Source organism: Chrysemys picta, chromosome 1 (assembly GCF_011386835.1).
Source record: "Chrysemys picta bellii isolate R12L10 chromosome 1, ASM1138683v2, whole genome shotgun sequence".
Taxonomy (NCBI): domain Eukaryota; kingdom Metazoa; phylum Chordata; order Testudines; family Emydidae; genus Chrysemys; species Chrysemys picta.
The window spans coordinates 308,695,959-308,768,047 of record NC_088791.1 but is presented as its reverse complement, the minus strand read 5'-3'; the positions used below and the strand labels follow the sequence as shown (position 1 = coordinate 308,768,047).

Below are 72,089 nucleotides of genomic sequence, written 5' to 3'. Positions count from 1 at the left end.
ATAGCAGACTATGAAGTATTTTTATGGACATAACCTAAAAATTTGCTAGGACTCTCAGTAGTGGTAATAACTAACTCTAAAATAGAACTTTTATCCATAGATCTCAAAGTGCTTAACAAAGGAAGTGAGTATCATTGTCCCATTTGATAGCTGGAGAAACTGAGGCACAAAGAGGTGAAGTGACCTGCTCAAGGTCAGCCAGCAGGCTAGTGGCAGAGGCAGGAATAGAACCCACATCGTCTGAGTCCCAGTCCAATGTTCTCTATTCATTAGGCAACACTACCTCCCATTGCAAAATGATAATTTATAAGGCTCTCATTAGTGAAATGTAGAATGTACCATTTCTAGAATACTTCCCCCTACAAATACATATCCAGTTTGTGTATTAGTTATTCTCTGTGTAAAGCAATTCTACCTAAATTTCTTTAGTTTTCAGCTCTTTCTCAGTTTAAGTGTGTGCCCCTTCTTCCTGTGTTGACACTATTGCAAATCTGCCTTCACTATTTCCCTGTTTGCTCCAGAACATTATATAAATCAGAGTGATTCCCCTCTTAATCTTTCCCATGATAGCACTGGTAAGCCTTCTATTCAAACATGGATATCTTTTATACAATGTCCAAATACAAGCTTCCGAACATTTAAACACTTGTATCAGTAATAGAGGCCAGATGCTGAGCATCTTCTGAATCCATGAGAGTTGAGAACACTAAATATTAGAGCAGAATGGGAAACAGTTTTCCCAACCCAGAAAATTTGAGATTTCAAAAATGTTTCCATCCCAAATTTGGGTGAAAAAGTCATAATCGCAAACTTTCATGGACTGAAAATCCACACAAAAAAGTAGCTAGTATCAGTCAAAACATTTTGTTTTCATAATTTGGATTTTAATCCTTATTTTTTTAAAAAATGCTATAAATTAACTTAAATTTCAAAACAAAAAGTTGGTTCGATCTGAAAAATGTAACTTTTCATTTTGAAAACATTAGGACAGGATTTTTTATTTAATTTTTTTTCTAATTGATCTCCTTTCCCAAGAAAATGTACAGTTGTTTCAAGTTAGCATTTTTCAATGGAAACAATATTTGATCGAAAAATTCCCAACCAGCACTATTAAACATTGTTCAGGATCAAGATCTTAGTCACATTTGGATGTTGAAATGCCTGTTTCAACTTCCAGTTGTTGGATATAGACACTTAATTTGGGCACCATGTTTGATAATGTGGTCCACAGATTTTGGAGGTTTGGTATTGCAGCTTTCTAACACATTAATCTTTAACACTGGAAATCTGGGATCTAAGGTTTCCTTAAACCATTAATCAAAACAAGTTTACTTGTCTCATTCAGAGATGCATTAGTAAAGACAATCTAAGCAGTTGAAAAAAACCTGCACATAACCTACATGTCCTGTTATATCTGGCTCTACAGAACAAGAAGACCCTTAGTTTCATAATCTATGCAAGTAAAAATACTAGTATCAGTTAAAAATAAGGTGGAAGAGAAGCTTCTCAACATGAACTGCACAACTGGCAAAAATATTTCTCCTAGTAGTGAGAATATTGGATCATTCAGATTTCTCCCCTTAGTTGTGGGCTGTTTGCAGAGATGCACAGTCAGCTTCTGCTGCATGGGGTAAACATACCCTATTCTATCTGATGAAAAAAATTCTAATTAGTATTCAGATAATTTATACATCAGTGAAATGGCTCAGACGTATGTTTGCATATTCTTTTTGGCCAAGCTGTATCTGTTCTTCTCAATTAGCCTGGCATAGTTTAGCTGTGATTTTTAAAAACCAAGAACCAAGCCTATTTAACACAGTGGAATCCAGTGTGCTCGTTTAATCGTGGGCAGTGGTTTAACCTATCGAATGCCAGAGGGATTCCAGTGCAAGACGGGGACAATAATTACAGCTTTATGAATGTGCACTGGTCCTGCTGGTGCTCTGCTGATAAAAATAGGTCTACCTCTGGGCATGCAGGAGGCACATCTTCAAAGGGTTATTAGTATAAGCTCTCGGTGCCATTTTCACACACAGTTAAGGGTGTTTTATTGTCCTGAATATATTTGCTAGACTCATTTAAATTCAAGAGTAATTTAAGCTACACAAGGAATTGATTTTCAGGTGGTTTGTCTTTCACTGAGAACAATTGTAGGAGATATTTTAGCTAATAAATATATCCGCATTTAAAATCCTTCAGGATCTGTACAGTCTGCTACTGAATCTTTTAAACGTGCATTTATGATTATTTAGAGCAGGGGTTCCCAAACTGGGGGTCGAGAGGTTATTACCTGGGGGGGTCGCAAGCTGTCAGCCTCCACCCCAAACCCCGCTTTGCCTCCAGCAATGGTGTTAAATATATAAAAAAGAGTTTTTAATTTGTAAGGGGGGTCGCACTCAGAGGCTTGCGATGTGAAAGGGGTCACCAGTACAAAAGTTTGAGAATCACTGATTTAGAGAGCCAGGCTCAGAATGGTTTAGTGGCCCGGTGGTGCTCTGTGCTGCCATGTGTGAGACTTAGTTTTGATTAATTACTATTTATTATTTCGACAGCTTCATACGCATGCTTGGTGTTTTGCACTTATGAGGCCACAATCTCCCTGCCCTGAACAATTTACAGTCTAAGCCCCCAGTCCTGAAAAGACACACACACAAGCTTAGCTTTATGCACTTTGAGTAGTGGGACTACTCATTGCATAAAGCACACGTGCAAGTCTGTGCAGAATCAGGGTCTAAGGCCCCTGCTCTGCTCGCCACACGCAGGCCCCTACCTCTTCACAGCATCCCAGTGACTTCAGTGGGGCTCTGCACAGGCATTGGGGGCAGCCTTACAGAGAAGATTGAAGGGCTGGCATTCAAGTTATATCATATCTCCTGTTCTGACGCCGCGTTAGACAGAGGCCCTGAGTTCAGAAGCATTGTGGAGTCGGCAGAAGAAGGCCAACATTTCAGAAGTGACCACTGATTTCAGGTGCTTCTATTTCTGGGTGTCTAACCTGAGAAAACTTTGTTTTGTTTAAATTTACATTTGTGTGATATGGATAACAGTCTTCATGTAATAAAGTAATCCAATTCAATAGACTTAAATACCCTTTACATTCTTTATAACATCATGTATGAGACAAGATAAGTAGGAAGGGGGCTTATTCCACTAGCCTGTGCTCTTGTAGACTCAGAACTGGACAGGACAGAGGGGGGCATCACCACCCACGACCCCCAGAGCAAGAAAAACTTTTGCTATGCAATAGAAATGACCATATCCTCCATCCTTGAAACCCTACTGATATAATCAAAGAATGGGCACCAGAAAGCCCACTCCCCGCCCAAAACAATGTCAAAATAGGAGATGTTTGTTAGGAACCCCAACATAAGAGCATGGCACAAGTGGGGCAGTAGCGCTGATAAAGTCATGCAGAGCAGGATAGCCACTGGTACCTATGACATGACAAACCCATGTTGGAGAGGGGCATGATGTTTGTGTCATAGCATATGAAAATTGCAGCAGTCCTGCGGGTCTCCCCTCTTTAAAAAACAGGCAACCAGCCAGGCCCATGGAACTAAAAATCCAAGCGCACAGAACTGTGAATAATCAGGACAAATCATGCCATTTAAGGCCCAAATCCTTCCTTCCCTCCCCCTCGCTCCCCCACTCACCCATATTGTGCAGAGAGAACCAAATCCATCCCATGCATTAGTATCCTCTCCCTGTTTTTTGCTGTCAATGAGGGAGGTGTAGTGGAAGGTGGGGAACCCGCTTCTCTGGAAAAGCATCCAGAAACAAGGTATTCATAATAGAATTTCCCCATCCTGAGAGAATTTCATGGATTGAAATGTTTGCATTAGTACCAGTCTGGCGAACTGGTCAACGTAGGCCCTTACAACCCTGTATAAAATGAACTGGCTAGGAAGCCTGGTCTGGATTATTCAGACAGAACAAGGCATGTAGCGAACTAAAACCATGCTACTAAAGATCACAGAGGTGGTAATACTGCAGGCATAAGGATTTTAAACATGTGTCAGAAGTCCGGATGTGTACAGCCGGATCCTTATATAGGTCGGCCAAAGCAATCAGAGCATAAAAAGTATAAGCTTTGCTGCTGTAAGTAGATATACCTACACTTCCTTGTTTGCTTTTTTGAACAAAGCAAAGCATTATACCCTCAAAGCTAGTTAGCTGACCTAGAGTGCCACAAATTGTATGACAATAAAAGATCCTTTTCAAGCATTTTAGTTTTGGTGAGAGACTTATGCGCTGGAAGCTGCAGTGATATTAGAAGTATTGTGACAAAGAAACATATTGTATATTTCCTGTAAGATCTGAATCCAAATAAATGTTGTGTTTTAAACCCAAATCTTCCCTGTAATACAAAATGAAACAAATAGAATATTTTGTGTAGAGCGATGATCCTAATCTTAAACTAAATTACATCCTATTTCCCAGTAGCCATAATCTATTTATGATTTATTTTATGAGGCTAGCTAGCCAAAGAGGACCCAGTTTTATGACTGAATATTACTGTTACCACTGGGTTATTTGCTGTTCCAGAGAGAGAGAGGTGAGGGCCCGGGGTTTATACAGTGAAAAGCTGTGAAGTGATATAATGCTTATTGCTTCAAGAGACAGCAGTTGCTATACTTGTCTTCAGAGTATGAATGCACACGTATTTTGTCTTAGACATACTGTAGTAAACTATTAATAGTTCTGTTACTGGAAAATAAAATGTATTTATCAATAGATGTCAACTTTGCAGAACTGTCAAGATTTTCATTGCATTCACTGGTAGCTGCTTGTGACAGAATAGCAGTGTGTAGAGGGAGACTGCCATGTTAAAACTGGTATTTTAAAACAATCCTTCTTTGTTAACAAACACCACCTGCGGTTGTTAAAACTCAAAGTACTCAAAAATAGCCAGTTTACTTTTATATTGTCTGCTATCTTGGACATTTCACCAACTTGGACAATGAAATTAGATTAGTCAATTTTCCTTTTTCCTAACCTGATTCTAGTCAATTTAACTTCAAGCCTCTCCTGCAGCAGCAACGTATGGAGTGTGTTTGTTTTTAACAAGCAATCCATCTGGACTTTCTTTTATAAAAATGAGCCACATGTGACCTGGGAATGTCTCTTTAAACAAAGACTTTCTCGTCATCCTTCCGGTTTTCCTACTGTACCTGCTGTGCAATGCAATCATAGGACCCAACCCTTACACCACAAGTAAATTTCTCTAACACAAGATCAGAGTCTGGCCCTTCCAATAGTGATGGGTGGAAGGAGGAGAGCACAAGGAGCTTCCTTCTCCTTAGTGCAACCCATAAGGGGGCAGGACTGAGCCAGTGTCATTGCTTGGCACCTCCATACATGCTGGCAAGTAAGCTGCACCCCACAGTGGCACATAGCAGTGGCCACTGCGACTCTGTTTGTTCAAGCGTTTCAGGAGCTTATTGTCCCACGGGATCAGGCGGCGTGGGTTCACGCTGTCCCGCACTGGGGGCTGTGTCTAAATGGCATAATCTAGCTCAAAATTTTTCCCATTGACTTCAGTGAGACTGTTCTAAGGATCAAACTATTCATTCTTTATTTCTGGCATAATAAACTCTTGTCACTTGAGCTCAGTTTCTGGAATGTCATAAATTCTTCTTCGAGTGATGGTCCCTCTTGTATTCTGCTGAGTGTTATGCATGCGCACCGTATGCCCGGAGTCAGAGAATTTGACAGTAGTGTCCATTGGCCTGCGCATACACCCTGGCTCGCCTTGTGCTTCCATCTGAGGTAATAAAGAGCAGGGCACACCAACTGCGCTTGCAGTTCTTTCTCACCGCTGCATGCTCTGGGTCGGAACTTTCAGTGACCTCGCCTTTGATGCACCTCTAAATGCATAGCTGTAAATAGTTTTGAGTTTTGTAGTATTCCTACCAGTTTTATTGTCATTTTTAGTGCTTAGTTTAGATAGATTGGGGGTTCATTTCTCTTCAATCCCCCCTCTCCCCATACCCACCTGCAGGTCCAGGACTATGCCCAGGAAGCTCACATCATGTCTAGGTGCAGTATCTGCCAGCCCTTCCCCAGCCATACCTGAGAAGGCCAGGCTCTCTGCCTCCAGAGGCACCTCATGGAACTCACCATGAAGTCTCACTTGGACCCAAGCCGGGGGACACACATCAACCTGAAACTGCAAGGAGTGCACCTATTGCTACCGAGTCCAAATCCGATACTGGTGGAACCACCCCTATGAACCCCGTGCTGGGGCCTCGTCAGGAGGTAAGGAAGCATACCCATAAGCATGGACTAAGTCTTCCTCAAAGGCAAAGAAAGTGGATGCTCCTTCCATGAGTTCGATGCATGGAGATGGAGCTCACGCCAAATCCCATAGACATGAAAAGTAGTCCTACAAACATGGAGATCTGGCAGTTCCGAGCACTGGTCCACTGGTATCGTCCATACTGGTGCTACACAAGACATAGGATTCACCCGCTCTGGGGAAGTCCACAGCATCAACATTGGTACCGAGTAAAGAGAGGGTACTTCTGACACCAGGGAGATCAAGAACTATGTTTGTGTCCCAGAATGTATTCACCTTAGCAGAACCAGGGTCACCCTGTCTGTTGGGCCCTTTTACCTCTAGGGAGATTATTTCTAGTGTGCTCTAGTTTGATGTAATGAAAAGGGTGGGGCTGCCCCTAGGAGTTATACATGAGAGTTCAGAACTTGGAAGGAGAGTTTACAACCCAGTGTTTAGAAAGGGTATGGTGGGGTGACTGCCCCACCCCCATGCTAGAGGGGGCTGCAGCAGGCCAGTGCTCCTGTGAAGCCCGGCAGCCAATAAGAGAAGGGCTTATTGGGAGCCAATCAGGGCCCGGATTGGAGACAGCCAATCAGGGCCAGGCTCAGCCCTATAAAAAGGCTGCGCTGAGAGAAGAGAGTCAGTCTGTCCTAGACCTTCAGGGAGGAAGGGCTGTCTCCTGAGCAGGAGACTAGCACCCAGGACAGCGCAGTGCTGGGCAGGCTCAGGGAAGCAGAGTGGAGCTTCAGCCTGATACCTGCCAGACTGCCAGCCCTAAGTAGAAGGGCCTAGAGGGTGCAATGGGGTCAGAGGGGAAGTGACCCAGGGAAGGCTGAAGGCAAGGGGAGAGAAGGAGGGCCGAGAGGCTGCCGTTAGAGGGTCCCTGGGTTGGGACCCAGAGTAGCGGGTGGGCCTGGGTCCCCCCCTTTCCCCCTTGTGCTGCACCGGGCCGTGGAGCAGTGGCCAAGTCAGGCTGCAACCTGCCCCCTGACGTAAGAGGGGCTAGACTTGGAGGTTGTGGCAGGCCGCTGAGGCCAGTGCAAAGACTCCTATTAACCCCCTCCCCCCAGAAGGGGGTGTGGATGGACTAAAGGGGCACTGTCGGAGGGCAGTGCTCCGGAAGCGGATGCTGCAAGCCGGAGAGCGACGTGGGTCCACACGCCAACCGAGGGCGAGACAACGGATGGGACATCACCAGGAGGGGGCACTCCACTGGACAGAGCTAATTCCCAAGACAACCAGTAGGAGGCGCCAGGGGTTGAGTCCCAACCCTGTCACAAAGGGACAGAGGCCAGAGAGCTCAGAGGAAGACCAGAGCTGGGCTGAGTGCTTCAGGGTCGGGATCCTCCTGAAGGAGGGAGTGGTCAGCATTCTCTGGTTGAGCAGTGGAGTCCGATCAGGCTCGTGAAAGTAGAAGGTAGGAAGGCAGTCAGGAGCTCACTTACAAACTTTCCCAGGCCAGAGAGCTGCAGCCAGAGATGGCTGGAAAGGACTGAAGACAGAGCAGCAAAGGGAAAGGGAGATGTCTGCCGGATCTCTGAGCCAGAGAGATGATGCCAGAGGGGGCTGAAGGCTGGGGAATTATGATAGGGTGAGTCAAAGATGTTTCCACACAAGAGTTGGAACTCTACCTGGGAAGAAAAACGGGGTGGAGAATAGGGTTACCAGATAGCAATTGTGAAAAAACGGGACGGGGGTTCGGGGTAATAGGTGCCTATATAAAAAAAGTCCCCAAAAATGGGACTGTCCCTTTAAAAACAGGACATCTGGTCACCCTAATGGAGAAACACCAGGTGTGGAGAAACAGGGAGGGTCAGGGCTCTGAGGAGACATGGACCATTCTCTCTCTCTCAAGTGCTTCGCTGGCTGGCTCTTGCTCATATGTAGCTGTTTGCCATATGTGGGGTTGGGAAGGAATTTTCCCTCAGGTCAGATTGACAGTGACCTCAGGGGATTTTCACCTTCCTCTGCACAGTGTGGGAGCGGGTCACTTGGCAGGATTAGCTGGGTATTTCTCAATCATTTCCCTGCCTTTGTGGATACCTTGAGCACTGGTGCACCTCGGGCCCTCCTGTTCTCAGCCTGTGGGACATAATAGTCTGGTCTCCTGTGGGCTGTAATACTCTGGTCTCTTTTGGTTGTTGGCATTAGTGTGTAAGTGCTGGGTGGTGTTGGTGGCCTGTGATATACAAGAGGTAATACTAGATAATCTGGTGGTCCTTCTGATCTTAAACTCTAGACTCTATGACCTGAGCTAGAGCGACAGGGGTGAAGCATGGTGAGCGAAACTGGAGCCGTACCTGGAGTTGTTGGGAACCAAAATCCTGCTTGGACTGTGCTGGAGCGATTCTGATTTATGGTAAGGGGACTTTTGGTAATAAATTAATGCTGCAAAAAGGGCTACTTATATATGCCAAAGGCTGTCCTGAGTTTTAGGAATCAAGAAGGAAACTGAGGGGCCACTTGCAGGGCTGCCCTGCAGCCATGCATTGACACTGCCAGTGAGGAGGTCCCTCTTCTGTGCAATGCATTTCAGGTTGAATTTTCAAATTAAATTAATATCACACAGATCAGGAGAGGGGGAGCTTTCTCTCACAATTAAATAGAAGTATTTCAGACCAAAAATATGAGACTAATTTTTTTTTTTAAGTCTAATGATATTTTAAGAGAGTCTCATAATTTTGGGGGTTCTGCCATGTGGTTTTTGAACAGAGGCTTGGAAATACTGGTAGCACATAGCACAGTGACCCAATGGCAAGGAAATGTCCTTGGGTGTGGGACACATGGCTGACAATCACTCTCCTACAATTACAGGGAGGGCTACAGAGGGGCGTGGGGATAGGCTCTTGTCAGATTGTATACCCCAAAAGGGGTCTGTTTTGTTTCACACATACAGACTGTGTGTGCGACTCAGCTGGAGTGCCAAGTACTTAACATTGTGAAAGTGCTTTTCATTTCATGTCTGATATGGGCCACTACAACAGAGAAAACTTTGTGAAAACTCTGGGAGCTGTGGCTATTCGGAAAGGAAGCACCCTGTACTGGAAATGGTGGGTGCACAATGTGAATCTCAGGAAACGTCTGTGGGGTGGATAGATATTGATGTGAAAAGAAGCATCCTGCATATCAAGAGCAATAAACCACATGCCTTTCACTAGGGATGGAATAATCACTGCCAACGTGACCATACAAAACTTGAATCTGTAGATGAAGCAATTGAGATGGCTGAGATCGAGGATTAGTCTCCACCCACCTTTCTTCTTAGGTATCCGGTAGTAAGTTGAATAGAACTCCATTCCTTGATATTCCGGGAGAACATGTTCTATGCTCCCCATTATAGTAAGGAATTCACCTCTTGGGTGAGACTAATGTCATGAGAGTGATCCCTGAGTAGATAGGGAGGGGAGTTTTGGAGGAGGTAGCATGATGAATTCAATCAGATAGCCATGGTGGATGGCATTCAGAACCCATTTGTCCATTGTTATTGCACTCCAAACTGGGGGAAAGAGTGATAAACAACCCCCAAAGGGGGTAAGGAGGTTGTGGAGGTGGCAGGTTAGCAGCTTTCAAGGTTGTCTCAGAAATATCTTTTGGTAGGAGGTTGTAGCTGTGAGTTGAAAGCCTATGAAGTGGGTCCCAGGAGGTAGGATCACTGGGTTTTCTGTTGCTTCCTTGGTGCTTCCTTCTCAATGGAGAAGCAGGTGAAGGTTCCCTTGTGATTCAGGCTGGTTCTGGGGAGGGTGTTGGGACCAGGGTTCCCAGTACAGCCAATAGGTTGGATCCAGGGGATGTTGAGGCAGTCCCCATAGCATGAGGTACCAGGGACTCCACGGTGGTTGAAGTGGTAGGTGTTGCCAAGACCACGATAGCCTCTACAAATGTACATATGGATGGTAAGACATCAACAGTCCCTCTCCAACTTCCGATTTTTCGGAGGATGAGAAGACAGACTCCAGTTCCATTGGCAGTACTGTCGGAGCTGGTGGAAGGGTGTAGACCATCAAAGTCTTGTTCTTCTGGAACAAGAGAGCTGAGCCCAAATTTAGTTAAGGGGCCAGCTACCCTGTTACAGGCAAGTAGGAGGGAGATTCTCCTTGGGTAGGGGTAGAGGTGTTGTCATCCCTTCCCTTGTTTGTTCTCTGTCTATCTCCTGGTCACCTGTCCCCACCCCCTCCTGTCTTGCCTTTTTCTTATCTCATGTCTCCCTTGTGTACCTGCTCCCTCCACTCCCCCTCTGCCAGTCCTGCACCAGTATTAACTTCAGAACTCCCACTTTAAAGCAGTTATGACTTGCTTCAATTTATACTGTCCTCATGATGAATTTCTATGCATGGCCAAGAGCCCATGCAAATTTGTATGGTTAGACCTATCTTTCCTGGTGTACATCAGCACATGATGCATTGTGTGCACACTGGAGAGTGCTCAACCTGGTGGCACTCCTGTGGGGAGAATTTGATGCACCGATATACTCATTTGCTCCCTGTTGTGTATTGCACACTTGAAGGGAAGCTAGGAGCTTAAGTATTGAGAGGATAGTCACATAACAGCTTTCAGGGCAATAATGCCCCTTTAAACCTGAAGAAGAGCTCTTGGAGCTCGAAAGCTTGTCCCTTTCACAACAGAGTTTGGTCCTTTAAAAGGTATCACTTCACCTACCTTGTCTCTGTCAGATCCTGAGACCAATATGGCTACAACAGCTCTGCAAACAACCTTTATATCGAAAGCAGTTAATCTAATTGATTATAGGTCAGCAAAGAGATTTAATTAAAATAAAGTTATAAGTATTTTAATCCCTTTCAAAACTGTAATTTAGGGTTGAAAGTCTGATGGCAATGAGTTGCTATGTCTATGAGGCATAGTTGTTTGTTTGGCTGGTAATTTAATGGTAATAACATAGTACAAGCCTCCTCCTTAATCACCAAGCAACTAGTATTACATTTGGATTGTGGCATAGATTATATTACTTTTTAACGACAGAATCCTCCTAACGGCACACAAAAGCACTGCATTCTGAGGCTGCCCACACCCAATGGACTTGTTCTTTTAAAGACTGCCTCAGAGAAGGATGCCTTTCGAATGCTGTGCTGGAAAGTTAAAAAGGCACTAGTACGCTAATCTAAGATTTTGAACCAAAATCAGCTAGATATGGGATTTGGTTTGCTGGGATGGTTTACAGTCCTGATAAATAATTTTTGGAAATGTGAGCTATTTGTTGCAGCTATGAGGTTTCAATTATCTGGAATTTTTGCAAGAGAAAAAAACAACTCTATCTGCTCATACAGCCACCATCGCCATGACTGAGTGCCTAAACGAGGTCTCCTCTCTCTCAGTATCCCAAGAAATGACTGTTGACCTATTTTATCCCTGCTATTTCCCTTCTGAATTTATAGATTATACAGAAAATGCAGACGTTTTACCGAGGTGTTTTTAGGTCTCTTGCTGGCCCCTAGCCAAATTTACTTCTCTAGTAACCTTTCTTTTCTTCTTGTGCAATATGTTTATATTGGTTGCTAAGCAGATTACTTCCTAGTTGCATGTTTAACAAGGATGAAAATGCTAATAAAGAGTTAGGAGGTGCCAGATAGCAGCATGCAATTTTTTTAGTTAAGAAACTGTAAATAAGGGACTAAAATAATGATAGCTACCACTGCCTGGGATGGAATTTTTATGGATGAAATACTTGGGATTCTGATATATACTGTGTTTTATGTTGTGTCTTTATTTCCATTAATGTCTGAAAATGTCTGCACAGACAGCAAGAAATTTCAGCTGAGGAAATGTAAGTGGTGTGTATTTATTATTATTATTATTAAGTGGATGGTTCTGAAAGCTTTAATCTTTTCTTACAGTCTGTTCTCTTTCAAATCCTGTCTGCAATTATGCAAAGTCAAATTTAACTCCATGTTAACCTTTCTTTTTATTATAAATAGGGCTGTTGATTAATCGCAGTTAACTCACACGATTAACTCGCAACTAATTGCACTGTTAAACAATAAATACCAATTGAAATTTACTGAATATTTTTGGATGTTTTTCTACATTTTTCAAAATTTCAAAAATAAATTTGACATTTGATTTTCAATTACAACACAAAATACAAAGTGTACTGTGGTCACCATATTTTTGATTACAAATATTTGCACTGTAAAAATGATAAAAGAAATAGTATTTTCAATTCACCTCATACAAGTACTGTAGTGCAATCTCTTTATCATGAAAGTGCAACTTACAAATGTAGGTTTTTTTGTTATGTAACTGCACTCAAAATCAAAACAATGTAAAACCTTAGAGCCTACAAGTCCACTCTGTCCTACTTCTTGTTCAGCCAATCGCTAAGAGAAATAAGTTTGTATACACTTATGGGAGTTGATGCTGCCCGCTTCTTGTTTACAATGTCATCTGAAAGTGAGAACAGGCATTCGCATGGCTCCGTTGTAGCTGGCATTGCAAGATATTTACGTGCCAGATGTGCTAAAGATTCATAGGTTCTTTCATGCTTCAACCACCCTTCCAGAGGACATGCGTCCATGTTGATGACGCTCATTTAAAAAAAATGCATTAATCAAATTTGTGACTGAACTCCTTGGGGGAGAATTGTAAGTCTCCTGCTCTGTTTTACCCACATTCTGACATATATTTAATGTGATAGCAGTCTTGGATGATGACTGTTGTTCATTTTAAGAACACTTTTGCTGCAGATTTGACAAAATGCAAAGAAGATACCAATGTGAGATTTCTAAAGATAGCTACAGCACTCGACCCAGGATTTAAGAATCTGAAGTGCCATCCAAAATCTGAGAGGAACAAGGTGTGGAGCATGCTTTCAGAAGTCTTAAAAGAGCAACACTTGATGTGGAAACTAGAGAACCCAAACCACCAAAAGAGAATCAACCTTCTGCTGGTGGCATCTGAACATGCATCGGTCCGCACTGCTTTGGATCATTACCGAGCAGAACCCATCATCAGCATGGATGCCTGTTCTCACTTTCAGGTGACATTGTAAACAAGAAGCAGGCAGCATTATCTTCTGCAAATGTAAACAAACTTGTTTGAGCGACTGGCTCTACAAGAAGTAGGACTGATTTGACTTGTAGGCTCTAAAGTTTTACATTGTTTTGTTCACAATTACTTTTTTTAATTGTGCAATTAATCGCGATTAATTTTTTTAATCGCTTGACAGCCCTAATTATAAGCACTGTTTTTTTTCCCCTGTAAAGGGTAAATAATGTTTTACTGACAAACTGTGTTATGTTCCGAGCCTACCCAATCTGAATTGGTGTATGCACACTCATTTCAGTATGAAAATATGTAAAGACGAGTTCAGTTTGATTAAACTGACTTTGTTTTCATTTGAGATGATAAAATTGATACAGGATGTATATCCTGGTATCAAGAGGAAAATTATTTCTTGATCCTTCAGTCCTTACTCGGATTAATCTCTCCATTGAAGTCTATCTGGAGTTCTGCCTAAGAACTACTGGAGTATGCCCTAAAACAGGAAAATATGGAATGAGTATCCTGGGTGGAGGTGGGGGAGAAACTGTGACTATGAAAGGTAGTTGGATAAAAGATGAAAATATGCTATAGAGAAAAACCTGCACTGTCGGGAAGCTGGGCTAGATGACACAATACCTCTTACCAGTTCTCATTGTCATTACTATAAGAGTCAGTGATCCCACATTTAATCTATTTGTTTTTTTTTTCAGTGCTCCAGAGTTCTGAATTGTCCATACAACTAGTTTATGCTAAAATATCCCCTTCTTGTTACCCAATACTCCCACTTGCGTGCTTGTTTCATTAGTCTATTATGTCTTGTCTTTTGAGTCAGGTCTACACTACCAAGTTTTGTCAGCATAGTTATGTCCATCAGAGGTATGAAGAGAACCACAGCCAAGAGCTGACATAGCTGTGATTGCAAAAAAACCCATGCCATGCCAACAGAAGATTGCTTCTGCTGGCATCGATAATTGTCGTTTGGAGAGCTGGTGTTTGTGTGCGGGCAAAAAAACTCCTCCTGTTGTCGTACACTGTGGGTATGTCTACACTGCAACCAAAAGACCACAGTTGGCCTGGGTCAGCTAGCTCGGGTCATGGGGCTTGGGTTAGGAGCTGTTTAACTGTGTAGACATTCAGGCTTGGGCTGGAGTCCAAGCTGTAAGACCCTGCGAGGTAAGGAGGGTCCCAGAGCTTGGGCTGCAGCCTGAGCCCAAACATCTATACTGCAATTAAACAGCCCTCAGCCTGAGACAGCTGGCATGGGCCAGTGTCTAACTGAAGTGTAGGGAGTCTGCCTGTATAGCTATACCAGCATAGCTGTATCAGCAGAGGTTGCAGAGTAGCAGCCGTGTTAGTCTGTATCCGCAAAAAGAAGAACAGGAGTACTTGTGGCACCTTAGAGAATTCAGCAGAGGTTGGTGTATTGTATACTGGCCTTTAGATCGCAAGGTCTTTGAGCCAAGAACTGTTATTCTCTAGCCCAGTAGGGCCCGAAGCTGGTTGAAGAGCTTGAGAGCTACCACATTGTAAATGCTAAATAACAAGTTAAAATAATCTGAAAAGTTTGGATTAAATTCACATATTTTTAAAAAGAAGCACAGCTTCCTATGAAGCTACCTTCTGCCAGTTAGACACAGCACTGCCTTTTGGGGATGATGTGCACCCTAGAGGGAGCTCCCACAGGTGAGTGGGGGAGGGTGTGCGTGTACATGTAATAAACACCTCCTGGGTGTGGTGTTCTGTCCCATCTAATGGCACCGAGACCACTTAGAGATGAGATAAAATTAGTCTAATCTACGGCCTTAGTAACAGCTAGTTTGCTCTACAGGATGAGCTAAAAGCTGGGATCAGCAACCTTTGGCACGCAGCCCGTCGGGGAAATCAGCTGGCGGGCTGGGTTGGTTTGTTTACCTGCAGCGTCCGCAGGTTCGGCCAGTCGCAGCTCCCACTGGCCGTGGTTCCCTGTTCCAGGCCAATGGGGGCTGCGGGATGCAGTGGCCAGCACATCCCTCGGCCTGCGCCACTTCCTGCAGCCCCCATTGGCCTGGAACAGTAACTGCAGCCAGTGAGAGCTGCGATCGGCCGAACCTGTGGACGCTGCAGGTAAACAAACCATCCCGTCCTGCCAGCCGATTTCTCTGACGGGCCACATGCCAAAGGTTACCAATCCCTGCTGTAGAGGCTCATGCACTAAGCTCCAGAGGTCCGTGGTTCGATCCTGTGTGCCGACAACCGGGGTCTGTCCATGTTACATACGCGCAAGCTACCCCGTATTTTAGTCTAGCCTACTCTGTGAGGCACTGTGCATCTAGTCTACTCTATGAGGCACTCTGGGGAGGTGCGGGACTGTGTCCCTGTCTCCTTCCTGTCCTTTTTGAGGCGCTATAAACTTCAGGGGATAGACAAACGAAGCAGTCCCTGCTCTCCACTCTTGCCACCAGCACACTTCCACTTCCTCAGTGCTCTCCACTTCTTTTCCTGTCCCAATTTCCCACACAAACACCAGTCATGATTTGGCCCACATCATTCCCTAGTACTGCACACACAACTGACCATGGATGGTTACATGGGTTTTGTCTGTTGAGCCATTAATAATACACATCTAAACATTGATACCTAATACCCTGAAAGGGGGCTTTCTTGCTGCTAGTTAAACTGTAGTTTTGTCCAGATTAGATAGCAATGTGCTTGAGACTGGCTGAAATATGGAAGCCAGTTAAATGACACCAAAGTATTGTTTTTGAAAGTGAAATTAGGGCAAGACATAAAGTGGTCTGTTGGTACCCTTTACATGTGCCATTCGCAGTGTCTGCCTCAAAACTCAAATTATACTGCACTGCATACAATCAGGTGGCAATGTGGTGATTTTTATTTTGCAGCAACAGTGAGTAGATCAAAAAGAGGTTCACTTCACCTGTTTCTTTATGGGCAGGTTAGCCAATCCCAATGCTTGAAAGAAGGGTAGGGAATATACTGCTGGCAGCCTCCCTCACAGAGGAGGGCCACAACTGGTTAGCAGCCACCATGCCCTGCCCAAAGATGTCTGCACATTTTGGCCCCCAACCTGCTATTTGAGATAGCCCTAAAGTGCCAGCTCTTGTTTGACATGAATTTGGAATAACCTCATTGCCATCAAGTAATGCTTCATTTGCCACAACTTTACAGATCTTGTTTGTCCCACACATTTTAGAGAGAAAGCTATTTTATAAACATTTTACACTTTGTGTGAGTTTACTGTTGATGTGAGTCATAGACACTAAAGCAATCCAATTATAGGATTTAGAATGAAAGAAACATAAATATCAATATTTTTCTTCAGTGATTTTCCTCTATCATAACATGGAGCAATGTAGACACTTTTGCAGTCATATCTAACTCTTTTCCCTGAAATATGCTGGCTAATCAGTATTGTTTCTCTTAGTAAGCACTGCCCTACACTTACCTTCATTAAAATATATCTGCCATCTTGTTGCCCAGTCACCCGCTTTGATTAGATCCTTCTGGAATTCCTCAGAATTCTCGGTAGTTTCTGTAACCTAAATAATTTTGTTTCCTCAGCAAATCTCAATATCTTGCTGCCTACCTCATCCTCAAGATTATTACTAAATTAGTTGAATAGCACTGTTAGTAAGAGCACTCAGATATTCACCCTGACAAAAGACCCTTTAGTTTCTTTCAATGCTTTTTTTCTCTACTTTTAATCCACAGAGGATTCTGCTTTTCCCTGGATATTTACAAAGTATCATTTGAATTTTATTGTGTGCAGTCTCCTCAACAGCTTTGTGTAAATCCAAATAAACTGTGTGCTTTAGTATCCCTTTGTCCACATAAAGAGTTCTACCAGGTTTGCTAGGGACAATTTACTCTGAGAGAAATTTTGCTGGTTTCTTGCTATTCATTTATATTTAGACAATTGGTTTATTAATCTGTCTTTAATGAGCCTATTGAAGTATAGATGATCACTATTTTGTAGTACTAAGCAGTAGTAAAAAGAATATTCCAAGATAGAGAGCATATTCATAAGTGCACCTTGGGATGTATGTATCAGAAATACAAAAACACTACAATCTTTCCCATTACGTTTTACTGCATGTATGAGACATATCTGTGGATTGTTTGCAATTAAATGAGTTGAAGTGTAAAAGATTATTCATTGCAAAGCTACCTTGATATCTTTGTTCCTTTCTAGGAATATTTTCAGTTTGTCTTCCAATAATTTTATGGTCTTTGGCACCTTAAAGACTAACAAAGACTATGCCCAAATAAATCTAAGGTACCACCGGACTCCTTGTTGTTTTTGTGGATACAGACTAACATGGCTACCCCTCGATATATGGTCTTTGTTTTTGTGTGTTCTGATAAATATATATTGATAGGAAAAATTGTACAGATTTAGCTTACAGGCTATAAAAGGAAAAGGTCTGTAAGGTTGCAGAGCAATAGATGGATATTATGTTCTCCTTTATAGCTTTTCTGCATTTAGACTGAGGATTTTGCGTCTGCAAAAGTAAAGATTGAAAGTGACCTGCAAATATATTTGTGATAGTCTATCAAGTACAAAAAGACAAAGTAAATATCATGGACGTGCCAACTCTCACTGGAGTTTATATTTGCTGATCACTGCTTTGTAGTATCATTGAATGCTGGGGATTTAAAATCCTGTTTTCCACACAGGAAAAAAATAAGTAAAAAAATCTTTTCCAGTGTTGCTGATGCCTTTTGCTTATGCTGATCAGTGGGGCATATTATAATGGATTTCTGTCATTTTCTTTGATATCTTCAAAGATAGGAAGAATTTCACTTATTTCAGTGCTACAGATGAAGTGTTACCACTTGTTGGAATGACAGGTAGACCCAGTACTAACTTGCCGAAACAGCAGTGTCAAGTTACAGATTAGCTGGAGAGATTTGGAGAGGTTGTTAGTGCAATTGGGATTTTGTTCAAATTGTTTTAACCTGTAATATTAGTGCATGTGCCCAGAGCATAGAAATGGTGTGTTTTTACAAATTGCAATAAATAGATTAAAATGCTTAGCAGGACACCTTTTGTTGTGAAAAACGAGGATTTTGCTTCTTTGCGCATATCTAATTTGTGACACTCATGCTGAAAAAGGGGTAGCAACATTAAATTGATCTTTATAACAGGATTCCCCCATATTTGAGAAGGTTGTATTATGTAAGCATTATTTTACGTGAGCATTTCTGATTTTGACATTGCAGCTAGCATTATGTTGTGTGGTTATTTTTCGAAGAGAAACTCTCTAGTATTGCTTTCCACTAAGAATAGCTAACTTTTTCCTAGCTGATATATTATGACAAAGTTTCTCAATCTCTTTTCAAGTATGCTTGCCAGTAGAAATGATAGAAATGTTACCTCTTCTGAATTTGTTGTGTAACGTATGCCTTCAACAACAGTGTCCGGCTCAACTCATGTATTAGGATCTGAAGAGCTGACTTATTGATTAGCTTTCTTTGGCTCCCATGCTTGTGAATCTTTTTAGAGATCATCTTTAGATGTCAGCAGGCTCACGTTATAGCCTTAATAGTATGAAAGGGAGAACCCAGCTGAATGCAGTTACGTTTGTTCTTTGCTTTTCATCCCTTATTAAAATTAAGCAAATACTGCATATTTTCCACTAATTTTCTTTCAACTTCAACAAATTACCTTTTGACTGTGCATGCACCCTTTGTGGGTTCACTTCTGTATATAGTCTAATGCAAGGTTTTGAGTTATTGTTAATTTTATAGGATTATATCCACTGTATGATTTGTTCAATCATTTGCCAACCTCCTAGGTATGTCAAGGTTATTTAAATTGCATAACATTGGGTATTACTGGTTGGAAGTGGAAAGCTCCATTATAAAATCCGATATGAAAGTAAAATCTAACCCTCTGCCAAAATGAATGGCAATAACTTCTCAGTAAAAGTAATAACTAACAAAAAGTAACCTTTTCTTCCTAGTGTCCACTGTTGAAAGGAAATGATAACACACATGATGGCAATTCTAATGGGCTTCTTCCACAAACAGTGGATGGTTTGTCTAAAGAGGACAGTTTCCCCCACCCCAAACTATTTGGTAACATAGTCTGTGCAGTGGGAATAAGGTGTGTTACTTTATTGTCTTTCAGTTGTCACAAGGTTAAAGATAAATCAGTGACATAATCCCCATTCTCCACTTAAAACGACTATGTTGCCTTGTTAGGCCTTTATGTGATCAAGTCTAGTACAGTTTAATATTCCATTCAACCAAGGCTGACTGTGAGAACAAATTCAGCCTTCCTCTTCTCAGTCCAGGGGAAGAGTGCTTTCTCTCTCACATACATAGTAGTACAGGCGAGTCCCATCTTACGCAGGGGTTCTGTTCCGCGGTTAGCGTGTAAAGCGAAAACTGCGTATAGTCAAAATTACATTGAGTTGAATGGCAGGCGGAATCACCCGCACTACAAGTACAGTATTAAAATTGTTTTTTCTCTCTTTTTGTTTTTGGTTTTTGCCGACCGCGTAAAGCTGAAATCGCACATGTTAAATGCACATAAGATGCGACAGACCTGTAGTAGGTGATGTTTTTGTATTACTGCCTTGAAATGGCACCCAGAGGCCCCAATCAGAATGGGGCCCCACTGTGCTAGGCATTCTACAGTCTCATAAGTAGATTCAGAACTTTTCCCAAAGACCATAAAATGTTAAAATGCTTATGTAATAGAGTCCTCAGAGGGGCAGGTTACCTAGTGGTTAGGCCTCCCAACAGGAAGGTCCTTCAGTCCAGTTCCTAACCCTTGTATGTGGCTTATCTTCATCTCAGGAGTTTCAACATCTTTACCCACTAGAAGGCTTACTGGAAGGCTTTGGGGAGAAATGAGGTTTATGCCCCTCCAGTAACAAGGGCAGTTGGTAGGGGAGCCCAGGCCCTCCCACTCCATTGGGCTCTGACTCACCTCAAAGTTTTCAACATCCTTACTCTCTTCTAACTAGAGGGGGTGGTGGTGGAAATGAGGTTTATGCCTAGCCTGCAGCTGGGGCACTAGGTAGGGGAGCACAGGCCCTTCCACTCCAGGACCTTATGAGAGACAACAGCGTCATGCACTCTGGAGTGCCCCAGAGATACCTCCTCGGATCAGTTCCTACCATCTGTCTACCCCCATGGTGCCAAGTCCAGTATAAGATAGCAAAAGAAAAGACAACTAAACCTTCAGCCCCAGCTAGGCTCAGCAAATAGCCTTTCTTCCTCACAGGGAGGCTTCTTTGGGACCCTTGTTCAGGAGCCCTCAGGGTCCCTTGGGACCCTTGTTCAGGGTCTTCCTTCCCTGTCTGAGCTGAGTTGCTCCCTTTTAAGCTTCCTTTCCAGTTGGATTATGCTCTGCAGGTCTGGAGGGATGGGAGTGTTCCCCTGGGCCACGTCTGCTGGCTCCCTAGAAACTTTTGAGGAGCAGTGAGCGCTGTCCAGGATCCTTCCGGATGCCTGTGACCCTCACTCCTGATCCTGTTTGCCATTACTTGTCCCTTGACCTTGCTTGAGCCCTGGTTTGGTAGCTCCTCCCCTTAGTCTGTGGGAGGGGGTCTTCAGATGTGGGTGGGCTTGTGCCTGCTCACCCACCAGAACTCTATAGGCCTGCAGGGGCGGCGCTACCTGGGTCCAGTATTGGCCTTTAATCCCTTCATGCCCTGTGTGGGATTTGTACAGTACATCACAGTTTACAATTCTGAACATGAATTCAGCAGCTAATCTGGAAAATGCCTGGCTTATCTGCTTCTAATATATCAGCACAGAAATTCTGTTTGGGCCATATTGATGATATGCATAGTTCAGAAATAAGTTTAGTGTATAGGCAACACCTTTGCTTACAATTAGTGGCTAATCTATTGATGCTGATGTGTCTGTCATTTATGATTCTGGATATTGCTGTGTGGGTCAAAGTATATTTGACGTTTGCTTGTTTTGCAAGTTGTTGATGATAGAGTAGTAAATGCAAGTGTCTGATTTCATAGATAAATTTTAAAGTAATTATCTACACAGTATGACGGGTCAAGGCCAGATGGCTATAGTAAAGTAGTGAGGAACAGGTATGTTAGCCCCAGGCTAAACAAATCTCTGGTACCATGGTAACCAAATGGCAGTTGCTCCAGGTTAATCAAGACACCTGGGGCCAATTAAGATCCTTATAGAAAGCAGTGGAGATAGCTAGATTGGCTTCAGGTGTCCCAATCAATCAAGGGCTGGCTGGAGCTAGTTTAAAGCCTCCCAGTTAGTCAGTGAGGTGTGGGTATCAGGAGCTGTAGGAGGAAGCTGTGCTGTTGGAGGAACTAAGCAGTACAAATCCATATCAGGCGCAAGGAAGGGGAGGCCCTGAGATAATGGTGAAGGAGATATTGAGTGGGGGCTGCTGTGGGGAAGTGGCCCAGGGAATTGTACATGTCCTATTTCCAAAAAGTCAGCTACCATAGCTGCTACTATTAGAGTCCCTGGGCTGGAGGCTGGAGTAGAGGGCAGGCCTGGGCTCCCCCTGTGATTAATCACTGAGACTGGGACACAACAGAGACTGTGCGAGGGAGGGTTGCTTTGCCTCACCTCCCTTGCTGGCTTATGATGAAAATGGCTCAGTAAGCTGTAACCCTTGCCTCTAGAGAGAGAAGGTCTACATGGAGGGTCACAGTGAGCCTCTGAGGCTAGCAAAATCTGCCAGGAAATGTGAGACCCATGGAGACAAGGACAGAGCTTTGTCATAACAGGTATCAACTCTGTGTATCTCGATTCTGAGCTTCCATATCATGCATTTTATTCCTGGGTCTCCCCTAAAACTGCTTGTTTTCTTTTGATGGCTAGGAAATGCTCAGTAGGACCCAATCTATGACGACCAAACTTCTTTCTACATACAGATGATATAGATGCAGATAATTGGGATTTTATAGTAAAGTTTCATATAAAAAATGACTTGACAGTAGAGTACATAATGGTGTCATTTGTATTCCACAGAGCAATGGGTCATACAGAAGGGACAAATGAAATTATAATCAGGGAGGTTCTATACTATGCTGGGGAGTAGGGCCATGCTGTGGAACATGCATATACAGTATGGCAAGTCAAAGCAATTTCTTTTGAATATGAACAAACAGTACCTGAACTAAACACAGATTGCTTTGGCACAGCATAGATAGGACCCAATAAGTGGGGTTGTGGGGAGGAGATTTCAAACCACTCATGTAGTATGGGTCGTCTCTGTAATCAGTGTCTAGTTTCATTTTATTTGAGAGCTTAATTCTAATCCAATGCCCTGCCTACCAGTTGCAAAAGGCTAAAGCAATAGACTGCATGCCAAGTCAGAAGGCCTGAAAAGCAGACTAAAATCAAAGAATGTAACTGTATTTAGGCAATAAAACTGGACAAGCACTTCCTCTGTGACTTCTGACTTCATCGCTTCTGACATGGTGCCTTTCACCGTTATGGCATTGTACAAAGTATTGATTTTGTTTTCGATGAACAACAAGGCTAACACTCAGAATAATACATCAGCAGCCTTCATTTCTGTTTTTCCCCTTTATGATGCCAATCCACCTACTCCTATTGGGTACTTGCTTACTGCTGTCAGAGGTTCACAATATTAAATTTCATAAATTATATTAACAGGTTTCTGTGTGAGTAGATCTTGAAGCCAGACCACCTCCTCCTCCTCTTTCTTCTCTTAAGGACTTTGTTGATTTCCTCTGGGTTTCACTCAATCCACTTACACAGACAAGATTCTTTCCTTGTTGCTTTGAGAGGCTTTACTCTAAGTAGTAGGAAACCCCCAAATGTGTGACTCTGCTGCCTTCACGGCCCAACAGACACAGGACAGGAAAAAAGAACAAAAATATTGCTAGGCCGTAGATTGCATGGAAATACCAAAGAACGTTGAATGTTTGTGACTCAGTGAGAGAGAATAACAATTTATAGAGGGACCTTTTAGGACTTATACAAAACGTAATTCATTAGTGGAGCTGTGTGAGAATGGGATTTTTCCATTCCATAACAAATTTCCACATTTAAAAAAATAATTCTGAATTGAAACAAAATTAAAATCTTTTTTGCAGGGAGGAAAGGAAAAAGAAGTTTGGGGATGTTTTCAATGTGCCAACTGCCTGGTGAGTGAGCATTTGGGCTGGGTAGCTTTCTGAGCTGCCTGCCAGGTGAGGAGCAAGGTAGCCCAGGGAACATGGGAGCCCCATCTCTCCACCAGGCAGCCAGCCGGGGATCTCACCAGCTGTTCAACTCCTCAGATAGCCTGGAGGAGATTCAGCCAGCTCAAAGAACCAGTCACCCGCAGAGCCTGAGAACTGGCTACCCATGGAGCCAGCGAGTGAGCAGTTGGTTCCCTTTGAACCCACCAGACAGGATGCTGAGGAGACAGGAAGCTTGGGAGGCTGGCAGGCAGGTGGATGAGCTGGCAGAAAACCAGGCAAGGAAGCTGATTGGCTGCCTGCTTGGTTCTGTAAAAATTTTGGACAGAATCAACCCATTCCCTCTGAGTGTTTTGATTTTTGTGGATCAGCGTTTTCTGATGGAAAACTCTTCTGTCAGAAGACTTGTGACCAGCTCTATTCATTTGTGTCATTCAGAAATCTAACAAACAGCTATGTTCATATGGCTGGTCTAGTACAGCTCTTAATTTTGAGCCTTGTCATATTCGGGTCCTAACTGCAGTTGAGTTTCTACTATAAGAATGGTCATACAGGGTCAGACCAATGGTCAACAAGCCCATTATCCTGTCTTCCGATGGTGGCCGGTGCCAGATGATTCAGTAGGAATGAACAAAACGAGGCAATGATTGAGTGATACATCCCCGTGGTCCCATCCCAACTTCTGACAGTCTGAGGCTTAGGGACACTCAGAGCATGGGATGTATCCCTGATCATCTTAATAGCCACTGATAGACTTATCCTCCATGAACTTACCTAATTCTTTTAGTTACACTTTTAGCATTTACAGCATCCCCTGGCAATGAGTTCCACAGTTTGACTGTGCATTTGTGTGAAGAAGTACTTCCTTTTGTTTGTTCTACACATGTTGCCTATTAATTCAAGGTGTGCCTGTACCATGGATTTATATAGTGGCATTATGATATTTTCTGTCTTGCTATCTACTCCTTTCCTAATGGTTTCTAACATTGTTAGCTTTTTTGACTGCTGCTGCACATTGAGCAGATATTTTCAGAGAACTATCCACAATGACTCCAAGACCTCATGTTTGTTTGTTTTTTGAGTGGTAACAGCTAATTTATACCCCATCCATTTTGTATGTATAGTTGGGATTATGTGTTCCAGTGTTGATTACTTTGCACTTATCAACACTGAATTTCATCTGCCATTTTGTTGCCCAGTAACCCAGTTTTGAGAGATTCCTCTGTTATTCTTCGCAGTCAGCTTTGGATTTAACTTTCCTGAGTGATTTTGTTTCTTCTGCAAACTTTGCCACCTCACTATTTACCCCTTTTTCCTGATCATTTATGAATATGTTCAACAGAACAAGTCCCAGTACAGATTTTTGGGAGACCCTGCTATTTACCTCTCTCCATTGTGAAAACTGACCATTTGTTTTCTATGTTTTATAACCAGTTACTGAACCATGAGACAACTTTCCCTCTTATCCTATGATTGTGTATTTTGCTTAAGAGCGTTTGGTGAGGGACCTTGTCGAAGGCTTTCTGAAAGTCCAAGTACACTGTGTCCAGTGGCTCACCCTTGTCCACATGCTTGTTGACCCCTTCCAGGAAGTCTAATGCATTTGTGAGGCATGCTTTCACTTTACAAAAGCTGTGTTGACTCTTCCCCAACATATCATGTTCATCTATGTATCTGATAAATTATAATTCTGTTCTTTACTGTGGTTTCAACCAATTTGCCTGGTACTGAAGTTAGCCTTACTGACCTGTAATTGCCGGGATCGCCTCTAGGGCCTTTTAAAAAAATTGACGTCACATTAGCTATCCTTGAGTCATCCGCTACAGATGGTGATTTAAACAGTAGGTTACATACCACAGTTTTTAGTTCTGAAGGAACTCAAACATGAAATTGCAGAACTCTTGTGTGAATACCATCTGGTCTTGGTGACTTATTGTTTAATATATCAATTTGTTCCAACACCTCCTCTACTGACTCCTCAATCTGGGAAAGTTCCTCAGATCTGTCACCTAAAAAGGATGACTCAGATGTGGAAATCTAGTTACATCTGTATTACGGCATGCCTCACATCTCATGGGGAAGTCTTGGTGAATGGTCTCTTTCACTGGATATCCTGGGGACTGTTACACTGATCCCTTACTTAAGGTTTTGTCAACTTGCACCACTCATACAAAATTGTCATCTCCTTGCTAGCCGGGACTGGATAGTTGCATCCCCAAAGGCACAGTGAATTTGTAAGCTTAGTTTTTAACACTGGAGCATTAAATATTTACTCAACCCTAAGATCATTTTCAGTGGTTTAGATTAGAAGATTTAAACTTGGAATATAGGGATACTGCAGTTATATTATTTTGTAAGAAAGGTGAGTGGCTGAGAGTATATCATGGGATGCATAATGCATTTCCTCCCCTTTCTGAGGAGGATTTACAATTCAGTGATGCTGAGTGCTTTATCAGTGAAGAAAGAGTGTATTGATTGCACACTATAATGAATGAAGGGATAATGCATTGTTTGAACACTTCCAAGCAAACTGTTACTTTGCCTTGTTATAATGCAGCAGTTGAAATGCTTGAGCCATGAGACTCAATGGCACCATTTAGACTGAGCCCTGTGTCCGGGCGGTGTGAAGCTGCACCACCACTGGGGAAGCTCACTCCTAAGAGCCTGGTGCAAAAGAGGAACATGCCCACTGCTACATCCCTTCAAAGGTGCAGCTTATTTACCCCTGCTGCACCAGTCCTGCTCCTTTTAGGCTGGTCTGAAGAGGGGAGTGGTGAGGAGCAGCCAACACCATAGCCCTCTCCCTTTATGCACTGTGCGTTTCCAGGGGGAATAGAAAGGCATTGCCTTGGACAGCTTGCACTGGGGGCTGTAGTTATGCCTGACCTTTAGGTAGGCTGTATGAAGGGGGTTCCATACATGCTCTCTGCCATTGCTAGATTTGGGTGAAATTTTTCACGATGAAACCTTTTTTCTCCCCAAAAATACAGATTTAAGTCAATTGAAATAGCTTGTGAATTTGGACCAATTTTAACAAATTTTTTCAGTCGGAAACATAAGAAGAAAATCTCAGCAATATCAAAATGATTCATTTTGGGCATTTCTAAAACCAAACATTTTGACTTTTTGTTTTGGAGGGATGTGTTTCAGAATGCCCCTAAATATTGTTGAAAAAAACATTTGAAAATGTTTTTAAAACCTCAAAAGTGAAACAAACATTTTTTGTTTAGAGTTGACCAAAGCATTTTGGTTGACATGAAATGAAACCTTTTGACATTGTTTGATGGAAAACTTGGAAACATTTTCATTTCAAGTTGGCCCCAAATGATTTTTTTATTTTTAATTTTCATTCACACCTGCATCTGCACCAAATATTCAGTTATTTAAAGAGCCCTAGCCATTGCACACCTCTGTAAGGAGCCAGGCAGAATCTGGCTCTAGGCAACAATTCCTCTTGTGTCCCGAGTAAAAGCGTCTGGCCATATGTCCTGCTACAAGACAGGCCCAGAAGAGAAACCAACAGAACTCCACTGGCCATCACCTGCAGTCCTCAGCTTAAACCTCTCCAACGCATCATCAGTGATCTACAACCCATCCTGGACAATGATCCCTCACTTTCACAGACCTTGGGAGGCAGGCCAGTCCTCGCCCACAGACAACCTGCCAACCTTAAGCATATTCTCACCAGCAACCACGCACCGCACCATAACAACTCTAACTCAGGAACCAACCCATGCAACAAACCTCAATGCCAACTCTGCCCACATATCTACACCAGCAACACCATCACAGGACCTAACCAGATCAGCTACAACATCACCGGCTCATTCACCTGCACGTCCACCAATGTTATATATGCCATTATATGCCAGCAATGCCCCTCTGCTATGTACATTGGCCAAACTGGACAGTCACTACGCAAGAGGATAAATGGACACAAGTCAGATATCAGGAATGGCAATATACAAAAACCTGTCGGAGAACACTTCAACCTCCCTGGCCACACAATAGCAGATGTAAAGGTAGCCATCCTACAGCAAAAAAACTTCAGGACCAGACTCCAAAGAGAAACTGCTGAGCTCCAGTTCATTTGCAAATTTGACACCATCAGATCAGGATTAAACAAAGACTGTGAATGGCTATCCAACTACAGAAACAGTTTCTCCTCCCTTGGTGTTCACACCTCAACTGCTAGCAGAGCACCTCATCCTCCCTGATTGAACTAATCTCGTTATCTCCACACTGATATATACCTGCCTCTGGAGATTACCATTACTTGCATCTGAAGAAGTGAGGTTCTTACCCACGAAAGCTTATGCTCCCAGTACTTCTGTTAGTCTCAAAGGTGCCACAGGACCCTCTGTTGCTTTTTACAGATTCAGACTAACACGGCTACCCCTCTGATACTTGGCCATATGTAGATACCTTCACTTGCTTTATGTTCGGTTTCAGTTTAACAGCCAAAGTCCCTATGGATTTGGAATTCTGCATCCAATATCTTATATTCTTTTTATATTGGCTTCTAAGAAGCTTGAAACTGGTAAAGCAGCGGCAGTTTAAATTATTATTGAAGTGCTTTCTCCTCTCTCATGTGTGTTTTCATATTTAGCATTACGCTATGGTGTGCTTAATTGTTGGATTGCTGGCCTAGATTTCCTTTTGGGGGCTTGGACAAATACCTATTAAATGCATTTAAATTTGTACTTATGTTTATTTTGAGGGAAAACTAGCTTTCACGTAAATCATTGCTTTCCTCCCCTCCTCCCCCCTTCCCTTTAAATCAGCTTATTCTTTACATATTTGGAAAACGTGCTTCACTGATTTCAGTTGTTTTTTTCCTGCAGCCTGGAAGTCATATAATGACAGGCATGTACCATTTAGTTTGCATAACATGGCACTGTTTCATAGCATATGTTTGGATGCACGCTTCTAATGTATTCTCTTTACTTTTGAGATTATCAGAAACCAATTTCCTGACAACAAAGGAGGAACCCATGGTAGTTTGCACATTTCTATTTACTGTGTTACCCTTGAGAAATCCTTCACACGCTTTAAGCAGCGGTGTTAAAAATAAAATCAGTGAGCTATCAAAAATAGAGCAGCAACTTGTGCACTCTGTTCATTAGTGTGTTTCATGGCTCTCCATGTTGGATTATGGAACATTAAATATTTTAAACTATGGAAGGAAAATCTTGGGTTTCATGTTAAATCCTGATGCCATGAGTGATGAATTAAATTATGTAGTATTTTGTGATGCATACATGCTCAGAGTTTGATTAAAAATGCATTATTTTGCATTGTTTCAAACTCACTTCTCATTAAACTAACTCATCCTTGAGAAAACAATTTAATAGGTTTTTCAAGTAGTAAATCTAAAATGCTGTCTTTTGAACCTTTATAGTATCTGGTCGAATTCAGCTACAAACCTGCTTTCTCTTTCCTTATAACATTAATGTAGAGAAACTCTTAAATGCATTTGAAGAGCTTTTTCTATTTGCCTGAAATAAATGAACTGTGGTACTATCTACTGAATGTTTTATAGGACTAAGTTTTTACTTTTAAAGCTATAACTCTAAAAGCAAAATGTATCAAGTACTATACAATACCTCCTTGTGACCCTCCAAATATCTCAGTATTGATTCTGGCTTATATTTATGACTTTCTGCACTTACAGACTTGCATATTTGTCTCCATACATAATAATGACTATTAAATACAGTATTGCAAAACTAACATTACATTCTTACTGTAAATACAGACACACAACACATTCATTGTATAGCATAACTAGTGTATTGGATTATACATCCGTCTTCCAAACGAGAGAATCTGAATTGAAATATCTATTCTTTCCGTCCTACAAAAAAGAGGGTTTAATTCATTTTATTGCTTGTTTGGATTGGCTGCAGTTGTTGTTGTTGTTGTTCCTCATTGCTTAATTACCAACATTTATTTCTTAATTAGGAACACTTATTACTGCTTTAAAAATGTTGTAGGCACTGACACAGCAAAAACTGACAATAACAATAACCATGGCAATAACTTTTAGCCAATATGTAATCTGTGTTTGATGGGTGTGTGTAATTGATTAAAAATTGCTTTCAGCTGGTAACAATAAAAGGATACACCATGCTCCATCTATCTGTCACTACAGCTTTCTATTGACTTTTGATAATCTGAGGGAGCATTGCAATAACACAGAATGCCAATGCATCCTTTTAAATGAGTATCCCTATATGGTTGTGTAATATGAAAGTGTCATCACTGCAAGCTTTCTTAGCAAGTCTCCATTTTTGTGATAAATGAATGCTGGCATAAAATTTAAGTGGCAATATTGCTTGTTAAATGGAAGATATTTAAACAAACCAGAAAACGGTATGTGTGGAGCTTCCATGATTCTGTATTAATCAGCAAGGACACATCTGTAATAGTTTTGTGACAACATAACCTTTAGTCCTGATTGAAAGCAATCTGCATTTTCCATATATATATATATATATATATATATATATATAATGCAACTGATTATTTGCTAATTAAAGAGGCCTATACAAAATACTCTTCATAGCCTTTTCCTGTAGCTAGACCCTATGAACATTCTCAATATCCTTTCCTTTCTATGTGAACCAGAGGTACCCAACAAATGATCCTTATACATAAATAAGATTGGAATGAGGGCAAACTCAGCTTCCTACTCTCACTAAAGGACATATCTCACTTTACTGATTCAGTTCCTAATCCAAAGCCAATGAAATCAATAGGTGTCTTTCCAATGACTTCACTAGGCTTTGGATCGTGCCCCTCATGACCTATTCAACCAATTAACAAGGTCTAATTCAATAACGTTAACCATGGTAAAATTTGAATTTTACAGCCAATAAGCAAATTAAGTGTTCCCCTCTCCTAGAATAAGAGTATAAAAGGAGAGAGAAGGCTATTTCTGAGCTTACTAACATTATTTTGTCATTGTCATTTAGCTAGGAACCACTATAAGAATATTGCTGTGTCGTTGATAATATAGTTTACCTGGGGAATGTACCCTAGGAAGCAACATTATACACAGAATAGTCTATTTAGACAATATTTCTTCATATATAAACATTAATCAAAATGCAGCCTGCCACCTCATTGCATTCTTAGAAAAATGGAATATTAAGGACGTTAATGTAAAATATATAGTGCCCTAATTCTGATAATATAGCTACAGTAAATGCCTCTGAGTAATGGCCAATGAAAAAAGATTGGATGGAACAAGTATTTGCAGCTTCGTACTTTACTTGTCAAAGGGGAATAGTTAAATTAATACGTTAGTCATTGCAGATGAAATAAAATCTCTTGAATTCTTCCATTGCAGTAGCATATCCCTCTAAGAAATTCTTTTGCTGAAATATTTCTGTGCTTGTTGACAAGGTCCCCCACAAGAGGCTACTAAATAACTAGTAGTCATGGGGTGAGAGACAAAGTATTGTCATGTATCAAAAACAGGCAAAGAGACGGGAAACAGAGTCAGGGACCTACAGCCAACCAAGGCCCAGCTCATTGCCCTCAGCTGATAGTTAATGAACCTCAGTTCATGAATCTAGTCTCCTGACACTGCCAATTGTCTTTCCTCAGCCACCATCACCAGTGGGATTGCCCTGTGTTTTCTGCATGTCAGATGTGCAAAAACTTTAGATTACATTTTCACTTCTGCTTGTTTTTGCATAGAATATGGTGATTTACCCCAATAGCAGTTCTACTTAAAATAGCATTTATTTATTTGTTTGAAATATGACTAAACAATAAAAAGATTATGGCTGAATTGTAATCCGCTCACAATGTTTTCCTGATTCTCATCACATTTGGCGTGGGTTCGTTTTTGTTTTAAAGTTCCAGCTCCTGGAGGCAGCCAATTATGTGAGACTCTGAGCTTCCGGTTAAACAGAAAACAAGTAAATTTTTTTATCCTCGTGGTTGCAAAAAAAAAAAAAGAGCCTGAAAAACTGAACTAACTGCACCCTAAACTTTCAAACTGGATGGCAAAGAAAAAGAAAGCAAAACTTTTATATTAAAAAATAACCCCCAAAAAACCACACTGTGACAGATTTCTGTTACCAATCTGCCTGAGGCGTGAGGTGATCAGGCTGAGGCCACAGGATCTTTCGGGGAGGAGATGACAAAACACGCCAAGTGTCTAAGTTTTAAAGCTTTATTAATCAAATAATAAAATAACAGTGGAGAGTGATGGGTGCTGCCCACGTCACTCAGAGGAAGGAAGAAAGCGTTAGTGCCCCAAACCCTAACCCACTTTCATACTCACACATGCTCTACCCGAGGCTGGCCAAGCCTGGGTGTAACGTAAGAAGAAGAGGAGAAAGGGTGGACGGAAGTTCTGTCCTGGGCCCAGGTTGTCCGGGGTCCGCTGCGATCTCCCAATTGCTCTCTCCTCAGAGTTTTTTAACCCCAGGGTTCCCTTTGGGGGTGTTTCGTTCCGCAACCTCTGTTCCTGATGTTCGTTGTACCAGTCAAAACCGGCTCTCTGTGGTCTCCTCATCTTTCCCAAAACACACCGGCTAGACTTTGTTGTCCTCTTTGTTTCCCTCCGTGCTGGCCTTTACTTGTCTCGCTCATTATGGGCTGCCTCTGCAGGTTTGTTCAGCTGCATCTTCCTTTCTCACATCTGGTTGATGAATTCCAGGCCCCTCTCTTTCTTGGCAGGCAACTGAGAGTCAGATGTGTGTGGCCTTGAGCGGGCTGGAGTCAGCGTCTTATCTTTGGGCCTAACAGGAGCGTGGAGTTAACCCGTTCTCTGCTCTCTTCCTTCTTCCCCCTCTGGCCTCTCACGACCTGCAAAGGAATCTTCCATTCCACACTCACTCACACCTTTGACCCTTCCCAAAATGCCCTGCGATGCTTGCAACTTGAGGGAGGGGTGTGGCAACACCTCATCATCATCATCTTTAAACTAATCTCATGATTTCCTGGGGAACGGTGCATATTGTTTTAATGCATTTGTATCTCCGAAAGTATTGTAGTATTACTAAGAATCAGTTTCTCCTTTCTCACAGTATTGCCTTTGGAGTGCCCAATTGTGCATCCCTTACATATGTTAGTGAGCAATTATGTATGCTAGTAGACCATTGAAATTATTGAACAATTACTCACATGAGTAAGTACTCATCAACGTAAGAATTAGAGTCAGGCCTGAATACTTCTACGTTTTCTAGAAGCATCTCAGCAGCTCTCCTGCTTTGAGTTATACACACGTATAATAGCAGAGATTATTTTGTCAATATTTTCATTCATCTCTGCTTCCTCAGGCATAATGGAAGCTGCGTGCACCAACACAATTTTCTTTTCAAAATTACAAATGTGTCATTATAATGACTCCATCCCCTTCATTATTTGTGCATGGAGTGGAAGTAGTCGCACATTTGTTACTTTTTTTTTTTTTTTTAAATGATGCTGCATATCTGTTTAACACGTGACTTGAGCTGTAGAAAACAGCTGCTAATTTTTTGGGCTAGATTTCAAAATCATTGTAGTTCTGCAGGTTTCGACAAGGACTAATTTTTCATGAAAATTTTTTGCCAGAAATGTTCAGGGTTTTTTTTCAACTTATCATTTCCCCCTCTTTGCTACTGAAAAGGAGTAGAAGAAAGGGAGGAAACAAAAATATTGAAAATAAAAATGACAGCAATATTTTATTGTAAATAAATGGAGTAATATTTTTGGGGTTGTTTGTTTTAAGAGAGGCCATTTTTCATTAAAAAAATTTCAAACAAAAATATGTTGGCCAGTTCTACTTGAGAGGATGGAAGACTATATGTATTGACTTCTGCTCTTTCTTTCCCAATTTATTCTTGTGTGATATCTAACTGCAGGATGCCATTAAGGGAGTTAGACACTAATTCTGCAAATACTAACCCATATGCTTACCTTTGCTACCAGAGTAGCCTAATCAATGGAGTAATTCATGGTAGTAAAGTTAAGCATGTGCTAAGTTTTTTGGCATGATTGGAAGCTTTGAGTGATATAGTCATGTGGCATGCAAAGTTTTGGAAATCTGCCTGTCCAGAGTTTTTCACTACTGCTCATCACGAGAGTAGCTGAGTGCTTAATGTAAGTACTAAGTTTCAAATTTTCCAGTTTTAGGCGTTTTCTACAGAGATTTTAGATGAGAAAGAATATAAAAGTTGTCTGTGAAGACACTTTTTATGTTTCAGGCACATTAAAATCAAAGGGGTATATTCTCACCTCTCTGATAGAGATTTATGTGCATAACAACATTACTAATAAAAACTTACATTTATATAGCTTTATCACCCTGAAGCATCCCAAGTGTTTTATCAGACTATTGTATACACAATAGAAGAATCACTTAATCTGTCACTGAAATGCAGCCACCTCGGTTGTTAAAAGCAGTTAACCATGTGCATCCTTTCAGAGCAAAAAAAGACTAAAAAGCTAGAAGTGTTCAGTCTTCAGGGAGTGATACCATTTGATAAATGATTTATTAATAAAATAAGAGAAATTCTGCTTGAGCAAAGGATCAGCACAAGGCCTTTGAAGCACTTAAGTGGGATTTCAGTAATGTATAGATAAAGGGTAGGCAACCTATGGCACGCGTGCCAAAGGCAGCACACAAGCTGATTTTCAGTGGCACTCACACTGCCCGAGTCCTGGCACCAGACCCAGGGGGCTCTGCTGCCGGCCTACGGTCCCGGCCACTGGCCCAGGGCTCTGCAGCCGTCCCCAGCTGTGGCCCACTGGCCTCAGCCTGGGGCAGTGAGGGGTGCAGACAGGGGCAAGAGGGGGTGCAGCTCACCACCCCCACCTTTAAAATATCCCAGTACAGTGGCACTAGAACAATTTTTAAGTCCCGATTTGCTGCTTACATCACTATCACAACACATGGAACAGCGCACTGCATTTGACGTTGTGCGTGCCGTCTGTCGTCACTTTTTTTTCCACTGTAAAGTTGAGGGGTACATTTGACAAAATGTCAGCTCCTAAGAAAGCAAAGTTAGATGTCCGTTCATTTCAGCCTTTTTGGACAGACACATTTGGATTTAGTCAAAAGAAGGACCGTGCTGTTTGTGCTTTCTGTTGTGAAAGTGTTTGTCGCACAATAAGTGTTCGACATTTTCAAACGAAACACGAGAACCTTTCTTGATGAAGCAGACAAGACTGAATCGCTCAAAAAGGGAGTAGCAGGATATGAGAAGCAAAGCAGTGTTTTTTTGGAAATGCTTAAGTGTAAGTAAAAAACAAGCCACAGAAGGAAGTTACAAGATTGCACAGTGCATGGCAAAAAAAAGCCGTTTACAGATGGGGAATATATAAAAAAATTTTCAGCAGTTTGGAGGTTTTGTTCAATGATTTGCCAAATAGGATCATATCTTTATCGAGAATAAAAACTGCCTGTCTCTGCCAGAACAGTTGAGAGACGCGTAAGCAAAATGGCAGAAAACATTAACGAAAAGCAGACTACTGCATTAAAAGACACAGAGGTGTTTAATGTTGCAGTTGATGAGAGCGTGGATATAAATGATGTTCCACGTTTGGCAGTTGTTGCAAGATATAGTGCTTCCAATGAAATCCAAGAGGAACTTCGTTGCCTAAAACCCCTGGATGGCACAACAAAGGGGGAAGATATAGTGGAAAGTTTTGTAAACCATTTTGAAGAATGAGGAGTTGACATCAGAAAAATATTTTGTGTAACAACAGATGGTGCTCCTGCCATGGTCGGAAAACAGAAGGGATTTGTAAAGTTACTTGAAGATCAAATTGGCCACCCCACAGTCAAATTTCACTGTATCAACCATCAAGAAAACCTGTGTGCTAAAATTTCTAATTCAGAGCTTAATAATATGATGAATATAGTGGTGTGAATTGTGAATTTCCTTGTTGCTCCATCTGCTTTGATTCAGACCGTTTCAAGCACTGCTAGAAGAGATGAACAGTGCTTATAACGACATTCCACTTCACAGCAACATTCGGTGGCTAAGTCGTGGCAAGGTTTTGGTGTGCTTTGTAAACTGTTTTGATGCAATCAAGCCCTTTTCGTTGGAAAAAGGACAAAACTATCCCGAACTGGATGACAAATGTCTGTGTAAGCTCATGTTTCTAACTGACATCACCTAAACAAACTCAACCTCTGTCTCCAGGGTGCAGGGCAAATGGTTCTGGATCTTTATGAAGCCTGGAAGGCATTTATTGTAAAAGTAGCAGTTTTTTCTCGAGCTATTCGAACTTCGACTTTCTGCTACTTTCAACAAATAAAAGAGCTATCAATACGTTGCACTGTCAGTGTCAATGAGATTGGAATGTACATGCAAGAACTGGAATCAGAATTTTCTGACAGATTTCAAGATTTCCAGCGATTTGGCCCAATGCTTTCTTTTCTAATTAAACCTGAAAAGTTCAATGAAAGCGACTTGGATTTGTCTGTACTTCAGTGAATGGGTGTTGAAGATTTCAAAATGCAGCTCATTCAGTTAAAAAGCTCAATTGTGGGCATCAAAGCTTGGAGATCTGCGGAGTGCACTTGAAGCTACCGAGAGAGCTCATGGGGCCTATTCTGACCTGCTGGACGTCCCTGCCAGTGAAATTTAACTGTTTTGAAGAAAATTGCGTTTGTAATGCTTTCAGCATTTGGATCCACATACCTGTGTGAACAGGTATTTTCACACATGAAATCTGTCCTCTGTCCCTCTCAGAGCCAGTTAACAACCGATCACTCAGAAGCCTGTGTGCAGCTTAAAGTATCCAAATACGTGCCAGACATTGGAAAACTCAGCAAGAAAAAGCAAGGGCAAGGATCACACTAAACTGATAAGATCTGCATTTTAATTTAATTTTAAATGAAGCGTCTTAAATATTTTTAAAACCGTATTTACTTTACATACAACAATAGTTTAGTTAACATATTATAGACTTATAGAAAAAGACCTTCTAAAATTTTTAAAATGTGTTAATGGCACGCGAAACCTTAAATCAGAGTGAATAAATGAAGACTCGGCACACCACTTCTGAAAGGTTGCCGACCCCTGGTATAGATTATGTGCTGGTCCTATGCCCCGGGGTCAGTTTCCCATTATTTCGTTTATCTTGGTTTCCCAAACACTGAGGACTAAATTCTGCCACCATTACTCCCACTAAGTAGTACTTTCCTTGTTTACTAGTCGCTTTGAAATTAATGGGCAAGGTATTTTTCATCATGAGTGAAGGTGCAGGATTTGTTCCAGGAAAACAAAGAAACCTCTGTCTGTTGCAGTTGATAACATGCTCATGCCTCAATACATACTGTGTTTCAGTAGATGAGTTATTCCTGTGTATTTTTATTGGAATACCTTGGGCTTGTTTTTCTAATAACATTTGGTCAATAAAAGAGAGACTGCATTTTGTGGAGAGAGAACATACACTCATTTTCAGTATTGGGGTGGAAAATAACCATTAAGAGTTAATCTCCAATACAGTACTGATGACTCCTACAAATGCACTATGTTATTTTGCACTGTTAAATTATTGTCAGGTAAAACATTACTCTGGTTGAACAGCAAAGGTCATCTCGAGGGCTCTTGATCTTTTTTTTGTTCTCCATAACATTGTCAGCAGCAGACCCTAGTTTGGGAATCAACTCAGAATTTTTTTTTGCCCCAGGCAGATGGAAACTGAATGCATCATGGAAGTTATTTGATTGTTTCAGCTTTTTTCTGTTCAATGTTATCTGCATCACATAGGAAACGTAGGTCACATTTAAGAGTCACTACATTAAAGATGCCTATAGACGAATAAGACTGAGACTTGTGTTTTAACTAAAAATCTTTTTGTTTTAGTTGAGACCAGCGGCAGCACCAGCGCACCAAGCGCATGCCTGGGGCGTAGGGCTGGTGCAAGGAAGTTTCGCGCCCTAGGTGAAACTTCCACCTTGCGCGCGTTTCTCCCCCCCCCCCCCCCCGAGGCACCCGCCCCCCCGCAGCAACTACCCCCCCTCCGGGAGCCGTGCGGCAGCTCCCCACCCCAGCTCACCTCTGCTCTGCCTCCTCCCCGAGCACACCGCCCCCACTCTAATTCTCCTCCCCTCCCAGGCTTATGGCACCAAACAGCTGATTGGTGCTGCAAGCCTGGGAGGCAGGAGAAGTGGAGCGGCGACTGCGCGCTTGGGGAGGGGGCATAGGAACGATGTAAAAAAAATTGGGGCACCGCTTTTTGGCGCCCCCAAATCTTGGCGCCCTAGGCAACCGCCTAGTTTGCCTAAATGGTAGCACCGGCCCTGCTGGGGCGGCATGCCGCAGGGGGCGTCCTGCCAGTCCCTGCAAGGGCGGCAGTCAGGCAGCCTTTGGTGGCATGCCTGCAGGAGGTCCGCTGGTCCCGCGGCTTCGGCAGCCATTCGGCGGTGGGTACGCCAAATCCACGGGACCGGGGACCTTCCACAGGCAAGCCACCGAAGGTCGCCTCACCACCGTGCTTGGGGCGGCGGAAAAGCTAGAGCCGCCCCTGGTTGAGACCACCTTTTCTCTCTCCCCCTCCACCATTGCCCTTAAAATTCCAGTGTGTGTAGATATAAATATATTTTACTAATTTATTTTTAATAAAGAATTAGGCCATAAAGTGAGTTCTAAATATAGGGGCCCTGCAAGGAAGAAGATGCAAAGACTATATCAGTAAACCTCCAACTAAAAGGGGCCTCGAGTTCTCTAATATCCAGATGTTTGTTCAGAAATATTATTCTAATATTAAGAGCTTCTTTGCAAGTCATAAGCGATTTCAAAAAATTGCCTCATGGGCCAATGTCCCACTGACAAAGTACAGTGGAGAAAGGCCGGAGTGTGCCTGTCGCCAATGCAGCTGTTAGAGAATTCTTGTCTAAAATAAAATCCATGAAATCTGAGATGCAAACCACCTTCAGGGAATTCATAAAAGAATCTGAAGAACTTGCTGATAGTGATGTCAAGCAGGGTTAAGTGAACTTTTCCATGTACTGACTGAATGCTGCTAAGAATCGTCATGTGACTGAAAGCAAAGAGATTGACTTGGAGTTTACAATGGCTGATTGGGAGTCCTCAGCACCTGGCACCTTGGTGTCCTACAGTTCTTGCTTTGTCCTTAAGCTTTCTGCTAGTTTCCTCAGAGTTTTAAAGTCTGCCCTCTGAAAACTTTGGGCCGCACTGTGTTGCCTTTAGGGGACTCAACATGGTCTGGAACTTAATGCTGCTGTGGAGACTTCTACCATGCATCAGAGTGCCTCCATTTTCCTCTTGTATGATTGCCTTTAGAACCACATCTGAAAAAGCTGTTAACAACTTGTTTGTGCCAAGGCAAGTGATCTGGAAAGCAGTGTGTGCCACCAATAAGTTACTACTTTAAACTGTGCCCTGGTGTGCCATTCAACCAGTGTAAATATGTAGAAGGGGACTTAAAATTACTCATAATAATAATAAAGGCGCACCATAACATAAAAAATCCTATTTAACCATACTTTGGGTATAACTAACACTGCAGAGGAAGAGCTGGATGAACTAGTTCGAGTAAACAGTTCATTTTAAGGCCCAGATTCTGAGCTGTGGCCAAACACAAAAGTGGCTAACTAATCCTGTGGGTATCTGGCTGCCAGGCTGACCCCTGGGATAAAGTTGACCCCCTCAAATCCATGCAGAACACTGCTGTTCTCTTTTTTGCTCTTCTAGCCCAGACCTGAAGAAGAGTTCTGTGCATGTTCAAAAGCTGGTCTCTCTCACCAACCAAAATTGGTCCAAAAAAGATATTACCTCACCCACCTTATCTTTTTGTCCTGCCATTCTTACCATGCCACCCCTTTCTTTGAATCTGTCCACTGAATTTTCCTTCTCAGCCACGTCAAACAGGCCTCTTGTCCTTATCTTTAAAGACCTTCATACTTCAGCCATCCCTTACCTTACCTATTATAGTGCTGTTGACTGCTGCCTTTAATCCACCAATGAAGTGAGCTTTTATCACCCATTTTTCTACTTCTGCCATAAGCATTGTCGTGTTTTCTTCTATTCTAACACTTATGCTTAGAACAAAGTTCTTGAAAAGAACCCATAAAATAACTACCTCCTTAAAGTCTCCTCTCCCCACCCCAATATACCTCTTCTGTTGACTCTAGTCCCACACTCAAGCAAGTGTTAGAAAATATCAATATTTTTAAAATCCAAAAAAAATGAGATCAACAAGACATGAGCTCAACAGCACAGTTCACTCCCTTGCCTTTATTTACATCTAACCCCTCATCTGTACTTAAATTGTAAACTGTAAAAGGCTTATTTTTATTTGTTTTGTGATGACCACAAGTGTGAAAAACATGATTCACATGAAGCATGCAGAAGACAGGTTCCTGCAAAGTTTCCCAATCCCAAGTGATAGATTTGCTGGTCATGTGAAGAGAATACACTTTGCACCAGAAACTTGAGGGGTGCGGTATTTAATTCCTTACCTTGCACATGTGTACATTTACAGTGCCTACCACAGCTGGGCCCTTGAGCTGAACGGGGCCTCTTGGTGCTAGTGCAATGCTATAGCAATATCCTGCAATATCTTTATCAAATCATACTGTAATAAGTTTATGTATCATTATGGGCCAGGAACTGTATGTAATTCCATGGTGGAGGGTGACCACAGCCCTTCAGGAATTAAGAGCAGTCGGGGGGTGATAACACATCCAGAGAAGTACCACCACCTGGAGAAGCTCACATAGCTAGATTCTCCAGAGACCAACAGACAAAGAAAGGACTTTTGGATAAATAGCCTGAGTTTAAACTGACTCAGAGCCTTCTTTCTGATCCAGCAAATGGACAGGACCATCTGTCAAAGGGGGGCCCAATTCCTCCTGGGAAGGGTTGGAAGGACTTTGACCTACTGACACCCCATAAGACTGATGTGTTGATCTCTGGTGAGCTTTTAGAATTTGTATAGGACTTCTATTGTTTTTAATACATTTTCTCTGTAATGCTTTCACCCGAAGAATAAATGTGCTTGCTTATAAAGAGCTGTGTGTCTGCTCATAACTGCTGGCACTTACGTTATTCACAGCCTTTGAGGAGAAAGCAGAGCACAAACGCTGGCCTGTTTAGGCAGTTTGACCCACTGTGAATATCACAGTGTATGCAGGGAGCTGTGCCACCTGGCAAAACCCTGTTTAGGAAGGAAAGACACACAGGTCTCTATCCTAGAGTGGTGATGACTGAGAAGCCAGGAGCCTAGAATGTGTGCTCTTGGTGGATCACGGAGGAAGATTATAGGTGCAGTTGCCTGAACTGTGACAAATGCTATTACATAACAGGCAATTTAATATTTTTTTAAAATGTAAAGTGTGGACATAATCATTTTTTCCTGTAGGCACTGCTGTAGAAGATACCTTTTAGGAATAATTTTTTAAAATATGTGTTGACCTGTCCTCATATTTGCCTTTAAAGCACCAAGCACTGATGCTGTGTAAATAATAAATAACAGAGACAGCAAATTAGACATGAACTGTCAGTGGTGTGTTCTTTGCAAAATGAATAAATGATGCCTCCTCCCATTATATCTATAGATCTAGACTCTCAGTGTATCAGATATACAATTAAGTAAATAATAGTTTTCCTTAGTACAGCTTTGGTTAAGCAATGTATGAAACAGTGTCTGTTGTTGGGGTTTTTTTTTTTTTTTTTTAAAGATAAGCTTGATACAAATACAAACATTCTAAGGACTAGAGGGAATGATTTAAGGAGGCAGATTAAGGGAATTTAACACATCCACATCTTCTTAAAAGAAGGAACAAGGCAATATAATAGCAATCTAAAAATACTTAAGTGGTAATAACATAAGAAGGTGAGGGATTATTGAAAATGGGTGAAGTTGTTAGAATAAGGTCTAATGGCCTGAAACTAAAAGGAGTTAGATATTAAGAAAGCATTATTAACAGTGATGTTATTTAGACAATGAAACGGTTTGGCAAAAGAGGTTGTTAAGATGTGTCAATAGTAGCTTCTCTAAAACACTGCAAAAAATGCTGTGCAGACTGGTCCTGCATTCTGTAGAGAGCTAGACTACATGATGCAGGAGGTGCTTTTCAGCTCTGTAATTTTTGGTGCTCACACACAGCACCTACAAGGGGTCACAGGTTTGCAGTACTAAATAGTGAAGGTCTCTATGGCATGCAGTTGCTAATAGCCACATGTTTATAGTAGGCACAATGTGCGTAGTATTTTTAGATGTGCTCCCAAACAAAAATGTGAAGTTGGTCCCTGTCCTCCATGACACAGCTGTTTTCCAATCTTCCCATATTCCACATCTTCTTTCCACCCCCAGTTTCTACCCCTTCTCCCCTCCCATGTGCATCCTCCAGTGCATGCAGATGCCATTCACCTCCATTCCCAGGACTGGCATCACCAGGAGGCAGGCAGGCTGACAGCAGCGTGTTTCTTGGTGTCCATGAAGAACAGGAGAGCTGCAGCCTTAAAATGTGAATGGAGGGGCTAGAGCTCCTCTCTCTTATCCAGAGGGTAACCTGGGGAATGTCTTCCAAAGGGAGCTAATGGATCATCGTCCTCTCCTCACCTCACAGTGAAGTAGGGTGCATCAGGCTATGTCTTTCCCTCTCCTCAGCCTCAGGGAGGAGGCTAGGGCAGGGCCCTTCCTCTCCTTTGCAGGGGGCGGAAGGTAAACTTTGATTTTGGCAGGGTGAGGGAGTTGTGATCTGTGCTCCACTGCTGCTCTCAGTGCTGCTACTTGCATCTATCAGGACGCTGTATTGTGCACACCAGCCAGAAGCCATGGTCTGTGGCTCAAAGTTCACTCTTGGAGCCTACCCCTGCTGCTCATACAGCCAAGCAATAGTGCATCAGAGCCTCAGGAGTGCAGGTTATACTAAGCAGGTAGCCACCTATTAAGGTCCTTAATTTCCACTGTATAAATCTACCTGTTAATTGGTAAATACCTAAACTGATCAATCCACCTCAGAAAACAATCCCCCCTGTAAAACGTTATTGTATAAGGTGGTGGTGTTTTTGAGATAATTATCACAAGGAGCTGCCTAGAAAGATTCTGTTTTGCTTTTGTTTTCTTGTGGCACTAAATGAGTGAGTGTAAGAAAACTGAATTCTCTCAAAATAATGCTATCTATCTTAGGTTTCTGCCTGTGGAGAATTTTTAGGGCTGAGTTATAAATAAACATGAACTTTATTATGGAAAGGCTTGCAGTCCCATAATGGTGGTGATGTTAGCAGGCACCAGTTGTTGTACTTAAAGTACTGCACAGGATCTTTTCAGGGGGAATAAGACAAAACGCCACATTTATTAGTAATACATGTATTCATTAACACTGTATTATATGCATATAATATGTTACACTTACACTCTCACACACACACAAACACACTCCGTCTTGTTGTTACCAATTAGTTGCTCCCCTTAACTTCACTGGCTAGGTGAGTTAGATGGGGGAGGGGGTGGAGCCGGGCTTCTGCCGATCCGGATCGATGCTCCCATGTTGACAAGACGAGACCCGGAGTCCTCTGCAAGACACCTCACTTTTATAGCAGCTTTCCTCTTATGCAAATCTATACCAGATTCAAACTCTGTGTCTGTGTCCATTGGTCCTTTGTGCTGCTTTCTTTTGAGTGTTGTCCCAATGCTGCAAAGAGGGTGTTTCCAAAAGAAGGTGCTTGCTTCTAACCCCCGAGGCCGTCGGTATGTCTGCTTGTCTTTAATGAGCCCACTTGACACGTTTTATTGTCCTTGGGTCTGGCTCCCAGCCCCTCTCCAACAGTTGAGGCTGTCTGGAGGTGCTGCCTTCTATGCCTTACTCATCCACACCTCATTCATTCAACAGGGCAATTGATTAAGAGTGGGGGGGGAGAACTCTTGTTCTACTACTAGCAAAAAGAAATTTTTCTTCTATCTTATTCTATCCTTAGGGGCTATAATATTATACCAAGGGCAATGCAAAGTTTCTAAATGAGGCTTTGATACAAAGTCCCATGAAAACAGAGGTCACACGTGGGTAGATCCACCACAAGGTTATATGAAGAGGCACAATGTAAAGTCATATGAAAATTATTAGAGATTTATCTACACAGTACGGTATCTTCACAAGGGGGATGCAATGAATTTGCTTCTCTCCTTCAAACATGAGGAGCTGGTAAAATATGTTTGAAGAAAAATCTATTTCTAGCTTAATGCTTTTGTACCTTAATAGATTTTTTCCCCCCAAGTTTTAGTTACCTCTAGTCAGAAGTACTTAACAGTGACTATATTTTGTAGTGGTTTTTTCCCCTCCATATACAGAGCTTGGTTTGGTGGGATAAATAATTTATACATCTTTAATACTGGAGTGGTAAGTTATTCCTTAAAGGCCAGCATTTCATAACTTCTTTTTTATGCCTGAACTGACTTCTCTTCACGAACTGAGAAGCTTTCATGAAGCACGCAACCCACTATCTCACTTAGGTCTGGTACCACTTAAAACAACATAGGTGAGTGTCCTCTCTCTCTCTCACACACACACCTCGGTCACAGAATTCATATTCAATAATATTTTACTAGCACTGCCATATATCAGGATGCGGTGTCATCTATATTAAGGTTCCCCATGCTTTCCCATTCTGAAGGATCAGTTTTAATTTCTCATAGCTTTCTTAATGTTACACTCTTTTGGTTGAAATTTAGTATGCTTGCTTTCAGTTTTATCAAAAGCATACCAAATAGAGCTGTTTTCAAGCATGGAGAGAGTGGGCTTTTGTACTAACAAATAGTATTTGTTTGTAGAATTGTTTTAGCCATGTTGGTCCCAGGATATTAGAGAGACAAGATGGGTGAGGTGATATATTTTATAGGACCAACTTCCACAAGCTTTCGACCTACACTCAGCGCTTCTTCAGAATAGTATTTGTGGCTTTTTTTTTTTTAAGTCGTACCTCTCATCTGAGATATTAGAGCTAAAAATATGAAAATGCCTAGATTGTAAATGTGCCTTTTGATGGTTTGACGAAAATAGGTTTTGATTTTGGTCAGGTGACAAGGATTTAAAAAACATGCTTCACATATGCATGATGATTTTCGAAATAATACAAAACCATCTGCTGATGTTCTCTTGGCATGGCTCATGTATACCTGTATGGATAGAGTGGGTGGCTACACTGGATAGAAGCTCGTTCATTATTCCATTGGATTTACGCAAGTGTGCATAAGAAAACTGAGTGCAATTTCAGTTTTAAAGTGTAAGAATTGGTTGAATATGGTCTGCAAAGATTCGTACAGTGTGGAAAAAAATGTATCTAGAGGTTTGAAGGTACCCTGCCTCCTTCCATTTGGTAAGTGAGGTTGTGAATGAAAGTCTTTCCATATGTTGTGTACAGAAGCTGGGTATAGGCAGGCCTCTCCATCTGCTTTTCCTAGAACTCCTCTCCCTAATGCAGGGCAGAATACCCTCTGAAAGCCCTCTAAATAGCATGGGCCCCATGGTGTGCTGGCTTGCAGGAGATGTGCCCAAAGCAGCACCCTTGCTTGTATGATGTATTTGGCAACAGATGCTAGAAGAGAGGAGTTTTCTGTTCCTTTCTGTAACACCAGGAAGCTTTTACTACAAAGGGCATCTCATCCAACCCTTTGGATCATCCTAACTGTGCCCACCACAACAACGTAGGGCAAGATTTGTCAGCATGTGACATGTGCTCACAGTTTAGTACAGGAGGTAGTGTAAGATTATGTTGATTATAAATTCTGAGATTAAGAGTTTAAGTTCCTTGCTTATTAGTAGACACAAAGCAAGGGGATTAGTACTGGATGACAAACAATTATTTCTAAGAATACTTAGGAAGTTTCCATCCCTTGATGTTCCACATTAGAGTAGGCTACAGCTATCAAAATATTTCAGTTGAATATTAAATTTGCTGCAAATTTCAGTTTTAGGGCAACCAAAACTATTTGAAAATCATTTTGGCCAAATAAAAAATGAGTGGTTTTTTTTTTAAGTCGAATGGTTTTGAAACAAGCAGTTTTGCTATCTTGTTTCTAATTTTGATATGTCCCTCTGAAATCTCGTTTGGAAGATAACCATTTCATTTTGAAATTCAAAACAACCTTGGAAACGTTTTGGTTTACTCAAACAAAATGTTTTTGGTTTTCCATTTTGGTGAGGGGAAAAAAGCCCCAAAACTTCAGTTTAAGTTAAGACAAACCAAAAGATCAGTTATATGCTCACCTGCAGCATAACAAAGTTCTGACCTCCAAACAGTTAATGTTAAGCCTCTTTGTTCAGTACCTTCTTAATGTAATAATGTTGGGGTCTATTCTCCCCTGGACGCAATTTAATTGACATTAATGGGAGAAGTGCAGACACATCATGGGGTGAACGAGTCCATCTGATATCAGTGAAACCATACCCAGCACAAATGTCCATTTATACCAGTTCAAGTTCTGGCCTTAGATTTTAACAGCATGTGACACTTAATATTTCCCATTCGCTTGTTTAATTAAGTTCTTTCATTACTTCAATTCCCACCATTCTACTTCTTTTCACTAGTGATTCCTCACGTACTTCAAGATTTATCTCTGTTCTGCCTTTGTTACTTTTCTTTTTCTCAATGTAGATATCCCCATAGTTGTTAATTCTTTGTATTCTAGTAGCACTCAAAATGTGCTACACTACCTGCACACAAGAAAAACTGTCCTTGCCCCTGAAAGGTTTCAGTCTAAGAAGACAAGCATGGAGGGTGGTGGTGAAGAATATAGTCAAAATAGGCATACTTTCTGTGTATATTATGTATATTGGCTGTTTTTTATTAAGTAGTTACATATCCAATATACCCAACTGCCCCCTCAATCTCTCAATCATTAATTGTCCATTTTGTTGTGGGTGTCAAAAAATGTTAGCGCTCTCATTACATATTAGACATAAACTATTGGAGTAGCATTTGTTGGTATCACTCTGTTCAGAACTAGAACACCGATTCCCATCCATGCAGGGTATCTTGTTGCCCATACTTCCCATTCATCTTTGTAATTTAATTATTTCTAGTGAATTGACCTTTAGCTCCTTCCCAAACAGATCATTTGAATATTAAATTCTTCCCTTTTAGCTATTTCCCTTTCTTTCCTGTACTGTCTCCCGTTCCTAAATTAAACATCACCATCTGGTCCCTTAATCCCTCATTTACATCTTACTCTCTGGTCATGTTCATAGCCTTCATTATCTGTATGTGTATTTCCTTAACTTTGTGTAGATTGCTGAATGAAAGGCCTCCAACTCTAGTCACTTTTATATAGCTGTGTTTCATGACAATACTCTATTAATCTTTGATTAACCCATCCAAAGAAAACCATGCACAGCAAATTTCTGAGTTTTCTTCTGCAAGTTTTGGGGGCTGTAGAGTGTCCTTCAGGCCTGAAATTTAGGCTAGATCACAGAATAGTAAACTAATCAGATTCAATCTCTGTCAGTATGATTTAGTAGGCTTTAGTGTGGTAATCTTTATAACCTTCTCAGTTCTTCTAGCTATTTCTTATAGAGTTTTTTGAGCTGGATTACCCTAGACTGAGGTAGTGAATAGGCAATAGATTGGGGGCCAAATCTGGATTGCCAGATGCTTTTGAATGGACCGTGAAATCTTTTTATTTACTTATTATCGTTGTTGGTGGTGGTGGTGGTTGTTGTTGTTGTTGTTTTTGTATTATTTTCTCCAGAGTCTATATCTTGACCAATACATTTGGACCTTGACAAAAATAATTGATTTCCTCTGTCCTAGATACAACAAGGCACGTAGTTTTTATATGAGCAGATACAAAGAAAACTTTTAAACGTTTATTTTTTTTTATTAAAGGTGCAATATGCTTTGTTCCACAGGACCTCTTTATCACTCAGCATGGAGGCTACACAACACACCTTGAATGAGCCAGCTGTTCAATATCTGTTTCATCCTAACTGTTCAATGAGAAGCCCCTCCCCCACTGTCTCATTCCTTGCACACTGTCCAAGATGTGCACTGAATGAGGCTGCAGAAAAAACAGTCTGTGGTCATGTAATTAAAGCCTGTATCATAATGCATATGCACAAAGGGGTAGTTAATATTTCATGGGCAACCTTAACTCTGGCATTCTTCACTTTTTCACCTTAAAAGTCATTTAACAATAAGAATAGCCTAAGTTATTAGCTGGAAAAGCTTTTCTTTCCTAAAACCCTATTTTCACAATCAAAAGTGTTGTAAATGTTCATTTTAGGGCTGACACTTTTCATCCTTTAACTCAGCCTAAAGGTGAATTCCCAGGGGATGGTGCAACAAAATTCTGCTTTTTTCAAGCTATCTGAGCATGGGGGAAAAGCACATGCCTTAAACAAAATGCTTATGGTGCAACCTCCTGCCCCCAAAGTCATGCTTTTTGAACTGAGATCATTGAAAGTGGGTTAATTTTTAAACACCTTAGACATAGTCATCAATAAGAGGTGTCTTTGTAAAGTCTGAAGAAAATTCCGTTCACATATAAAAGTCCTAAGTGATCATAAAATAATACTGACCCTAGCTACTCCTTAACTGTCATGGGGATGTACCAATGAGGACAAACACCTGTTAGTATTTGAAAAATGGCTGTCAAAGCAGCAAGTTTATTAAATCAAAATACATTAAAAATGGTAGCCCAGAAGGCAGATGGTTCTGGCAGATGTTGAAAGGTTAGATGTGACAGTAAATCCCTTTACTGTTGCAAGCCTCCTTTTCTGTACTCATAAAATTAATGAGCAATGATGCTAATATTATTGATTTGAATTGTAGTGCCTAGGAATCCCGTGCTAGATGCTGTACGAACACAGAACAAAGGCAATCCCTACCACAAAGAGCTTACCATTTAAGTATAAGACTTAAGGGGTAAGCTTCATTGCCTAGTGGATTGGGAAGGCAGTGGTCCCGATGGCCAGTCCTGGGAGCCAGTGGAAAATGTTCGTGCACCAGATCTACTGCAGGACTTCCAGCAAGCTCACCCTGAAACGCCTGGGTTGAGGGCCCCTAGAAGTCGCCTCAGATGGGGGTGTGGCAGTGCCACAGGGTGAGCTCCTTCAATTGATCCTGAGGACTAGCCAGCCCAGCCTCCAGGCAGCTTAATGAGCTCAGTTGTAAGACTGGCTGATTGGCTGACCCGCCTGATTGGCTGACGGGATCCAGCAGGCCTGTTTTGAAGCTCAGCAGCCGCTGCAATTGCTCCTGTGCCTGCATTGTTCCCAGCTTTGTTCCTGTCCTGCTCCATCCCCGCCTCCCTGCTGTGACTCTGACCCTTGGCTCAACTCCTACTTTCTGTCTCCAGCTCTGGCTCTTGGCTCCAGTACCTGACTCCTGCTCCAACCACTAGGCACAATTGCCCACGACCCAGTTGTGACAGGCTTGATATGGTCAAAGAGACAGGCTGAGAAAATGATCTTTGCAGTAGCATTCTGAATGGATATGAACAGGGCAAGACTGCATTTGTCCCGGCCAGAGAAGATTTGCAGTGATGGAGGCATGAGATGATGAGAACCTGAATATGAGTTTTAGCTGTGATGGAATCTTCTGTTAAGCCCCTAATCTAGTATTGCTGCCAATGCCAAAGTCTAAACAAGCTACTGTGTCATGAAAGTTACTATTCCATGCTCTCACCTTCTTTGGTGAATGGAAAATGACACTAGCTATTATTATGGTTCATTCATATCACAATCGTATCCAGGAAATTCAGTTCACAAATTCAAAAGGCATAAGTGAGTGAGGATAATCAAAATGAAGCAATACTATGCATGGACAGCACAGCATTTTCCAGTGACACTTTTTCTTTATTTAGGAAGAACATTTCTGCAGGCATGACAAAGGAAGCTTTTGGGTGATTGCGTCTTTTCTTTGCACGAATCTTTCTCTAGCATGGACAATTTTCGACAGCAATCTATCATATTCAAGTGCTGCTCCTCTGAGTGGCACAACAGCATGGATAACAATGGCAGCAGAGAACCCCTCTGGAATTGTCGAAATACTACCCTCTACTGAACTACATAAAATCATGAGAAAGGGGGTCTGAAATGGTGTGCCTTTCTGCTGCCACACTACTGGTAGCAGAAACATCAAAAACACTTTGTAACTCTCGTCCTGAATTCTGCAATTCCTTCTAAATCTCACATTTTAAGCTTTCGATTTCAGCCAGGATTCCAGCCACCATGCTTTAGAATCAAGTGCTTTGTTTACTCCTTTGAAACTGTTCATGTTCTCAACTAAGAAAAACAAGGAAAGGTGCAAGATTTTACTGTGCTGCCTCCTTACAGGAAGTATATGAAAGACTTTCATATATTTAACAAGTTGTTGTTTTTCTTTCTGTAAGGAAGAAAAGAGCAATTTAGTAAGGGAAACAAACAACATGGGTTTTTTATGAAGTGGAGCTGATAATGAGCATTTCAAGACTTCTGTTTCACTCCCTCAACTGATATTAAGTAGCGAGTGACTTCCTTTAACTCTGACTGGTACAGTAAATTAATATAGCCAAAAGACATTATTAATAAAATATTGATAGCGTTGTGGAATGTTGTCTCATGGAATATGCTTTGCATTGTACTCTAAAAGAAAAATTGAAAATGCAATATCCTAATGAAGACTCTTGCTCCAAGACATGAATATACTTTGGGGAAGGAGCAATTTACATTATCTTTTTGTTAAAAGTTGGAGCTTTGTTCATTTTTTATTCAGTTTATAATTAAGTGCATGTGTGTACACATGAGTGTGTACTCTCTCTCAATATACATACATGCATCTGCGGACGGTAACAAAAATTATGTTAAAAGAACATTAAGGCTGCAGAATCATGCATTTGAACTGTGCCTCCATGTCTTATTTACTGCACACTATTCAACATGGCTCTGCATACGGAGATATTAACTCTAGTGCTTCACAAACACTATTGAATTTTATTTTCACAACACCCCTGTTGTTTGTCCAAAGCAAAGCTCTCAATGACTTCACTTGTGAATAGAGTCATAGAATTTAAGGCCAGAAGAGACACTAAATCATCTAGTCTGACCTCCTGTATATCACAGGCTGCCAACACCACCCAGCACCCACACACTAAACAATCCACTGAAATGAGACCAAAGTATTACAGCGCACAATGAGGATAGACTATTATGTGCCACCGGCAGAGGATAGGAGCGACAGAAGTGCACCAGTGCCCGAGGCCGCCACAGTGGCTGGGAAAGGATTAAGTGATTAGCAGTTCTGCAAATAAGACCAGAGAGTTTCAAGCAGAACTGGGTGAATAATTGATTTTTTTTTTCAGGTTGAACAGACACCCAGCATGTAAAGTTTGGTAAATTATAAACATCTGAAAACAGGATCTTATAATGCAAAGTGTCTGGCAACTTTCGGGACACTGCCTATAATGCACACATGTATATAGTCGGGTGGTGTCCCCCCATATACATATACACATATGTGAGTAGTGCTGGACATATGCTAGATTGCATTTAGCATGCTCCTTTGATAGTCACCTGCACTCTGCCCATTAATTCAGCTCACATGGGAATTATTCTAATGCTGAAATCCTCTGAGCAGCTTCAAGTAACTACAATTAAAAAAGAAATTGCCACAGAAATATGTTTTCCCTCCTAAAGTATACTGGTCTAAGTTGCAAGCTTGGCAATAATCAGTCCCGCACCAGAGACAGAGGCCTGGTCTACACTAGGCGTTTATGTCGAAGTTAGCGCCGTTAAATCGAATTAACCCTGCACCCGTCCACACTGCGATGCTATTTAGTTCGACATAGAGGTCTCTTTAATTCGACTTCTGTACTCCTCCCCGACGAGGGGAGTAGCGCTAAATTCGACATGGCCATGTCGAATTAGGCTAGGTGTGGATGGAAATCGACGCTAATAGCTCCGGGAGCTATCCCACAGTGCACCACTCTGTTGACGCTCTGGACAGCAGTGCGAGCTCGGATGCTCTGACCAGCCACACAGGAAAAGCCCCGGGAAAATTTGAATTTGAATTCCTTTTCCTGTCTGGCCAGTTTGAATCTCATTTCCTGTCTGGACATCGTGGCGAGCACAGCAGCACTGGCAACGATGCAGAGCTCTCCAGCAGTGATGGCCATGCAGTCTGTGAATAGAAAGAGAGCCCCAGCATGGACTGATCGTGAAGTCTTGGATCTCATCGCTGTGTGGGGCGATGAGTCCGTGCTTTCCGAGCTGCGATCCAAAAGAAGGAATGCAAAGATCTACGAGAAGATCTCTAAAGACATGGCAGAGAGAGGATACAGCCGGGATGCAACGCAGTGCCGCGTGAAAATCAAGGAGCTGAGACAAGGCTACCAGAAGACCAAAGAGGCAAACGGACGCTCCGGATCCCATCCCCAGACATCCCGTTTCTACGAGGCACTGCATTCCATCCTCGGTGCTGCCGCCACCACTACCCCACCAGTGACCGTGGACTCTGAGGATGGGATACTGTCCACGGCCGGTTCCTCAGACATGTTAGGGGACGGGGAAGATGAGGAAGGAGATGAGGAGGGCGAGGCAGTTGGCAGCTCTCACAACGCTGATTTCCCCGACAGCCAGGATCTCTTCATCACCCTTACAGAGATCCCCTACGAAGCGTCCCCAGCCATTACCCCGGACACAGAATCTGGTGAAGGATCAGCCAGTAAGTGTTGTAAACATCTAAACATTTATTTTTAACAAAACAGGAATATTAACAATTAAAAGAATGGGTTGTTCATGATTAGTGTGCCCTAGGCGCTTAACGGTTTAGTAAGGGGCAGTGCAAGTTTTGAAAAGAAATCTAGCAATGTCCGGTTTTCAGTGATTGTCCTGCACAAGCCGCTCTACTGTGTATTCCCTGCTACTGCAGCTACAGTAAAATGCGGTCTATATGTGCGGGGATAGAGCAGTAATCCTCCTGGGACATCTCGATGAAGCTCTCCTGGAGGTAACTTGAAAGCCGTTGCATGAGGTTCTTGGGGAGAGCGGCCTTATTGGGTCCTCCGAAGTACGACACGTTGCCGCGCCACGAGATTATCAGGTACTCGGGGATCATTGCTCTGCACAGCAGGGCGGCATACGGCCCTGGTCTTTGGAGGCTTTCCCGGAGCATTCTCTCTTTGTCGCTCTCGGAGATCCTCATCAGGGTGATGTCGGCCATGGTGACCTGCTTTTAATTAGGTAGGGGAATGTTAGTGTTGGGACTGCTTTCCCGTTCCTTTACAGAACTGTCACCGCTGGTTTGCAGCCACGCGGTGGAGGCGGGAGAGGGGCAGCCGAAAGGGATCATTCCCGGGGACAGCCGCGAGGGGGTGGGACAGGGGCAGAGTTCCCGCTTGCCGGATTGCTGGCAGCAGGGACTGACATTGATTTAAATGTGAAATGAGGCCAGTGGTAATATAAAAGTTTTAAACTGCCACAAGTGTACGGCTTACCATGTCTGCCTGCAACAGAAATTCCGTTGTGCTGCCTCGCTTCTCAAATGTGCTGTTCAAGACCCCAGGCACAGAATGCGAAGGCCGAGAATTCGACCTTGTGCTGAGTGCGCATGTGAAAGGTGCTGTGCATGGTCTTGTTCACAGAGAAAGACTATGTTCTTTGTTCACAACTACATTTATCTTTCAGAGGAATTCACTCCCTTTTTCCCATTTCCACAGCCCCGTCTGCGACTGTCTCACAACCTAGCCTGGAATCACACTCCCAGAGGCTAGCGCGGATTAGGCGTAGGAAGAAGAGGACACGGGAGGACATGTTCTCTGAGCTTATGGCCTCTTCCCAAGCCCAGGCAGCACAGCAGACCCAGTGGCGGGAGAACTTGACCCGAATGCACCAAGCCAACATGGATCGGGAGGAGAGGTGGCGGCAGGAAGACCAGCAGGTGACTCAAACGCTGCTTGGACTACTGAGGGAGCAAACGGACACGCTCCGGCGCCTTGTGGATGTTCTGCAGGAACGGAGGCAGGAGGACAGAGCCCCGCTGCAGTCCATCTCTAACCGCCCTCCCCCGCCACCAAGTCCCATACCCACCTCACCCAAAGTGCAAAGAAGGAGAGGCGGCAGAGTCCCTGCTAACTCTCACTCCACCCCTGCAGAGAGCTCTAGTAGCAGAAGGCTCTCATTTCCCAAAATTTGAAAAGTTCTTTCCTTCCCGCCTGACACAAGCCCACGTCCAAGTTTCACCTCCCAATGCCATGTGTAGTTGATAATAAAAAATTCGTTTCTGTTAACTACTGTTTCAATCATGTTCTTTTGGAGGAGGAGGGGAAAGGGGGTTGGAAATTGGACAGGACAGTCTCCTTTGGCAGGGTACATAGTCGGGGGCAGGCACAGCAGCAGGGCACATACACAGTGCAGTGATGCAGTGACTAGTTGCCCCGGTTAGTCTGGGAGGTTGTTTTGATGTAATGTTGGGGGGGGTGGGTTGCTCTGTGACTTTGTGGCGGGGGAGGGCAGTTACAGATCTTAAGCGCCGGTCCTTAGACAGGATCACAGAGCCACACAGCATGGGATCTGTAACCGTCCTCCCCCTGCCACAAAGTCAAATAGACCTCCCATACACACAGTCCCGATCAGGAGGGGTGACAGGCTCCGTTGAAACAAGCATCCCACCGCAGCGGAGCCTGTCAATCCTTGAGTTTAGAAGCTGCATTCGCATCACAACACTAGACCCGCCCCGCACCACAGTCTGCGTCCCAGTTTTAAAAAATTCCCGCTAAAACAGTATTAAAGAAAACGGTGTGCTTTAACAAAGTAGAACTATTTTTATTTCGACACGTGTGTTGGAGGGGGGGTGAAGGGGGTATGTAACTGGATAGGATAGTCAACATTACCTGGGTAAAGAAACGGGGGCAGGTTTAGCTTCTCAGTACACAAACTATAAAATCACAGGTTACCCTGCTCACTCAGGAACTTTGCTTTCAAAGCCTCCCGGATGCACAGCGCTTCCCGCTGGTCTCTTCTAATCGCCCGGCTGTCTGGCTGTGAGTAATCACCAGCCAGGCTATTTTCCTCAACCTCCCACCCCGCCATAAAGGTCTCCCCCTTGCTCTCACAGAGATTGTGGAGCACACAGCAAGCTGCTATAACAATGGGGATATTGGTTTCGCTGAGATCACAGCGAGTCAGTAAGCTTCTCCATCTCCCCTTGAGACGGCCAAAAGCACACTCCACCACCATTCTGCACTTGCTCAGCCGGTAGTTGAAGAGTTCTTTTTCAGTGTCCAGGGCGCCAGTATAGGGCTTCATGAGCCAGGGCATTAGCGGGTAGGCTGGGTCCCCGAGGATGACTATAGGCATCTCCACATCCCCAACAGTTATTTTGTGGTCCGGGAAGTAAATACCTTGTTGCAGCCGTCTAAACAGACCAGAGTTCCTGAAAACACGAGCGTCATGAACCTTGCCCGGCCATCCCACGTAGATGTTGGTAAAACGTCCCCTGTGGTCCACCAGTGCTTGCAGCACCATGGAAAAGTATCCCTTTCGGTTAATGTACTGGGTGGCCTGGTGGTCCGGTGCCAGGATAGGGATGTGAGTTCCATCTATGGCCCCACCGCAGTTTGGGAATCCCATCGCTGCGAAGCCATCTATGATCGCCTCCACGTTTCCCAGGGTCACTACCTTTGGCAGCAGTACATCAACGATTGCCTTCGCTACTTGCATCACAACAACCCCCACGGTAGATTTGCCCACCCCAAACTGGTTCGCGACTGACCGGTAGCTGTCTGGCGTTGCAAGCTTCCACAGGGCTATGGCCACTCGCTTCTGTACACTCAGTGCAGCTCGCAACCGGGTGTCACTGCGCTTCAGGGCAGGGGACAGCAACTCACAAAGTTCCAGGAAAGTTCCCTTCCGCATGCGAAAGTTTCGCAGCCACTGGGATTCATCCCAGACCTGCAGCACTATGCGGTCCCACCACTCAGTGCTTGTCTCCCGTGCCCAGAATCGCCGTTCCACGGCATCAACATGACCCATTGCCACTGTGATGTCCTCGGCGCTGGGTCGCCTGCTTTCTGACAGGTCTGTGCTACTCTCAGACTTCAGGACATCACCGCGGTGCCGTAGCCTCCTTGCCTGACTTTTCTGCATCTGCCTCAGGGAAACCTTTATGATAAGCTGCGAGACGTTGAGAGCGGCCACAACTGCAGCGATGGTCGCAGCGGGCTCCATGCTCGGAGTACAGTGGCGTCCGCGCTGTCAATGACTGGAAAAGCGCGCGAACTGTTTTCCCGCCGGCGCTTTCAGGGAGGGAGGGCGGGAGTGATGGACGGATGACGACAGTTTCCCAAAAGCACCCTCGACTAATTTTGTTACCCAGAAGGCATTGCCGGCTACACCCAGAATTCCAATGGGCAGAGGGGACTGCGGGAACTGTGGGATAGCTGACCACAGTGCACCGCTTCGAATGTCGACGCTATCACCGTTAGTGTGGACGCACAAAGTCGAATTACTGTCCTTAGTGTGGACACACACGTTCGACTTTGCAATATCGATTACAAAAATTCGATGCAAGTAAAATCGAACTACTCTCGTAGTGTAGACAAGGCCTGAGTTAACCTCCATATCTTTGACCCTGAGCATCTATGAGCTTGAAAATCAGGCCTTGTGTAACAAAAGTTTCATCTGCAATGTTCTGTGGCTGAATGGAGATTGATTTCTATTTCTCATTTTCTGTTCAAATGCAATAGTACTGGCTGGGTTTCAAATGTTTGGAATTTTCAAATACGTATCTTGTACGTATACAGTGTGCTAAATGCAGACTGGGGAGTGACACCACTCCAAATGCAAGAAGCAGTGATATTTTCTCCCTAGGGCTTTTGAAAAAGGTTTTAGAGCATCACAATACAAATGCAAAAATATAGTTGCTATTCCTCACTTCCTCTGTAGCAGTCTCCCTGACTGTGAATACTGTAAAATAGAAAAGTTTAAAACAGAAACATGGGGAAAGAAATAGAGTAGGTGTGTTTTTTCTTGTCAGATGTTTTCTTATCTGTACCCAAACAAACAAACAAACAAAAACTATTTTATTTTGTAATACACATCATTTTAATGCGGGAAATTTTTGAGAGGACTGTTCAAGATCACATAATAAATCATTGATTTTGTCCCTGATATTGTATTCGCTGTGTAACTGTGTTTGAAGCATGCAAAATAAAGATTAAAAAAAACAATCCCCTATAACAAATGCTAATGCTGGGATGACGTTGTCCTTTTTATGAGCGTGAGCTGCCACTATTTTTGCAATGTAGTGTTACCTTGGCCCAACTTCTGGTCTCCCGTGCAAAACTGGAATAAAAGGGGGAACTGGGCTTTTCAATAGAGAAATTCAAGAGAAACCGAATCCACTGTCCTTTCCCTGTACCCTGGCCATAGAGCACAAGAGTAGTCACTTCTACTGCCCATAGGATATTTACTCTACATAGTTGCTCTGCTTTTTAGATTGTGTCCATTCCCATGAGAGGGCCTAGATTTGCCCCCTTGTGTGGTTTAGGACATGCCATTGAATATCCCAAACTCTGACTTTGCTTGTGTTTTTCACTGAACTCTCTACATTTTCTATGTTTTTCAAGAGCCGAGAGAATGTAATGTTTATGGAGTACAGCCTTTTTGAGGACGTTGTAAGCGGAAAGACACAAAAGTCAGTTTGTGTTTGACTTTGCATATTTGTTTTTTGCATTAAGACAGAAATTTGTTGAAAATACTTATTTTTTATTGGATATTGAAAGCAAAATGGCCCCAGTAGTACAATATTAGAAGGCTTTAGCTAACAATCTTCATAGTATTAGAACTATAAAACTGTCCTTGCTTTAGCTAAACCAATAAAACTGGTAATCTTCTTCTATCAGAAGAATAAATGTTTTGTGGCTAAATACAGGGAATAGACAAGAACCATGATAAACTAACTCTCTAATTTTAAATTATTTAGTCTGACAAGGTATTTACACAAGGCCTTTAATCATTATACAATTCCATACTATAGGTTTCAAGTTAGTGGTAATCTTTTATTATATTGGGAAGGTGAAACAAAGCAGAGACATTTTATTTAATAGATTGTTGTGCAAATTGGCAGCAGTCACTCACAATTCATCTTCTCCAAGATACCCACTAAATGGGGTATTTTGCTTTTACTATAAAATAGTGTCTTATTGAAGTGAATGCCACAAATGTCTGCAATCAAACGTAACGAATGTGAGTGACCATAGCGAAAGTTGTATTGCGTCTTTCTATATTCATATGGAAATGTGCATGTTAGTTGATGACCTCCTTCTGGTGCTGGGCAAAGATCCAGTGTCTGTGCTGATTCTTTTGGGTGTCTCAGATGCCTGCAATACTGTTGACTGTGAAGGGCTGTTAACATATTGGTGGACCAAGGGAAGTGCAGAAAGAGTTGCTTTTGAGTATTCTTATTTGATTTTCTCTGAGAGAAATCAGAGGGTGGGATTGACCAATAGTCTTTCCCCTTGTGAGCCTTCTCCTGTGCAGACCCCAGGATTCTAGTCTGTTATCCACCTGGCTCAACTTATATCTGAGGGAGCTAGTGAGGTAGGATGAGCTGCAATGTCTTCCATATGTGGCTGGCACTCAGCTGTCTGCCACTATTTCATCAGACCAGATGGTGCAGTTAATCAGCTCTCCCAGAGCATCCCAGGAGAGGGGCTTGTAAGAGCTGACAGAGGCTCATCCTAACTAGATGGTGGTGATGTTGGTGGATTGGGGAAAACAACCAGAGGAAGCAGCAGAGGCTATGTCTGTCCGCTTTAGGGTGAGAGGATTTGGCAGTCATTAATCAGATTCTCAGCCGAAGTGGCTTGGCTTTAAATCTCCTTCTCATTGAACCCAACTTCTAGAGCGCCCTTTCTTCCCCAGTGCTTTGCTGATTTAGGCAACTGGATTAAAGCTAGCTACAGTGCTGTTGCCATTGGACAGGAGAAAACATTTTGAGGCACTGAAGGAAGTTATGGCTGCTCTCGTAATCAAAGGGGGATATTTCCACTCTTTCTAAGTAGCTTGCAATCTCTGGCTCCTACGGGACCCATCGCTGCTTCTGGTTTCCCACTTCAGTTTAGCTCAAAGTTCCTTTTATCGTCTTTGACCTTGCCAGAATTTGCAAACATTCCTTTGTGATGCAGATATCACCACAGTTATCCATGGGTTTGTTTCCTCTGGGCTGGATAATTGCTGGTTCTCTAGTTAAGTCTGTGCTTCAGGACCTCTGAGAAGCTTTGACTGGTGCAGAATGTGTCTCTCCACCTGTTAAGTGCAGCCAAGCACTCTGCACTGGCTCACAATCCACTTCTGGCTCCTGGGCACAATTTGATGTATTAGTTATCACCCAGGAAGCTCTGAATGACTTAGGACCTGGCTGTCTTCAGGATCAGGATTTCCCCATGCCTTGCTGCAGACATTGGGTTGAGCTGGAAAGCTCTTGCTGTCTTTCCGTAGAGCAGAACTGAAGAACGTAAAGGGTCCTGAGCAGTAAAATTCACTCTCCCTTATGAGCCACTAAGTCTTGTGATTTTTAGCAAGGAATGCAAGACATATGTTTACTATGGGTGAGTTCAATGGGACCAGGATTTCACCCTCTGTCTTTTTCATAGTTTAGACTCGTAGCCTTGAAGGTATTTTTCATTCAGTGGCAGTAGAATTAGGAATTCAGTCACTTGTCTGTTTTGTGACAATTGTTGACAGCACTTTTCTAAAGTGCACCAACATACCACAGTGGTTGGTGCAATATACATAATAATTCAGATAATGTGTTGCTGAGTGTTATGGCATCAAAGGGTAGAGTTAAGGTCGCCATGGGAACTTTAATTCTGGCTTTTTTGGATTAAAGATTCAATCTTTAACATTGCGGTTATTTCTATAAACACATTTATTTTGCAGTATTTGGAAGGTTCTATGATTGACTTGGAGGAAATCTAAGTTAGAACGAGGATTTCATGTGATTGGAAGTGACTATTAAAGGGGAACTGCGGAAACTACTCCAGTATATATTTACCCTTTGATAATTTGTAGGGCTACATCTTGGCTGTTCAGTGAATTTTCATTCCAAATAATTCAGTGGATTTCTTTCACCTTCTGTAAGTGTGACTAGTATTATGCCTGAGGGGTGTATACTTGTTTTTAGAAATTGACTCATGGTTTGAGGGGGTGAAGAATACAAACTGGGAATTTTCCCTGTGATCTTTATTGAAGGGTCTACTGGATAATTCAAGAAATGAAGACTCCTGGGTTCCTCACAGAGAACAAGGAATCTGTGACAGTTCTGGGCAACTCTGCTATTGAAAAGCAAACCGTTCCAACTGATCAGTTTCTCAGCCATAAACCCAAGACTGAAACTCTTTCATAATCCCCAGACAAACTACAATGTGACTTGCACACCACATTGAAAATGTACTTGTTTTAACCTGTTAGCTACCCAATCCCTATTCAAGTGCCTGCGAATTGTACAGCTAACATACCACATCTTTGAATAGCTTCATCTTTAACCCCTACGTTGTCAAACTTCTTTTAAGATTCAAAGCAGGAATATTGAAAAGTGCACATATTTTCACTTCCATGGCTTTTTATGAAATGAAGATTTATCTCTTCAATTTCAAGTAAAAACTAAGATGACCTAGAAAATGGAATCAACTCCTGAAATGATCATTGTGATGGGCTCCCCCCAGGGTGCCACCTGGAACTGAGGTACCACTGAGTCCTCTGACCAACTAGCCTAGGCTTCCTCTCACAAAGTACTGCTGTGACAAGCTCCAGACACGCTCCTGGTCTAACACTTCCACCAGCATTCACACAGGTAGTGAGACACCCCAGGTGCAGTAAGATGCAGGCTCTCTAACTAGCCACTGCACGAACCAACAATAGAAAGGTTAAAGCCAAGTAACTCTCAGCTCCTCAGGCACACCCCCTCAGGCACAAGCTCTCTTCACATGTGCACCCCAGTCATGAGACTACGATGGGGAAAACAAAAGAACTAGAAAACCTTCAGGTCAGCCTGAGACATAGGGAAATGTTCCCCTGACTCTGCAAAACAGGAGTGGGTTGGACTTGATGACCTGTTATGTGCCCTTTCTATCCCTACAATTCTTTGAAAAGAAAATCCCAGGTAGTAAACTCTGGAATTCTATCCTATGATGAGATCAAGAGTTGTTGCATTTCAGGAAAAGATCTAGTTAGACTATCAGCCTTCCAAATGATACAGTGCTACAATAAATGTCTTTGATCAGCCCAGAAGAACTGCTCAGCAGAGTTAAGTGCCTTAGTAATTTACAAACTGTCCTTATTGGACTGATAAGGCTGTCCAGAGCACTCCTTATCACTATTATAAATGTGTTCATTACTCAAATCTGTGTAGCAAACAAATTTATAATGTCAATAGGCCAATAAGTGGAGGACAAGAGCTTTCAGCCAATCAGAACTATTATTCTAGGTGCCATTCTAATAAATTTACAGTAGATTGATTTATTCCATGTTTTTTCTTGATTATCCTCTTATTTGGCTTTTAGGAAAGCCTCTTCAAATTACTAAAATGGGAATACATGGTTACGTTCTCAGCCAGTCTGTTTTCATACAGTTTATCAGAGTTCTGAGATGAAGATGCTTATGTCTTTTTTTTCATTTGTGGTCGATTCAGATGCATCCATTTGTTCAGTCCTACCACTATTTATCAGAGTAAATGGAAAGAATAGTTGCTATTCCTTCTGCAGCCTTTTCTGGATTAAAGAAGTCATGTGATATTTAGTAATTCCATTAAATTACTGTAGAAATTGCAGCTTGTCTTGCCATTTGCTTTCATCTTTCTTAGTTATATTCACTTAGATTATGTCTCTGTGGAAGCTTTAGTGAATATATATGTGTTTGATCTATGTTTGCAATGCTTGTTATATTCCTGATTGGTTCCCAGGTTAATCTAATTTATAGTAAGTATTAGATGTTAATAAAACCCCAATGATTTCTAGTTCAAAGGCCCACAAGGACACCATATAGACTTCAGACTCTGTTCTGGTCTGAAAGATTACTCTGTGAAAATTGTAATATTTATGTGAAATTTATTCAGCCACAAATGGTTCAAAATCTCCAGTAATATTCGCAGAGTGTTGTTAATTTTAAGAGTGGCAGCATATGCACTTTCCCCCCTTCAGTATAACAAAAATGCTTTGTGACAATGTAATCTTTCAGTCTTACCTTCTGGTCTGTCATCACATGTTTGCAGAATTGCCACTGACATTCAACGTATGAATCATATCATGAGCCACCAGCTGAAAGATTATTTCAGGAAGGATGACTGTGAAAGAGGGAGCTGAATAGTTTATCTGAGCTTCAAGCCATGGGCATCCGTGATAGGACTTTCCATGGCTGAAATCAATTGTCTTTATTAGTCTGGAAATCTTAGTAAATTGGTGTCAAAGTTATTGTGGTTTTTGGTTTAGGTAAGCAGGTAACTTTTTTAGAAAGAGTATAATGTATAATGGCTCATAAATGGTGTTTCATTTTAAAATTCAAGTGAAGTTGAATCAAATACGGTTTTCTTATAGACTGAGATGGGTTTAAGGTTCAAAGGATTTCTTTCAAAATGTATACAATACATTCACTACATTCTGCACAGAAATGTAATCATTGAGTCAGATTTTTTTAAAATAATTGAAAATGTTGACAAAATGACAATCTAAGGAGTTAAGCAGTTGCTCCCTCTGTTCATTGTTTTGGATTCATTAGTCCATTGCAGGAAGCAATTAATTTGGAATTGATAATTAATTAGGTGCTTTTAAAATGTGAGAGTAGATCTATCCAATAGGAGGTATTCTGTAATACTTGGTATTTCACATCTGTGAGATCTGCAGAATCGGACTTTACCCAACAGGCTGCTTAGATTAGCCTTGTTTTGCTTCAAAGAATTGAAATCTCCCTTACTACACATTGGACGTAGTGCCCGTTCTGCATTTTGAGTTTTATCTATGTAAGCCACTTTTAGTGGTAAGTGTGTGTCTATAAGTCATCACTGGTTTGTTAACTCGGCTGTAGAAAATGTAATGGTGTTTCGAAAAGAAACAAGAATATGGGTAGTCTAAGAAGCAGTTCAACTACATAAAAAATATCTAAAAGTGATAATTCTGAAAGAGCATAATTCTGGCAAGCCACAAGATAATGTAACATTGCTAAAACCGAACGTTGGGTTTGTAAGTGGTTTTCAGTGTCCTTGTCTGTTCCTTGTAGAGATTGGAAGGACTGAACTTGCTCTTTAAATATTAAAGGGCCAGAGCCACAAATCTGCTGTGGTTGAATTATAACATTCTCTGTACAGTTTGCTTAAGTATCAGGCACTTAATTTTTTGAAGCAAGTCTGGATTTCTCAGTACTGTACCAACATCTGAATTCATTACATATTTCTTGTTAATTGTGTTTCTTACATGAGAAGAATGTTTAATTTTAAAAATACATTCTTGAGAGATTCCCAAGAGAGAGCCATCAACAGGGACCTCCATTATGCATATTTTATATAATATGAAAGCACACAAATTGCTTGAATCACTTATTATTTATTAATGCATATATAATAAATCTTCGCAAAATAACTAACGTCTTTCTTACAGATATCAAAAGAGCACAGATAAATCTCCCGCTCCTACAGAAATGTGCAAAGGTAGTAAATAGAAAAGACTGCATTAGGATGGAGAGAAATAATTTTCAAAGCTATGACAAAAAGTAAAGACACAATCTTGGAGAAAGTAAGCAGCGTTTAATTATTTGGCCTTCAGGCTGGGAATTATATGGAAAGTTATTGACAGCAACATTTTGAGTAAGCAGTTTTCATTCTAATCTGTACCCTTTTACCTGTTTTGAAAGAATGAAGTAATATGAAGAACAGAGAATCAAGAATTTATCTGATACAGATGAGAAAGAAAGGCAACTTATTTTTTAATTATTTATTTCCTGTTCTGGGTACATTATAGATTTTAAAACTAGCTTTTATTACAGGGTATCAACAACTAAATAATGGGAAGGAGGGAGATTTTAAAAATTCTCTCTACCCCAGACGCCACTGTTAGAGGGCTTATTCCTTCACCCTCCCACTTCCCTGGTCCTTCTCGCATGAACAGAGAGCAACAATATCCAAAGTCTGAAGGTGCAAACAATTCAGTGTTTATTGGGGTGAACTTCCAGCAAACTTAAATCCAAGTTCCTTTTTCCTTATTTAGAAATTCCATCTTACTTCCTGTTTGCCCCTAATTTATATAGTAATAGTCTCAGCTATATCTTAACCAATCATTTTACTGAAATTTACTTAACCAATCCTAACGTATTGTAACATGATTAGCTAACCAATTATATCCCACCACCTTAATTAGTTTACACCCAGCCAAATAAATTGTATAACAGACAGAAACAATCATAGAACCAGACAGAGACCATGCAAATAAACAATAGCAAAGTGGGAACTATAATGACAAAACAATACGGAAGTGAGGATTTCACAACTACACCTCTAAAGACATAAGGGTTTCCCAACTATGTCTACAACTACCTCTGTCTTTCAGCCACAGCTTATTTTTCTCTTCCACTCCTCACCCCGTAAAAGCTCAGAAAACACTGGGTTCTGGGATTGTGCCTTGAAAGCTGTTGGGTAGGGCTTTGGCACACCACGGCAGGAAGTAAGATTTTAAAGCTAAGGGAATGCCTCACCAATATGTTGCTGCTATCCCCTGCCCCATCATACCAAGATAAGGCAAAGTGGACTAGGACTTCTGCATTGTTCAGGGATCATTTGTGTGGTTCCTGCTTCAGTTCACTGCGTGTACATGGCTTATGCCCGAAAAACTGGCAGTGATGGCAATGGTATAAGAACCTAGAGAGATGCAGGTGAGACATAATGGAGAACTTACTACTTCCGGAGTCAAGGGGGAAGGGCCTTGGAAGCCAGATCCACTGCCCTTAGATCTATTACTATTATTTTATAGGACTCAAAAGTGCATGAGGCTTTTCACAGAAGGCAAAGCAAAGCACAGTTCCTTTCCCAAAGAACTTACAATCTACATTTTACATGGGGCACAGTGAATGGCAGTGACAAACAGTAGGATGGGCATGGGCCAAGAAACGACTGGGTTTCCAGCAATACAATTACGTTGCTACTCATTTTAGGCATGTGCATGTCCCAGTGGTTTGATTTTTTTTTAATGCATATTGTAACATTTAAAGAAATTAAAAATCTGTGATGGTGGAGAGCTGTGAAACACACTGTAGGTCTCTTGGATGTTTTATTGTAGTCTTTCCATAGTCTTGAGTGCAGGTTTCTGAAGACTTTGCATAGTCGGATGAATCAGGTAGGCACCTCAAAATGTCCCTAACGCATTTGTCACAGTCGCCATCAGAAAGACAGAAGACTGAACCATTCTGCTCTCTCTGCATTTTCTGGCAGCATCCATCACATGAGTGAATCTCAGACTTCCCAGTGGATAGATGCTGGATGATGACTAATGGAGGAAGCAAAGTCATCCTTAGCCAGTGCTGTGAGGGCCTTCTCCTGAATCTGGCAAATGGAGTGACTATGTTTTGAGAGGCCATCAACTAGAATGCTCTCAGGAAGAAGTGAACTGTGCTCTGGGTGTGAGATATTGTTGAGCTGACTGCATGCACTGTCTCCAGAACCAGGTCTGCTTTAGATGCATAAATCACTTCCTGTTGAGAGGGAAGGGAGTGAGACAAGGCAGGTCTAAGCTCAGACTAAGGAGGGAGTTAAAGACCACGACAATCTGTCCTAATGCTTGCAGGCACCCTTAAAAATGGACTGTGCTGAAATAAAATGCTTTTATTAGTTATCTTTCACTTTACCCTGAAATTGTATCCTTTGTCTCAGTTAAGTGGAATCAGCAAAACTGAAATCCAGCTTGTAGGAGTTTATCACTGACTATCAGCATGACGTTCTATGTTAGTTTTATAGCCTCTTGACTGCCAACTGTCTTCGGATGTATTCCTGGGGCTTTCCTAAAAGGTCATGGACCTAAAATCATTCTCCATTTGCATTTTACACTATGCTAAAAATGCTATTTCAAAAAGGCACCAGTAGTTTTAAAAATCCAGACAAAGGGTGTCCCATAGACATGTACCTTAGTGCTTTTTATGGCTAAAATATCTGACACTAAAATAAAATGATACAAATGTAAAATCAAATATCCAGCCAGATTAGAAAGTATTTGAAAGCGAATTTTGAGCAGCTATAATCCCTACACTATTTCTAAAAGAAAAATGTAAGTGGTATTGAGAATCAGTTTGAAAAAGAAATTAAACTAATCAGACATATGGCTATAATAGTGGAATAGAAAGAAAAGAAGCTTATGATGAGATTATCTAGTGCAGTGGTCAAATCCCACTTGAAGTTCTTGTTCAGTTATGCGCTTCTGTGCCTTCTTTATTTAAAGGATAAGTTTGATTTTTAGCCTGTCCTTACAGTTCATTCTCTTAAATCATGGGAATAGCCTTATTCTTCTTGAGTGCTGCTTTTGTGTGTGGGTTTGTGATGTGAAAACCAGAAGTGAAGTGGATAAAATCATAAACAATGTAGTTGTCACTTTAGATTATTTCTTCCATCTCAGCCTGTAAGGTTGTACAAAGATGTACAAATGAAAGTTAAAAAATGTTTGGAACTGGACTTGCTGGAATGTTTTTGGCAGGGTCAGATCTAGGAAGCCACAATGGAGAAAGAACATGTCCTTTATTTCACCAGCCTTTTCCCCCATCTGCAGTGATCTTGAGCCAACTGGTATAACCTGGCATAGCTCCATCAGTAACTTCAATGGAGCTATGATGGTTTACAGCAGCAGAAGATCTTGACCCTGGTATCATCTGCCAATAGATGCACAGACTTTATTGTTTTAGAGACCAGAATTTCTGCTGCATTTATCTGAAATAAATTTGCTGCTTCTCTTGCCCAACTAGCCACCTTCCATTGAATGGCTCTGGGATAAGAATGAGAAGAGTCACTGTGTGGCTCCCATTTCTGGATCAGATTAGCTTGTGGCCCAGTCAAGGTTCCTTCCTTGCTATCATTCACATTGGCTTCTTTACTCCTAAAAGGGGACACACTCAGAAGAAACATAAAAAGATCATTTTTGCCAAATAACTTAAATAAGTACATGGAATGATAGAACCCACCTAGGTCTGAGGCAGAGCATTTGGGGGCCTCTTCAAAAAACAGCTAGCTACCAATGTCCTGGGAAGGATTTATGATTAACATGAATAGCTCTGATTGGGCTGAACAAACTTTTCCCTATATAGTATGTTCTCAAATCTAAATGCATGTCAGGAATGATACTAAATATATCCACCAGCTTTATTATTAGTATGCACAGTGCTGGTATTTATAAAACCAAGTATCCTCTCTGCTACAATACACTGGCAACTTTTGCCTAATTAATACTTCTTTCCATTGTGGGGATTCTGATGTGATGAACTGCACAGTTCACGACAAGACACTTTAGGAAACATGCACATGATATGCTGTTATAAATTAGCAATGACTTTTCAACTAATAGGTTTGACTGTCTCTATAAAAGTCCATATGCTGTCATGTGGGGCAGAGTGAATGTTATGAATTCTTGTCTTGAGAGCCTTCTTTCTAGCTGTACTAATGTTTTTGCATGGTATGTATTAAGTTACATTAAATTCTGGGGTCTTTCACAGTCACATCATTGAATTCCAACCAGGTCAGTTTTAAAGCATGGCTGTACTCTAAAAAGTAACTGCAAAAATGGCATAGCATGATTACATCTTTGTTAGGGTGACCAGATGTCCCGATTTTATAGGGATAATCCCGATATTTGGGACTAATCTTTGTGTTGTCTTGGGGCAGCTGCTGTTTGGCCCTTCTGTAGGTGTGCAGTGGAAGGTGGTAAGGTTAGCCATTTGCATGACAGGGGAATGCAGGAGTCACTTCCTCCCTCATTACCCCAGGGACACGCTGTGCCCCAAAATGGAAGGTCATGCCTCTACCCTTTATGCCCTGACACATAGGCCTGGCTAGCTGGATGGGGAATAATTGGCTGCCCCTTATAAAAAGATGTAACACTGGATACAAGTCTTCAATGATTTCCATATAAACGACATTCAGTTTCCAGGTAAAAGGATGTTTGTTTTTAACTGCTAGCCAGCAAGGTCAGGCTGGGATATGGGAGTCAAAATGGGTCCCTTCCCTCCTGCACAGCACCAGTACTAACTATTCTGCAGGTTCCGCCTGTGTGACTCCATTGCCCTGGTTGGGTTTGGATAGGGGTAGCTATACAAATTTGTAAATAATTCTGTTGACGATGCACAAAAAAGAAGGAAATCATCTCGCTGTCTATTAGTTGTGTTGACTCGAGGAAGTAGAAAGCAGTAAAATCTTTACTTTTGTCACTAGGATACACAGGCTCTGTGCTCAGACTCTTAGTATACAGAGAAAACGGATGTGCTTAGAAAGAATGTAATAATGGCACCGTCCCGATTTTTAGCTGTTTGTCTCACGTCCCGACCGATCTCTTCTTATTTTTTTTTGCTCCGCCAGCAGCACTCGGCTTTTTTTTTTTTCCCCCTCCCGCCCCCCGGTGTCCCAATATTTTCTTCCTCTGATGATCTCGTCACCCTAACTGAGATTTACAGTGTTTCCTTATGGTCCATTGTCATATACTTTCCTTGATCTAGGTGCTAAACTCCAGTCAACATCAGTGGTTTCATTTTAAATGGCTTTGCCGTTCTATGAAATATGTTTAGATTTGACAGATATATTCTTTTCAGGGGTCAATTTTTATTGCACTTTTCTTTTTATTGAAGTGGAAGTTCATTCTTTTAAAAAGTCTATAGATAAGCACTATAATCATTTTAAAAGCTCTTGCTATTTAAGTGGGTTCCAATGAATCATGTGGGTAGTCATCCATCTTTTGCCATGCTGCTAGAATTTCAAGCTTGCTTTTTCTGAACAGTCCGAAGACCTGTAAGGCAACTTACAATGTATAGGCAAAGTAGCCATTGAAGTCAACTTTGCACAGGCTCAGCAGTCTGTCCGTCTGTTGTAAATTTCAAGATTAGCGCCTGTGTGTGATTTTTAAACATAGATTTGGTCTCAACTGTACAATAGTCAAAGTTGCCCTTTACACGTAGTATTTTATCTTGATACAAGACTGGTTTTCCAACTCAGGTTCAATCATTGCCATCCATTTCTAGGAATAGATTGAATTAAATTTTATATTAGCTCATCTGACCACTTTATGTCCAAGTTAGGCCAGAAAGGAAAAACATGATTTCATCTCTATGAGGAATATACATCACTTTAATTTCCCACACATTAGTCAAATATGTTTTGTTGGTATCCTGCCTTCATGATAATTATGACTTGAGGCTAAATTAATGCTTTAATTATTAAAATGAATGCATACAATGAGCGCACTGCAGAACACAATGCTGCTGTGATTAAAATGCAAACTACAAGCTATGTACATGAAGATGTTATCGCTTTCTTGACATGTATTACTGCACTACGAAGGTTGATCAAACCTATTAGCATACCATGCAGGTCATAGGCCTCGCTGAGTCAGAGCCTTCTAGTTAAGTGGGGGTCAGAGCCTGATATTCTTCCTCATACTGAATCATACTTACTGTACAAGTAGTCCCATTGACTTCAATGGTATTATTCAGTGAGATGAAGAGTATCACAATCTGTCCCTGGAATGTGGATAGATGAGGATTCGTTTTATTTCCCAGTCTGTTGAATAGCTCCCTATTGTGTACCACTGGGCAGGCACATGCACTGCTGCACTCAAAGAGCATCATCAAACAGACCAAGGTGAGCAGCAGGTGGAAGATCCTGAAAGCAAAAAAGAAAAATTCCCACTGTGGCTGCAGCCGTGGTACCAATGGTTCTGGTGTCACATGCAGGAGAAATTTCCCATCACGATCTTCAATAATGGCAACAACCTATGGAGTCACAAGGCTGCCCTGGACATGTCCATTTGGTATCAAGACACAGGGGAGGCCAGCCAGAACAGCCTGCAGCATGTTAGGCCCTAAAGGAGGGGTAGCTATGGCCCCACCCACCCTACCCATCCCTGTGAACAGCTGACAAATGTGGAACAAGTCTACGGGAAGCATAGGCTTGCACCTGTAAAACAGGAATAGCAAGCCCCTTGGGGCCATTATGCCTGCTCCAGCACTGCACAGACATAATGCCCAAGAGGAGCTCAGCTCGGCTGCTTGTTGTTTAATTTCACATGATCATTATGGTAGTGCCTAAGGACCAGCCCAGAATGGGACCCTATTGTGCTAGGTGCTGTACAAACACAGAATAGCAAGCAGTCCCTGTCACAAGAGCTTACAATCTAAATAGCCCAGACAGACACAAGGTGGGGGAAGGGATATAAACACATCAACAGAGAGAACAATGTGATGGCAGCAAATGTCAGGCTAGTTCTGTGATGTATGTGGGGAGGGGTTAGTTAGGAGGGGATCAGCTAAATGGAAAGAAAAGTGAAGGATATGGCCCAGTTTTAAGTTCTTACCCCCAGTGCAGCAGACCCTGATTTGGCTACTTCTGCCTTTGCTGGCTGGAGTCTCCAGTTGGCGCCTGTCTGACTAGTGCCCAGCTAGTGCTCCTCTTCTCACCCCTCCAAGCCTGGCTCAGGTTTGTAGCACTTTCCTACAGATAATAGGGGAATGTAGGTATATTTAAATCTGCCATCTTCCAATTCAGGTAGAACCCAATAATCAAAAAGCATAACTTGACTTTTGCATCTTGCATATTGTGAGTACCTGGAACATCTTTTCCATACAAATGTACTCCATGAGCCTGTTTACCCACAGTTACAGCTTGGATGCATGAGGCAAGAGGAAGGTCAAGTGATATGCCCAGTTCGAGGTCACATTGTCGGACAGGGGCACAGATTGAATTAGATCCCAGGACCCTCTAGGCTCCTCGTGCCTGTGCTCTTGCACCACAGAGCAGTCTTAAAAATAAAAGCATATCACCTTGGCTTCCCATCTGCGCTGTTCACTGAATCTAAAAGCATTCTGACAGTGAAGCAGTGCTGGGTTTGGAAATGCTATGATACAAAATGCTTTGCCTTCTTTGTTTTCATGTTGTAGGGACATTAGTTTTGTTCCAAAATATTGTGAGGTTTTAGTTTGCTAAATATTGATGATTTCTATGTAGGATATTTACACGATTTCAAAGCCTCTAAGTCCCTGACTTTCTGCTCCTGACAGAACGTCACTGCTTTGAATCTTACACACAATTTAAGAAATCAAACAAGATTGAAGAGATCTCACTAATGAGTCACTAGACACAAAGGTGGTTAACATCAAAAGAGACTGTCTCATCTTTCCTGGCTGCAATCTTACATAAATGCCTCACACTTAGAACTTGGATGTGTGGCTATTTAAATTATTCAAGCCAACAAACAAATTATCTCTAGTGTACATGCTATGAGTAGAAAATAGGTAGACATGAAGCCTGAGTTGTGAGAGCTGCTATAGGCAATGAGGGCAAAAACAAAGGGAATATTGTGTATAGCAATGGTAAAATTATGGCCGTGCATGATAGGCGTTATCATTTGTATTGCTTTTGAATCTTTGGAAGGCTAACTTTCAGTTCTGAATAGTAATAAATATAAATACTGCCAGTAAAATCTTAAGAATGGAGTGTTCTTTTGAAAGGACATTGTTTTGTGGGGGGGGGGAGGAGGGTTAAAGGTAAGCAGTGGAGTGGCCTGCTCTAAGGGATAGCACTCTAAACCATCATATGAATTGCATGTGCAAAGCAAGACACTAGGGATGAAATCTTGGCACCATTGAAAAAACTCCCATTCGATTCAAAGGGGCCAGAATTTCACTGCAGAGGTTTTGGTTTTTTAATGGATGCAATGTATCAATTGGGAGTGGCATTTGAGGAGTAGTTGTGGGTAACGCAAAGGGCACAGGTCTAGAGAAGAGGAAACTGTTCTGTTGACAGTGGCTGGAGATGACTTATGAAGTATAATAAAGAATGTGGTGCCCTGAGCTCATGTCTGTAAGTCAAAGAAACCTTAGTAAGGGCACTGATGTGCAAGCACAGAGCAGTTGGCAATGACAAATTATGGGGAAAAAGAGGCAGAGTAACGGAGGAAGAATGTGGCAGTAACATGACAATAGCCTTTTATAATGAGAGATACCATAAGACTTTCTTTCCCTTTCTTTATTACCTAGTACATCAGCATTAAATATGTAGGGCTCTTTGCAATATGTTGACTGTACCATGAAGAATAGAATCTCCTTTCATCGAGGCACAGGTGCATACAACAGCATCCAAAACAAGGACAAGTGCCTATTAGGCAATCATGTATGATGCCACTGCAGCTGGGATGCTTCCCTTAATGGATCTGTTCTCAGTCGCATTTGGAAAGGAGACTGAGGGGAGCTGGATGCTTGTGAATCTGGAGATTGTCCCAGGCGTAGAGGAAGGCATGAAACAGAGCACATAGACATGTGGAGACGGAAGAGGAGACACAGGGAGCCCTGAGGAGTGTAACACTTGGTAGACCAAAGAGCAGAAGATGAAGGCACAGGTATAAATGGATATAGAATTATGGGGAGCTCTGGAAATAAAGCAAAGTTTGAATTTTACATGGAGGAGGAGAGGATGCCAAGTCAGGGGTTCAAGAAGGTGGAAAGCTGGTGGCTCAGCACCAGAATTCTCACTTATCACATGAGC

The 72,089-nt window shown here is 42.1% G+C and overlaps 1 protein-coding gene across 1 annotated transcript; it reads left to right on the top strand.

Annotated features, from left to right (window-relative positions):
• The first annotated feature begins 51,472 nt into the window (after window positions 1-51,472).
• LOC135980896 (uncharacterized) lies at window positions 51,473-53,613 on the top strand. The gene is made up of 2 exons (XM_065581374.1): window positions 51,473-52,049; window positions 53,044-53,613. The coding sequence occupies exons 1-2, from the start codon at window positions 51,473-51,475 to the stop codon at window positions 53,517-53,519; spliced, it is 1,053 nt and encodes a 350-aa protein (XP_065437446.1). The 3' UTR covers window positions 53,520-53,613.
• Window positions 53,614-72,089: the final 18,476 nt, after the last annotated feature.

Coding starts and splice junctions, on each gene's coding strand:
- LOC135980896 (XM_065581374.1), top strand. CDS start 51,473: ATGCAGAGCTCTCCAGCAGTGATGGCCATGCAGTCTGTGAATAGAAAG. Junction 52,050..53,043: donor ATCTGGTGAAGGATCAGCCA/GTAAGTGTTGTA, acceptor CCATTTCCACAG/CCCCGTCTGCGACTGTCTCA.